Source organism: Trachypithecus francoisi, unplaced genomic scaffold (genome assembly GCF_009764315.1).
Source record: "Trachypithecus francoisi isolate TF-2019V2 unplaced genomic scaffold, Tfra_2.0 Lachesis_group17, whole genome shotgun sequence".
NCBI classification, from domain to species: domain Eukaryota; kingdom Metazoa; phylum Chordata; class Mammalia; order Primates; family Cercopithecidae; genus Trachypithecus; species Trachypithecus francoisi.
The window spans coordinates 41,575,808-41,647,450 of record NW_022681462.1 but is presented as its reverse complement, the minus strand read 5'-3'; the positions used below and the strand labels follow the sequence as shown (position 1 = coordinate 41,647,450).

General features: G+C 46.8%; 1 protein-coding gene across 1 annotated transcript; it reads left to right on the top strand.

The window, feature by feature from the left end:
• Positions 1–13,754: 13,754 nt before the first annotated feature.
• Positions 13,755–62,391, top strand: FBLN7 (fibulin 7). Its single transcript, XM_033175456.1, has 8 exons — positions 13,755–14,099; positions 34,561–34,720; positions 39,680–39,850; positions 50,004–50,129; positions 56,087–56,224; positions 57,158–57,295; positions 59,366–59,504; positions 61,304–62,391. The coding sequence occupies exons 1-8, from the start codon at positions 14,025–14,027 to the stop codon at positions 61,674–61,676; spliced, it is 1,320 nt and encodes a 439-aa protein (XP_033031347.1). The 5' UTR covers positions 13,755–14,024; the 3' UTR covers positions 61,677–62,391.
• The last annotated feature ends 9,252 nt before the right edge of the window (positions 62,392–71,643 follow it).

The following is a 71,643-nucleotide window of genomic DNA, read 5'->3' as shown; positions in this document are numbered from 1 at the left end:
TTTATCATGTGAGCATTGTCACTGGGGGAGAAAGATCAGTGTGGGATTGATGGTAAATTCCAGTGGGAGAATCACAACACAGGCCCCTGGGGTTCTGAGTATGGTTGTTCCATCTGAAGCAGAGAATTATAGGTCCATTGAAAAATGCTCCTGGTGTGCTCCAGGACCCCAGTAGCGATAAAAGGCTTCACCATGAATACCAAGTAAGTATGCGTTCAAAACTACCTACCACAAGCTGCATTCTTCAGAATCACTAGATCGTAAAGTCAGGCAGGTTCAGTAGGTGAGATGGAAATTTCCATCATGAGATAGAACTGGATGAGAGGCATAAATAAGCCTGCATTGGCAGATAGCGGGGCCCCCATGTCTCCCATCCTCAACGCAAACCTTCAAATCTAAGGCAGTATGGGAGGTTTGTAGGACAAGCTGATGGGAAAGGAAAAAGCTCAAACTTGGCTCATGGATAGGCTGGCTCAGTATGCAGGTGTAAAGAGAAGATGGACTGCAGCAACATGACAGCCACACACAGGATGTCCTTGAAAGGCAAGAGCAAGGGGAAATCTCCCTGCTGGGCAGAGCTTCAAGCAGGGCAACTCATCATATACTTGCTGTGGCCCAGGTTGAGAACACACACTCGGGGCTAAGATCTCTTCAAAAATATTTAACCCATTCTCTTTAGGAGATTACAATTATTTACATATTAGGTCATTTATATTACACTACACATCTTGAATACTTGATAAAGTTTGTTCAGTGTTTTATTTTCTGTGCTTCTATTGAGATCTTTTCCATGCATCCATTTCTGAATCCACTGAATGTTTCTGCTATGGGGTCTAGAGTGCTGTTAGCTCATCCATTGAACTTTTCATTTCAGATATTGTACGTTTTATTTCTAGAATTGCCCTCAGGGGAAAAGATCCAGTTTGATGTAAAGCTCGCCTAGTTTTCTTTTTCTTTTCAATATTCACATTCTTTCCTTTTTTTTTTTTTTTTTTTTTGGCCGAATCTCTGTTGCCTACTGGTGCCTCCACACAGTTGTAGTATATATTTTGGGTTTTGTTTTTTTGTTTTTTGTTTTTTGTTTTTCTGAGACGGAGTCTTGCTCTGTCGCCCAGGCTGGAGTGCAGTGGCCGGATCTCAGCTCACTGCAAGCTCCACCTCCCAGGTTCAGGCCATTCTCCTGCCTCAGCCTCCCCAGTAGCTGGGACCACAGGCACCCGCCACCTCGCCTGGCTAATTTTTTGTATGTTTTAGTAAAGACAGGGTTTCACCGTGTTAGTCAGAATGGTCTGAATCTCCTGACCTCGTGATCCACCCGCCTTGGCCTCCCAAAGTGCTGGGATCACAGGCGTGAGCTCCCACGCCCGGCCTGTATTATATATTTTGTAAAGAGTTTGCCATTGTTATTGTGTAATTGTTATTGGTAGGAGAGTTTAACTTGATATTACCTACTCTGCTATTAACAAAACTTAAACTTTTAATCTGTCTTCTGTTGAGCCAATATTTGAATGTGTTCATTACTATACGTTTATGATATGCATAAAAGTTTGTTGCACAATCTAAACTCAGTGGCCATAATCAAAAAATCATTTTATCCCATCCCTACATTTGTTTTACAAATTTACCTTTTCTTTCCCTTAAAATCATCTTAGATAGATCCTATACTTTTCAGTCACTTTAGTTATTAAAAACTCAGCCCATGCCAAGAATTTGGTTTTTCACCCTAATTCTCACTAGAAGTAAGAACTCCTTGAAGAAATTGCTGATCGCAAAGCTGGAGCAAGGAAAGTTACCTGTATATTCTTACAGGTAATCTCCAGCATTATTTTATGTTCCCCATATGGTGTAAAAAATTAAAATATTTATAAAAATTAGAATTAACTTATAAATAAATGAAAAAAGAAATGAATTCTATAATTCAGGAACATAATATGATCTCTACAGCTATTTAGAGTTTTTTAAACTAATATTACTGTGTATTATTGTATCATTTTCTTAATGTAGTTCCTGTAGAATTGAAGCGTAAGTTATTTATTGCTGTTTCATGGGTTTTTATGCATTTGTAAATAATGTTTCCCTTGGGTGTCATAGTGGTAATTTATTTATTACTATATTCAGGAAAGCCATTGACTTTCAGATATGTCTCTTGTAGGAAGATGAATCGTATTTTAGCACATCCTGTAACACTAAATACATCTCTCACATATTTTTAAAACTAAATATTTTGAGGATTACTCATAATAAAAATAATTCCATGTTTAAAAAAAAAAGCTGTAATGCCTTCAGCAGCAGAACTGTATTTAGAATTAATTCCCTCTACACTTAATAACCTTCTTTGAGTTTCCTACTCTTTGCTTTTTTGAGTTTCCTACTCTTTCATTGCTGCCCCTGCCTGGAACTATCAATAAACTTATCTCTGGCAACTTTTCATTATTTTCTATTTTTTTGTTAGCTCTAATACTCATCTCATAAAACAAAAAAGCCAAGTTTATGAGAATTGGTACCACCATTACAGGTGCCACTACCTGTAATGAAATAAGAGCTGAGTGAGAGACTCCCATGAGAAGACCACAAGAACTTCACCTTAGAGGGCAGCATTGAGAAATAATTGCCATGTTTCTCCCACCACAGGCCTTTGCACATGCTGTTCTCTCCTCCCGAAATGCTATTCCTTTACTTTAGCCTGTTAATTCTATTTACTACTTTTCAAAACTCAGTTTAGATATCACTTTTGGTGGAAAGTTGTTCCTGATGTCTAACTATGCCAAACTCCTCCACTGGTGACCATGAGAGAACTTCTCTTCTCTTTCACGGCAATTTTTGTATTTTGTTTCTATGACTATTGTAATAATGGTTTCAGCACCTTCTAGAAAAATGCATCTCAAAATACCTGTGGTACAGACCAAGTTTATTACTATTATTATTATTATTATTTGAGACAGAGTCTGGCCCTGTCACCCAGGCTGGAGTGCAATCATGCTATCTCAGCTCACTGCAATCTATGCCTCCTGAACTCAAGCCATCCTCCCATTTAGCCTCCTGAGTAGCTGGGACCACACCACCATGCCCAGCTAATTTTTGTTTTTGTAGAAACAGTGTTTTGCCATGTGACCCAGACTGGCTTCAAACTCCTGGGCTCAAGCCATCTTCCTGCCTTGGCCTCCCAAAGTGCTGACATTACAGGTGTAGCCACCACACCCAGCCAAGTTTCTTATATTGAATGCATCACTGACTAAGAAAGGCTTTACATCGTAAAAGTAGGACACAGCTCACATCATATGCTATTCACTCAGGAGTTTGAGGTCTCAAGGGTTTATGTCCTCTTCAACAATATGAGTCCACTTACCCTACACTTGGATGTCATGATAATGTCAAGTTACTATGAAGATATCTACAGGCTTACTCTCAATTTCTGTCCTTGTCTCACTGGGGACTGATAACAAACCATGGAGGCCTGACAAGATATATGAACCCTGTTTGATAGGGCTATCCCAGAGAAGCAGACTTGATTGAGCTATGAATCCCCCAGGTCTTGACCACTTGCAGATTCTCACCCAGCAGGCCTGAGACAGGGCTTGGTTCCACATCCAAGAGCACCTGGGGATGTTGCTAAGGTTGGCCCATGGCCCACACTGTGAATTACTTAGAAGGCTCTAGCAGAGAGTGAGCTGCGGAGGACGAGAACCACGTGTGCTCTGTCTCACTTGTGTATTGCAGGCACTCGTGGCTCAGCTTGGAGCACCACCAGTAAGAAAATGTGGAATAAATTAGTGTGATTCACTCTTTAGGGGAATAAGGAAATTAAAATGAACAGAAAACCTCAGAAAAAATCACCCTGTATTTCTTTTCCCAAATAATAATCACTTTTCACAAACAAAAGGAACACTGTCACAGGACATCTATATGCTTTTTCTAAGATGTACTGCAAGTTCCAAATCCAAGGTGGAAAACAAGAAAAGAAAAAATATAAACTTGCAACATTTATAATAAACTCTTTAAATATTCTTCGGAATTGAGTAAACCTTGCTGGTAACAGTTCTCAAACACTGCCACTGTCAAGGCATATTTTTAGTCAAAGGTAGAGGTATACCATAAACATGGAAAGTCATGGTCAAAACAGTTGAATTCTGTTTGTATCAACTCCTTAGTCTGTTAAGGGATACACTGTGGACATGGGACTGGCCAACCTAACCCAAGCTGGCCCAAGACCTTACCCCTGTTCGCATAGCTCTTTCATTAATACAACCTTTGCCTACAGCTGACTGTCTCACATTATGCCATGGGCAGAAAAGTGTGAAAATCTATATTGGACAATAAGTAAAACTAAGTATAACAATGTTGTTGAAAGTTGGCTGGGCGCAGTGGCTCACGCCTGTAATCCCAGGACTTTGGGAAGCTGAGGCAGGAAGATCACTTGAGGCCAGGAATTCCAGACCAGCCTGGCCAACATAGTGAAATCCCATCTCTATTAAAAATACAAAAAAAAAAAAAATTAGACAGATGTGGTGCCAGCTACTTGGGAGGCTGAGGCACAAGAGATTACATTTGTAATCTCTACACAGGAGACAGAGGTTATAGCAAGCCAAGATCAAGCCATTGCACTCCAGCCTGTGCAAAAGAGCAAGACTACTGTTTTTTGTTTGTTTGTTTGTTTGTTTGTTTGTAAGTACTGGGCAGGTGATTGGCTTGGTAATTGGCAGCTGGTTTGTAGTATTCCTTCAGAAAACCTATAAGGAAAAGTAAAAGGGAAGGAAACCTTCCTAAACAAGATAGGGAACAAAGAGGTTATTAAAGGGAAGATAGGCGTGTTTGACTAAAGGGAAAATGCCAACATTGGGGAAATGTGCTGATGTTGAAAGCTGGCATATTTTATCAATAGAAAAATTATGAATCTGAGGCCGGGCGTGATGGCTCACATCTGTAATCCCAGCACTTTGGGAGACCGAGGTGGGCGGATCACGAGGTCAGGAGTTTGAGACCATCCTGGCTAACATGGTGAAACCCCGTCTCTACTAAAAATACAAAAAAAAAAAAAAATTAGCTGGGCATGGTGGTGAGCACCTGTAGTCCCAGCTACTCTTGGAGGCAGAGGCAGGAGAATGGCGTGAACCCAGGAGGCAGAGCTTTCAGTGAGCCGAGATCACACCACTGCACTCCAGCCTGGGTGACAGAGCAAGACTTTGTCTCAAAAAAAAAAAAAATTATGAATCTGAAGAAAGAATTATGATGTCATATCAAGGTCTTCAAATTCTGACAAAAGGAGAGATGTAAAATAGAATAAGCACAAAGTGCCAGATAAATTATCTTCAACAATAAATAAGGATTTCACCCAGTTAAGATAAAATAGACAATAAATAAGACAAGATCTCCAATAGAGTACTGGGGGGACACACGTTGGCCCCATGCAAATTTCCCCTCCACACCACCCCAGTGGACCTGATGGGAAATGAAACAAACGAATAATGAAAGGAAAATTGGTGAAACATGTCAAGTCAACTGTTCGGGGTGTCTCTACAGTGAAAGTGAGGGTTCCCAGGTCCACAGTGATCTTGAGGTAGTAACCTGAACTCCAGGACAGCCTTCCCTTGCAGCAGTTCCATTCCCCATAAGCAGAAAAGGGAAAGCAATGCTGGGGTGCCCCAACAAAGGCTGCAGACCACCCCATGCAAATTCTCCCTGCTCCCATGCAGTCAAGCAACAGAAACCTGTCCAGAAACCAGTAGATAGACCTCAAACCTTAACTCAGAAAGGAAGGCAAGCACATCCTGGATACAACAGAAAGAGATTCAAGAATATTTGCTACATCAGAGCCAAAAGAGTTATTAGAAAGAGCTACACTACTTTTTCAAGTGCAAAATGGCAACTATGAAAACATGCTATGGGAAGCGAAGGATACTTACAAAATACACCTGGAACATGTCTGGAAGAAAATATCACCTAAAAAATAGAATGAAGTCCCTCAAGGTCAAGCACATTGACCTAGGAAAATACTTAATAAAATGAATCCCATACAGTGAGACTCCCAAAATTAAGATGAAGTCATCAATAGAATTGGATGAAAAGGGAGAGTTCAGAGTTGAACATACATAGCTTTTCTCAACATTCATTGCTTTGAAGAATTCTGCATGCACTCTGACTGCCACCCTTAACTTTTTTCTTACTAAACCCATAATCAATAGAAAAGTAAAGAAAATTAGAATAAGGTGAAAAAATTAAAGAAGTGTATGTAAAAAATAAAATGGAACTATCCTTAGGAAAAAAATATGCCTTGGAGAAAAGGAAGAGGAGGATTAGAATACCTTGGAAAGGGTGGGAGTAGGCTGGTGGCTGTTGTTAGAATTTAAAGGTTTTGTTTGCTTTTTTATTTATAAATGAGCATATTATCAGATTTTTTGCATTTTTCCTAAAATGAGTTTATTTGCTTTATAATTAACTTTTTTGAAAATGAAAGTAAACAAGCAGAAGTACTGTAAAATCTCTAGGATTATTGGGCTAGGAAAAAAGTAAACAAAAGACAGAAGAGAGATGACATCTGCTTTGGCCAAAATGTACTAGGTACTTTGCTTAACAATATATATATACACACATATTATCTTATTTTATAAGACTACTAAGTATTTACACATTTTTGTGTACATTACATGCAGAAAAGTACGTAAGTCTTTTTTTTTTCTTTTTTTTATTATACTTTAAGTTCTAGGGTACATGTGCACAACGTGCAGGTTTGTTACACATATATACTTGTGCCATGTTGGTGTGCTGCACCCATCAACTCGTCAGCACCCATCAACTCATCATTTACATCAGGTATAACTCCCAATGCCATCCCTCCTCCCAACCCTCCCCATAATAGGCCCCGGTGTGTGATGTTCCCCTGCCTGAGTCCAGGTGATCTCATTGTTCAATTCCCACCTATGAGTGAGAACATGTGGTGTGTGGTGTTCTGTTCTTGCAATAGTTTGCTGAGAATGATGGTTTCCAGCTGCATCCATGTCCCTACAAAGGACACGAACTCATCCTTTTTTATGGCTGCATAGTATTCCATGGTGTATATGTGCCACATTTTCTTAATCCAGGCTGTCACTGATGGACATTTGGGTTGATTCCATGTCTTTGCTATTGTGAATAGTGCCGCAATAAGCATACATATGCATGTGTCTTTATAGCAGCATGATTTATAATCCTTTGGGTATATACCCAGTAGTGGGATGGCTGGGTCATATGGTACATCTAGTTCTAGATCCTTGAGGAATCGCCATACTGTTTTCCACAATGGTTGAACCAGTTTACAATCCCACCAACAGTGTAAAAGTGTTCCTATTTCTCCACATCCTCTCCAGCACCTGTTGTTTCTTGACTTTTTAATGATTGCCATTGTAACTGGTGTGAGATGGTATCTCATTGTGGTTTTGATTTGCATTCCTCTGATGGCCAGTGATGATGAGCATTTTTTCATGTGCCTGTTGGCTGTATGCATGTCTTCTTTTGAAAAATGCCTATTCATATCCTTTGCCCACTTTTTGATGGGGTTGTTTGTTTTTTTCTCGTAAATTTGTTTGCATTCTTTGTAGGTTCTGGATATTAGCCCTTTCTCAGATGAGTATATTGCCAAAATTTTCTCCCATTCTGTAGGTTGCCTGTTCACTCTGATGGTAGTTTCTTTTGCTGTGAAGAAGCTCTTTAGTTTAATTAGATCCTATTTGTCAATTATGGCTTTTGTTGCCATTGCTTTTGGTGTTTTAGACATGAAGTCCTTGCCCATGCCTGTGTCCTGAATGGTATTACCTAGGTTTTCACAGTTTTAGGTCTAACATTTAAGTCTCTAATCCATCTTGAATTAATTTTCGTATAAGGAGTAAGGAAAGGATCCAGTTTCAGCTTTCTACTTATGGCTAGTCAATTTTCCCAGCACCATTTATTAAATAGGGAATCCTTTCCCAATTTCTTGTTTTTGTCAGGTTTGTCAAAGATCAGATGGCTGTAGATGTGGGGTATTATTTCTGAGGGCTCTGTTCTGTTCCATTGGTCTATATCTCTGTTTTGGTACGAGTACCATGCTGTTTTGGTTATTGTAGCCTTGTAGTACAGTCTGAAGTCAGGTAGCGTGATGCCTCCAGCTTTGTTCTTTTGACTTAGGATTGTCTTGGCAATGCGGGGTCTTTTTTGGTTCCATATGAACTTTAAAGCAGTTTTTTCCAATACTGTGAAGAAAGTCATTGGTAGCTTAATGGGGATGGCATTGAATCTGTAGATTACCTTGGGCAGTATGGCCATTATCACAATATTGATTCTTCCTATCCATGAGCATGGTATGTTCTTCCATTTGTTTGTGTCCTCTCTTATTTCACTGAGCAGTGGTTTGTAGTTCTCCTTGAAGAGGTCCTTTACATCCCTTGTAAGTTGGGTTCCTAGGTATTTTATTCTCTTTGAAGCAATTGTGAAAATCTGGGCATCTTAAAAAAAGAACAGGATAACAGCGATGATCAGGGAATGAGAAGTAACTTTGAACTGGCTGCTGGTGAGCCAGATGGAACAGAGCCATATTTCTCCTCTTTCAAAAGCAAATGGGAGAAATATCACTGAATTCTTTTTCTCAGCAAGGAACATCCCTGAGAAAGAGAATGCGCCCTGAGGGTGGATCTATGAACAGCCCTCTCAAGGTGTGCCATCTTTTATGGTCGAAGCCGAAGGGATGAAATAAGCCCCGGTCTCCTGTAGTGCTCCGAGGCTTATTAGGACGAGGAAATTCCCGCCTAATAAATTTTGGTCAGACAGGTTATCTGCTCTCAAACCCTGTCTCCGGATAAGATGTTATCAATGACAATGCGTCCCGAAACTTCATTAGCAATTTTAATTTTGCCTCGTCTGATGGTTCTGTGATCTCACCCTGCCTCCGTTTGCCTTGTGATATTTTATTACCTTGTGCAGTATGTGATCTCTGTGACCCACACCCTATTCGTGCACTCCCTCCCCTTTTGAAAATTGCTAATAAAAACTTGCTGGTTTTACGGCTCAGGGAACATCATGGATCCTGCCAACATGTGATGTCTCCCCCGGACAGCCAGTTTGAAATTTCTCTCTCTTGTGCTCTTTCCCTTTATTTCTCAACCCAGCCGAGACACTTAGGAAAGAGAAAAGAACAAATGGGATTAAAAATGGGACCCATTTCACTGGGTTGTCATGAGAACAAATGAGAGCATTTGTGACTGGTTTACAGTAGGTGCTCAAGACATGTTTGTTTCCTTCTTATGTTGTCCCTGTATGAGGTACCATCAGTATAAGCAATGTTCCTTTAACTGAGCACTTACTTTATGCTCAGCATTGTGTTAGGCACTTTATTATTTTGAAATCTCATAATCTCTTTGATAAATACTTGTATTCTCATCTACAAATCAAGAAACTGAGGCCTGTAAAGATTAAGAGAGTTACAAGTTCAAACTGGCAGCAAGAAGGGGGTAAGATTTGGCTCAGGCATGTCTGATTTCAAAGGCTGTGTGTGCCTGACTGCATCCACCACTCTGCTGCTTCCAAAGGCATGTGGAATGGCATTCGTGGATGTTCAATGTTTTGCTTCTTTTGGCAGATGTTAACTGGTGTTTGGTCTTTAATCACAGCACAATGAAATCTGCTTTTCCACAGGTTTTCATCTTGTAAAATTGGAAACGGTTTTCTGGGGGGAACGGTTTCTACTAGCAGTCCTGATATCATACATAAGTAGACAGTCTCTTCAGCGTTCAGCACAGGACTGCACAGTTCTGCTGACTAAAGCTCTAGATATAATGTGGTAATGTAGTGCCTGGCACAGGGCCATGCCCAGAGTTGGCACTTGATAGATATTTTTGTAATGGATGAATTGGATGAAGTCACTGCACCCCTGCTAGACCATTCTCCCTACACTGTTTCTACCCTATTATCCTGTCAGGCTAACATGCTGGGCTTTGTTCCTGGGACCTCTGTAGGTGCTTCGTGGGGGTTGATGATATTTAGAACCACAGAAAAATGTGGGGTAAAGGATGAAAAGGGAGAGAAGCAGCTGCAAATGAGCTGACAGTAAGACTCAGCCATAGCCGAATCAATAAGTCCATGAACCCAAAATGGTGTGCAACATGGTATGGTGCACCATGGGGGACCCAGAGGAGCCCCCAGGACAGCTCTGGAAGGATGATTTCAGCCTGAATCTTGCTTCTGCTGGGTTTTTTTTTTTTTTTTTTTGAGACAGAGTCTCACTCTGTTGCCCAGGCCATAGTGCAGTGGCACAATCTTAGCTCACTGCAACCTCCGCCTCCTATGTTCAAGTGATTCTCTTGCCTCAGCCTGCCAGGTAACCGGGATTACAGGTGCCTGCTACCACAGCCGGCTAATTTTGTACTTTTAGTAGAGACAGCATTTCACCATGTTGGCCAGGCTGGTGTCGAACTCCTGACCTCAAGTGATCCACCTGCCTCGGCCTCCCAAAGTGCTGTGATTATAGGCATGAACCACCTCACCTGGCCTCTGCTGGGGTCTTAAACACAGATTTGTACAACAAATCTTCCCATTTTGTGTTGCATGCCCATGTTTCATAGAGAACATGAATGTATCAGAGCATGGATCCCAGGGGATGGCAACTGATCTTACCAAAAGACTTTTAAAATACTTTCTGTAGACGTGTTGACCCCCACCAAACCAATCCCCCAACACTCAAGAATATTCTCTCGAAAACTAAATAGAGGGGAAATAGAAGAATTAAATAGCTGATAAGGGCCGGGCATGGTGGCTCACGCCTGTAATCCCAGCACTTTGGGAGGCCAAGGTGGGTGCATCATGAGGTCAGGAGTTCAAGACCAGCCTGACCAAGATGGTGAAACCCTGTCTCTACTAAAAATACAGAAATCGTCTGGGCGTGGTGGCAGGTGCCTATAATCCCAGCTACTCGGGAGGCTGAGGCAGGAGAATCGCTTGCCCCTGTGAGGCAGCAGAGGCTGCAGTGAGCTGAGATGGCACCACTGCACTCCAGCCTGGGCAACAGAGTGAGACTCTGTCTCAAAAAAAAAAAAAAAAAAGGAGACTGATAAGCCCATTGTATTAAGTGAGGGTTGGGGGCTTAAAGGTAGAGCACCCAGCTGAATTTCGTGGGTTATCTGCTTGCAGACAGCCTTGGTAGGTTCTGGACTTGATAGGCTCTGCCGTGATTACTGCAGATCCAGGGCAGCTGAGGACAAAGACAGAGACAGGACAGTGCTGCTGGGGCAGTCAGAACTTAGAAGGTTCATTCAGACCAGATGCCAGAACACTAGAGGGAAGGCAGCCATAGGGCAAGGTTAACAAACAGAAAGTATTACATAGGAAAAAAAAATCCTGTTGAAACTTAGAAATATTTGAAAAATAAAAACAAAAGCAAAAGCCCAAGAAAACAAAAAACATGAAAAAACAAACAGAAAACCCGCCTATTTCTGTAAATAAAATTCCTGAAATCCTGTGATCATATATTTAATATAAGTAACATAGTAGCCCTAAAATGAAAGGTGGGATAAAGTCAAAGGTAGTCTGTCCTAGAAACAACACTGCTCTAGGAGGGGGGATCTTGAGACCAGAGTTTGCATTCCTTGGGCAAGTCAGTCAACCATGCCCCAATTCAGCTTCTTCATCTGTGAAATCAAGAATCTCTTCCAGCTTTATGACTCCATAGAGAGGGCAGGAGAAGATAAAAGAAGGCTTGCTTGCATCTGCCCAATGTCTGGTTCGCAGCGCACAGCCAGAACAAGGCTGAGAGCCAGAAGAACTGGCCTTCCAGAGAAGGTCATGTAAACACAAGGTGGGACAGGACACAAAATATTAATAAATGCAGCCACACTGACCAGGAGGAAACTTTTCAAGTATAGGGCAGAAAACAGAGAGACAGAGAGGGAGCAGGGCACTGGCTTTCGGTATAGACAGCAAACACATGAGAGATCGAGGCAGAAAACCACAATCTCAACAGGCTGCCCTGGATCAGGTCACGCTGTCCCATCCTCTCCACCTGGACAGGGAGAAGCAGGGGTATGACCATGTCTCTCTTCAGGATGTTCAACCAGGAATGCAAAATAAGATTATGTGGATCCCTTACCAGCTGCAGTGGCTCACACCTATAATCCCAGCACTTTGGGAGGCTGAGGCGGGTGGGTCATTTGAGGTCAGGAGTTCAAGACAAGCCTGGCCAACATGGTGAAAACCTATCTCTACTAAAAATACAAAAATTAGCCAGGCATGGTGGTGCATGCCTGTAGCCCCAGCTACTTGGGAGGCTGAGGCAGGAGAATCACTTGAACCAGGGAGGCAAGGCTGCAGTGAGCTATCAGGCCACTGCACTCCAGCCTGGGCAACACAGCAAGACTCTGTCTCAAGGGAAAAAAAAGGTTAGATGGGTCCCGTTCCACCTCCTTTGCATGGGGAAGTTGGGGGAGCAGTACTGTAGGATTTCCTGCATAACCAGTGACCAGGAGGCCAGCCTGAACCATATCCCCTGCTTTTTGGGGCACTGGCTAGGTTCTGAATGTTAGTGTCTCCCCTAAATTTATATGTTGGAAACCTCATTCCCAAGATGATGGTATTAGGAGGCGGGACATCTGGGAGGTGACTAGATCATGAGTGCAGAGTGCTCACAAATAGGATTAGTGCCCTCAGAAAAGGGGCCCCAGAGAGCTGCCTTGCCCCTGTGAGGACACAGGAACCAGAACTCCGGCCCTCGCCAAACACTTAATCTGTTGGCACCTTGATCTTGGACCTCCCAGCCTCCAGAACTGTGAGAAATACCTTCTATTGTTTATAAGCCACTCAGTTGATGGTATTTTGCTATAGTAGTTTGAAGGGACTAAGCCAGGATTCTAACTTTCCTTTCTGGCCTCCACTGGGAACAGCTCCTGCTCTGCGGTCGCAGTCTTCCCGGCTCTCCATTCCTTGAGCTCTGAGTGGGCTCAACGAAGTGAAATGTGGAAGAGGAAAAAGGGGTCTAGGGCTTGACCAGACTTGTGTGTCCCAGGACATCTGCAGCAACTGCCTTCAGAAAACCTTCCAGAAAGAATGTCAATCATGCCTTCCGGGAGCTCAGGTCTGAAGCATCTGGTTGTACCACAGCCCTGATGGCAGGGGACTTCAGACTGCTCATGCCGGCCTGGCACTTCCTGATTCAACTTTAGCAAGGCATGCAATGTTCTAGAACCTGACCTCCGATTTAAACTGAGTTTCTCCTTCCCTTGAGCAAGGACAGTGAATCAGAAGGGCTGTAGATCCACTCACTGTATCACTGTGTCTATCTACTCACTGTGCGTGCCTGTTCTTACACCTCCGTTGCATTATTTAAAGGGACACTAGTTTATTTGGATGGAGAACTCAGTCCACCCTGTGTCAAGCTTATGAAGCCCATCTCCTGGTCCCCTTCTAGGACTGTGGGGAGGAGGGTGTCGCGTGGGCTCTGAAGTAGAACAGACCTGGGTTTGGGTTTCTGTTCGGCCACTTGTCCTTGGTGACTGAGCCTCAGTCTACTTGGTTGGGAAATGGGACAGTCAGGAGTGAACCTGCCCAGGGTGGGCTTCCAGTCACCCGCACATGTGCGGGGCACGGGTCGCCCATCCCTGCCAGGCCCTGAGGATGCCCGCGCTCGTCCTCGGCGTCGCGCCCGGCCTCCTCGGGGAGCCGCGCGGGTTGGGCGCGCTCCCAGGCGCATTCCTGGCCGGGCAGCCCCTCCTCCCTCGGCCTTAGCCAAGGGGCTGGCGCCTCCCCGCCTCGCCCGGACTGTCTCGTGCGGGCAGCTGCGGACGCTCGTGGCGCGCTGCTCCAGGGTCCGGTGCACGGCGCACCTGGACCTGAGCAAAGGCCGGGCGGCGCCGATCCCCGCGGGACGCATTGCGCTCGGGGGCCTCCTGCCTCCTTCCCTGCCCCAGCCGCCCAGGGGCCGCGCGGCGCCCCGCACCCTGCAGGGGCGGCTGCCGCATCGCTGGGACGAACTCGGCAGGGGAGGCAGACAAAGTTATTTCCCCTTCCCAAGCAGCAAGATTCCGATTGGCAAGATGGTGCCCAGCTCTCCGCGCGCGCTCTTCCTTCTGCTCCTGATCCTCGCCTGCCCCGAGCCGCGGGCTTCCCAGGTCAGTGTCCCTCCCGCCTCCCTCCCCTGTCCCGCGCGCAGGGGAGGCAGCACTAAGGCTGGGGGACCTGGGCTTGCCACTTTCCACTCGGATGCCTGAGTTGAGAGCTTAGAGCGATGCCTGGGCTGGGGTTCAGTTTCCAAAGAGAGGTGCAGGGTCCCCATCTGTCATCTCAGATGCATCGTGGGCAGGGCGCCTGGGAGGACGCGGCTAGGGTGCGAAAGCGTCGGTCCATTGGGTGAGAGGGCTCCGCGTGAGAATCGCCGGGAGGAGGAAGATTTCTCAGGGATTTGTGAGACATTGGTATTTCCTGGGTTTCCATGAGAGCTCTGGATCACCCAATTAGCTTAGAAAATGTCCCCGCCCTCCAAACTCCGACATTTACATTTCCAACCGAAATATTAGAACACTCACAGGAACTTCTTAGCAGTTTGTGGCATTTCCGAGGCAGAGGTGGCCCGGGAGGTTTCTGAAGCAGTCCCTTCCTGAGCCGGCGAGGCCTTGGATGTGGGACTACATCTTCTTAACACATATACAGGCGGCTTGCTGTTTAATTTTTCTCTTCTTGCCATTGGCATTTGTTCGAATCCCACCGGATTTATTTATTTAATACTTGACCAGATTCGCTTTTATATTAACCATTAGCAACTGATTTTTAAAATTAAGGCGACAACTTGAATTGCCGAGTCCAGAACCCTCATCCAGCAGAGTAGCCCTGGCAAGCCAGGGTGAGGGGCCTGGCATGGACTGCCAATCCCCTACCCGCACAATGCCAACAACAGTGGGTAGCGGAGAGCCTGAGCACACTTCTCGAGTGCCTGGTGCGTCTCAGGCCCCCTGCGGGGTATCTTCCAGGCACTTCATTCCCGGAGCAACCCTGTGAGGTGGGGACTGCTACCCCCATTTTGCAGATAAATGAAACTGAGGCCCAGGGAGGATGGGACGTATTCAAGGTCACACAACCAGAAATGAGCGGAATAAACCCAGTCTCTCTTGTGGGACTCCAAGATTTCTTCCTTGCCTGCAGACACGTGTCCATACTCCCTGGCCTGAGACTGACTTCCCGGGCCAGGCGGGCATGCCCGTGGCCACCTAGAAGCCCCTGGGGTGCAGGAAGGGATTCCAGGCAGCAGAATTTGGCTCAGAGGAGACGTGGTGATGTTAGTGCAGAAGGTGGTGAGGCGGCATCACAGGGAGATACTCAGTGACCGGGCAGCAGAGACCCGGTTTGGGGCCACGCTAGACCCACCCAACAGAGCAATGGGATCTCCTACCAAGTTTACAGGTTACAGAACAAAATAAAATCCCACCTCAGACCTTGAGCCCAATGCCAGAAGCACAGGTGGTTACATCCCTAAGCCAGCTCCCCAGCCTAGGCTCCAAGGAGGCAGCGTGGACAGGATGTGTGATGAGATGCTTGAGAACCAGACCCTGCCATTGTGTGACCTTTGCTGCTTAGGGAATGAGGCAAACACCTGTCTCCCGAGGTTACCCAGAAACCAGGTGAGACCGAAGCACTTGTCACATGTTTGCAGCTGCTGCAGAGGCAAAGTGAGCTCACTCGGACTCTGTACCTGGAGTTTCTGGGTCCAGTCCCTGTCCTGCTACATCCAGGCTTTCTCAGGTTTCTTATCCTCTAAACCTTACTGTCTTTAGCTGCAAAACACCTGTCTTAGGTGCTTTGTGAGGGGAAAGGGAACAAAAGAGATTGCCCACAGATGTTCATTTAAAAATTCTAGTGAGACTCTCTTTCACCCACAGTCCTATGTGGCCAGGGGTCTCCCCTTCTCCACCCTCACCCCTGTCCAGGCAAGCTTAAAGGGTGAATTACAAAGGAGGCCCCAGGGCCTGGTGCATGCTGGAACAAGCATTACCTGAGTCCTTCCATTATTTGGTCTCTGCTCAAATAAGCAATCCTCTGCAGAGACCTTCCAGACTTCTCTCTACTCTAAACAAGTCCTCTCTCTGCCCCTGGATTTTCTGTCTGGGCTCCCTGAAGGGCTCTGGCATAGTACCCATCGTCATTTGTAATGATATCTTTTGGTAGGTTTCAAGTTTATTGTCTGTATTCCCACTATAGGGCTCCAGGGGTGGGGAAACACCTGGCCTAAAAGTAGCGTGAAACCTGAGACTCCTGAACCCACCAGTAAGAGCCATTGGCTGGTGGAGACTCTGCAAGTTTGGAGAATGAACTGTGCCCACAGGATCATATCTTGCCATGGAGGAGATGGGAGGGGTCAGGTGGGAGGCACTGAGGACAGGCTTCCTCGACCGAGGCCCATTGACACAGCAACTCCAAGGAGGTCTAGAAGGAGGCTGCGGTGCTCCTCATGGGGGCAGGCCACAACCCTGTTTGGGGTTCCTGTTTGCTGGCATATGTGCTTGCTTTGTGTATTAGGAGACAGCTCAAGGGTAATATGAGCGTGTGTGTGTGTGTCAGTGGATGGGTGTGCCTCTGTGTAGTTGTGTGTACACACCTTTTTGCATTGGTACCTGTGGTTGTGTGTGCATGTGTCTGTGTGAGTGACTGTATGTGTGATGGTAAGTGTATGTGTGTGTGCCTATCTGTACTGTGTGTGTGATTGGGTATGCACATGTCTTTGTGTATTGGTGCCCGTGATTATGTCTGTGTGACTGTGTGTGTGTTACAGGGGAGGGGAGGCCGTGTGCTGCAGGGTCCAGAGCAGCGCTCCTGTGGGGATGGAGTCTCATCTCTCTCCCGCTCTCCTCTGTGGCTATCCACTGTGTCCCTCTTGTCAGCACATCTGTCCCACGTCACTTTGCAGGGTTTTGTCACTGGCTGATGAAGAGCAGGTGGTCATGGGGAAGGACGGGAGGTGGAGAAGTATGGGGTGTGCAGAGAATGGGAGCCCCTTTCTGGACACTGTGCCCACCCTGTGACCTTCCCACTGGAAGAGAAACACCTTGTTGGGGAGACCAGAACAAATATCTAACCATCATCTCACCTCACCCTCAGCCCACAGTAGCTCTGGGCAGGCAAGGGGTGCAGGCTGCCAGCCACCTCCTCATCTGTTTGGGGAGCTGCTATGGTGTTTCCGCAGGCTTCCCTCCCCGATCCTCTCCCTGTGATCAGATGTCACAGGTCTCCAAATTCCACCATGAGAGGTTCATTCTTTTAGTTGCCTCCTCCCATTTGATACATTGCTTTTTATAATTAAGTAAAAATAAATGTTGTTCATATGTAATTTCATGATTTTAACCATGGAACTATATTCTATGTATGGCAGCCACCACCACAATCATGATACAGAACAGTTCTACTGCCCCCAAAACTACATCATGCTGCTCTTTGAAGTCGCACCCTCTACCCACCCCAGCCCTGGCAGCCCTTATCTATTCTTTATCATTACAAGTTTGTCTTCTCCATCATGTCATACAACTTTTTATTTTATTTTGTTTTAGAGACAGGGTTTTGCCATCTTGTCTAGGCTAGTCTCGAACTCCTGGGCTCAAGCAATCCTCCCATCTCAGCCGTGTAAAATGCTGGGATTATAGGTGTGAGTCACCGCACCCGGCCTCCACAATGTCATATAAATGGAAAAGAGTACATGGCCTTTTGAGTTTAGTTTCTTTAATCTCATTTGCCCTGAGAATATGCGTTGGGCAGTGCTTGTGGCTGCAGCGTTTACCCCGAGATAACTTTGTCACAAAATATCTTGCTTTTCTTATTTTCACATTGCTCTGGTATATCAACTTTGGAAAAAACAGACATCATTCTATTTATAGAATTCTGTTCTTAGTAGTGGTATTTCCATTTACAAAATGTAGTAATTCTTGATCACTGAAAATGTCAAATCCTAGAAAACATAGCACTCCTACGTGTGATATTAACATTGGTTTGGAACAGTTGTTGGCCAAAGATTCAATTGATGCATCTGATTTTTCCAAAATAGATGATTCTGATGATTCAGACAATGCTGATGTTAGTCCTACTTAGAAATAACTACAAGAACAGTTTTTATATTTAATTTTCACATTGAAAACCATTCAGATTTGCTTCAGCCTCAAAGAGCATGTTTCTGTAAAATTAAATGAGCACTGGCAGTCAGGGGCACTTTTTTTTTCCTAAATGAGAAAAGGGTTAACTTCGTATAATGGATCTAAGAATCACCCAAGCCATAGGCTCCTTTCAGTTTTAGTTTTTCTTTTTGTTTTCGTTTTTCATTTTTTTGTTTTTTGTTTTAGTTTTGTTTTTCTGAGACGGAGTCTTGCTCTGTCACCCAGGCTGGAATGCAGTGGCGTGATCTTGGCTCACTACCACCTCCACCTACTGGGTTCAAGTGATTCCCCTGCCTTAGCCTCCCAAGTAGCTGAGATTACAGGTGCTCGCCACTACGCCCGGCTAATTTTTGTATTTTTTACTAGAGACAGGGTTTCACTGTGTTGGTCAGGCTGGTCTCAAACTCCTGACCTCAGGTGATCCACCTGCCTTGGCCTCCCCAAGTGCTGGGATTACAGGCATGAGCCACTGCGCCTGGCCAGGCTCCTTTTTATTGCTGAGTGGGGCTCCATGGTGTGGGTGTACTCTTGTTTGTTTATCAGTTCACCCACTGAACAACAGCCACCCGTGCTGTCATTCCAGGTTTGGGCAATTGTGAATACAGCTGGTATAAGCATTCACATATGCTTTTCATGTGAATGTATTTTCATTTCTTATGGGTAAATACCTGGGAGGGGGATTGCTGGGTCATATGGTAAATATGTGTTTAACTTTGTAAGAAACTGCCCAACTACATTCCGTATTAGTTTTACTACTTTACATTTATGAAAGACCTCACTACACTGCATCCTTGCCAGCACTTAGAGTTCTCAGATTGATTTGTTTTTCTCCAAGTCATTCTAGTAACTATGTAACAGTATCTCATTGTGGTTTTAATTTCCATTGCCCTAATGACTAATGATGTTGAACATCTCTTCATGTGCTTATTTGCCAAATAGTCTATTGGGCAAAACATCTGTTCAAGCCTTCTGCCCATTTAAAAAATGGATTGTTTGTTCTTTTTCTTTCTATTTTTTGAGACGAGGTCTTGCTATGTTGCCCAGGCCAGAAACATAGCTCAAGTGACCCTCCTGCCTCAGCCTCTGGAGTATTTGGGATTACAGGCGAACCTTGATTGTTTTAAATAAGTTTTGAGCACTGTATATGTATTCTAAATACAAGGCTTTTTTGGATATGTGAGTCATAAATATTTTCTCTCAGTTTGTAGCTTGTCTTTTTTTTTTTTTTTTTTTTTTTTTGAGGCGGAGTCTCGCTCTGTCGCCCAGGCTGGAGTGCAGTGGCCGGATCTCAGCTCACTGCAAGCTCCGCCTCCCGGGTTTACGCCATTCTCCTGCCTCAGCCTCCCGAGTAGCTGGGACTACAGGCGCCCGCCACCTCGCCCGGCTAGTTTTTGTATTTTTAGTAGAGACGGGGTTTCACTGTATTAGCCAGGAGGGTCTCGATCTCCTGACCTCATGATCCGCCCGTCTCGGCCTCCCAAAGTGCTGGGATTACAGGCTTGAGCCACCGCGCCCGGCCTGTAGCTTGTCTTAACAGTGCCTTTTGCAGAGCAAAATTTTAAATTTTAATGAAGTTTAGTTTATCAATTTTTTATTTTAATGGATTGTGTTTTGGGTGTCAAGTCTAAGCACTCTTGGCCTAACCTCAGGTCATGAAAATTTGTTTCTAAAATTTTTACAGTTTTGCATTTTTATTATAATCCATGTTGAGTTACTTTTTAAAAATAAGGCGTGAGATTCATGTTGAGGGCCACTTTTTTCTGTGGATATCCAATTGTTCCAACACCATTTGTTGTTGAAAGACTCCTGATTCGCAAACTTGCCTTAGCAACTTTGTCAAAAATCAGTTCATCTGGGGAAATTTCTGCCAATAACACACTTATCTTGATTACTGTAGCTTTACAGTAAGTCTTAAAATTGAGTAAAGTGAGTCCTCCAACTTTATTATCCCTTTTCAAAATTCCTTTGGCTATTCTAGTTTCTTTGCCTTTCCATTAAAATTTCAGAGTCAGTTGTCTATATCTATAAGAAATTCTACTGGGCCGGGCACAGTGGCTCACGCCTGTAATCCCAGTGCTTTGGGAGGGGAAGGTGGCAGACCACCTGAGGTCAGGAGTCCAAGACCAGTCTGGCAAACATGGTAAAACCCCATCTCTACTAAAAATACGTAATTAACAAGCCGTGGTGGCACATGCCCGTAGTCCCAGCTACTTGGGGGGCTGAGGCAGGAGAATTGCTTGAACCTGGGAGGCAGAGGTTGCAGTGAGCCATGAGCTGAGATTGTGCCATTGCACTCCAGCCTGGGCAACAAGAGCAAAACTGTCTCAACAACAACAACAACTACTACTACTGGAATTTTTATTGGAATTGCATTAAATCTATAGATCAATTAGAGGAGAAATGGCATCTTAAATGTATTGAGTCTTCCAATCTGTGAACACAATATATCTTTCTACTTATTTAGATATTCTTTGATTTCTTTCATCAGTACATTTTTTTAGTTTTCAACACAAACATGCTGTGTTAGACTTACACCTAATTATTTCATTTTTGAAGCTATTTTAAATAGTTTTTAAAAAATTCATTTCCACGTGGATATCCCCAGTATGGAGAAATCCAATGGGGTTTTCTGCGTTGACCTTGTATCTTGTGACCTTGTGGAACTCAATCATTATTTATAGGGAATTTTTAAAAAATACGTTTCCTAGGGTTTTTTACATGGACAATCACGTCATCTATGTTATTGGAGCAGTTTTATTTCTTCCTTTTTAATGTATGTGTCATTTATTTATGTATTTAGCCTTTTTACATGGACTAGAATTTCAAGTACAATTTTTAACAGGAGAGCGAACATTCTTGCCTTGTTCTAGAACTTAGGAAGAAAGGATTCGTTTTTTCAACACTAAGTATGATTCTGGCTGTAGGTTTTTTGTAGGTATCGCTTGTCTGGCTAAGGTTTCCTTCTTGTCCTAGTTTGATATAATACTTATTGTGAATGGACATTGAATTTTTTCACGTGCTTTTTTTTCTACTTCACTTGATATGGTCCTGTGGTTTTTCTTTAGTCTGTTAATAAGGCAGATTTTCTGTCTTCTGGAAGACATGGTGTAGAATTGGTGCCAGTTATTCTGGCACCAATGTCTGATACAATTTACCAATGAAACCATGTGGGCCTGGAGACTTCTGGAAAGTTTTAACTATGAATTCAATTTCTTAGATACAGAGCTATTTAGGTTAGCAATTTTTCTTCCCTGGGGTGAGTTTTGGTAGTTTGTATCTTTCAAGAAATTGGTCCACAGCGCCTCTCTCTCGAGGCACCTACTTCTAAATACCCTAGGGACCACTCCGCATTTCTACACAATTGATTTCCTATAATGACAGATGAGTGCTTTGTTCCATAATCCACTACAGAGCCAAATAGTTCCCTATGATTAATTTCCTTTCTTGTGTAACTTTTTAATTTTCCTAGAGTTTATTCCCTTTTGCCTCAGTCTGCCGTCTACACAAGCACAATTGTTTCCAGGATCTCTTTCCCAGTCAATGTTCTGCCAGGGCTTCTTGTCCCTGGAGCCCGGACTCCCCAGGCCTCTCTGCATTCGGCTGCCGCCTTGCTGCTGCCCTCCCTGGGCTCGTGGCCCTGCGGCTACACAGGGGCTTTGGGAGAGAGTCTCTCTGCTATCCTTAGCTGGAGTCTACATTTTTGAGATCACATGTCTTCCTCTTTCTTTGGCTTACTCCCTTATTTTTTTGAACACATCCTTAGGAAAATGATTTTTAACTCATTATTGCTGGGCTTGTCAAATCACTTGCCTACAGTAGATATCACACTTTTTCTACATGGAAACTTTGAAGCAGCCAACAGTAGCATCATGATCCCAGGTTGTAGGTGGGGGGTCCTCTGTGGCCAAGAAAGTGGTGGCTGAATCCTACAGTTGGGAGCAAGGCCAGAGGAGGAAGTGAGAGGAGGAAAGCTGACCCGCGCTCTCTCCGACTCACTGCCTGCCAGCTCTCCTCCCCGCTGACTTCCCAGAGAAAACCAAGACCTCGCACTGGAATAGGACTTAAGACTTAGTTCTTGGTCTGAGAAAAAAAAATGAACTGAAGGGTGGAAAAACGAAAATAAAAGCTTGCTCCTTCCCGGCCTAGGGTGGCTTGGGAAGTCACCCCATCAGTGTCAATTTAGCTGCCGATTCGGATCGATTGCCTGGGACTGCCTAGAGTCCAGGCTGAGATGGCTCATCGGTCACTCTAGAGCTTGGCATGAAAGGACACCATGATTGACAGGAGTATCTGCCCTCGTCCTAGCACCAGGAGTGTTCACTAACCCTGAAACAGAGATTCTAAAAAATACAAAAAAACTAGCTGGGCGAGGTGGCGGGCGCCTGTAGTCCCAGCTACTCGGGAGGCTGAGGCAGGAGAATGGCATAAACCCGGGAGGCGGAGCTTGCAGTGAGCTGAGATCCAGCCACTGCACTCCAGCCTGGGCGACAGAGCGAGACTCCGTCTCAAAAAAAAAAAAGATTTTAATACTAATACATGAAGATGAGCTGTAACAGCAGGGACTTGTGAATCATTCAGATCTATTGATCTGAAATAAATACCTCTGTCTAAAATGAGGTATTTCATAAAACAGATATTTGGTGCCTACAATGGCCCAGGCACTGGGAACAAAACAGACAGTGATCCTGCTTTGATTTTAAGAGAGCACTCTGGATCTGAAGTTGGCAGGCCAGGGTAGCAATTTGAGTTGAGCTCAGCTGGTCTGCTGTGCTAGTCAGGGCCAGACTCAGCTCATCTGGACTGGCCTTGCTCGTTTGTCTATGGTCAGCTGCCAAGCTAGCTGGGGCTGATTGGTCTAGGGCAGCTCATCTGGTGCATGCAGGCTCTGCTCCATGAGGCCTCTCATCCTCCAGGAGGCTACCTGGGGCTTTTCTCATGGTGATTGTGGTAGTAGTGATGGTGGTCGTAGAGCACCAAGACTGAGCAGAAGCTCACAGACTTCTTGAGATCCAGCCTTGGAACTGGAGCATGACTTCCACTGCATCCTGTTGGCCACAGCAAGCGACAAGTCCAGCCCAGATATGAAAGGTGGGAAAGCAGACTTCCTTTTCGATTTCAAGTACAATTTTTGAAATCGAGAGAAGAGAGCAGAGTCTTCTTGCATATGGTGTTGGCACAGAGAGGAAGATCTGGGGTGATTTTTGCAAATCCTCCATCATAGTGACCCGGAGACTTACTCCCACAGGCACCTGTGTTTAGACAAATGGGTGGAATCAGGGCATGGTGGTGATGGGGAGGTTCCCCTGGTAGCTTCTGCTTTCTCTAGCAGCCTCCACTTCTCCCTGGCACATTCAAGAATGCGATCTATGTCCTGTCAAGGGCAGCCCTGACTGCAGAGGAGAATGGAAGCCCCCTTGCTCCCTTGGGGTCATTTCTGCCCCTGGGGGCATTGGGCAGTGAGTGTAAAGGGCCTGGTCCACACCATGGCCCACTGGGAAAGCAAACATGGCCAGCCAGTTCAGTGGTTTCTTGGGCTAGCCTGGAGTCTTTCAATAAGGAACGGATGTCCTCCCAGGTCTGCTCACCCTGGGGAATCCTATTTAGCACTAGACTTGATTCCGGGTAGGTCAAGCCAGATGCCTTTGAAGCTGCTTGCCTTCCTTTTGGGTACCAGCCCTCCCTCCATATGCTGGCTCAGACCTGCCTCTCAGCCAGCTATGCCAGGAGTAGTGTCCATTGTTTGGGCACAGCTGTTGACAAAGGCCTAACTGCGCTGGCCACTCTCCCCTGATCCATAGGGGAAAAGGTTTGTGCAGCCCTGGGGCTCCAGGGAAGACTCCCGGGGTGGGTTGAACTTTATCCTTTCAAACTCCCTGCCAGGACTTCCCGTGCTCTTCAGTAACTGCCTGAAACCTAAAATAAGGACATGACACACATTTTCGTTAAAGAAAAAATAAGCACCCATAATTTGACTGGACCCAAACCCATCCATTTATACAAGTCTCAAGTACAATTTGTAACTCAAGTAAGTAAAATGTGTATCTCAAGGAAGTAACCATCTCCCCTCCTGTACGTAGGAAAACGTGTTCCTCTCTGGGCACCAGAATCTCTCAAAAGAGGCAGCCTCGATGGGAAGTGAGACCCAAGGAACTCAGCATGGGGCTGGGTTCCTAAGTACTAAGATTGAGACATGACAGTTTTTCGCATCAAAGACCAGAGGCATGGGGGATGTTGGTGGTGACTGGGAGGGAACTGGAAAGTCCCCAGCCACCCTTGGCCTTGCTTTTGCCATCTGGTTGGCCACTATCTGAGACATTTCCCCCTCTGCTGGAGATCAGCTGCCTCTGGGCCTTAGATGGAAGGGGAGGGTGCTGTGAGCCCTGGAGCATCCCTTCCCCATGCTTATCCCATCTCTGAAGGAGGGGCTGGGGTCAGAGAGCAAGACCAGCAACTGGTTGCATTGCCCAGAAAACCTTACCTGCCCTCGGGGAGCTGAGAACATCAGATGAATCCTGGGCTGATTTGAACACAGAGAGAGGACCACTGAGCTCCAAGAGAGGGGTCTCTGCAGTACTAGAAGAAAAAAAAAAAATGCGTCCAGAGAAGAATCAGACTGCAGTGTAAAAACATACAAACATGTTAGTATCACCTGAATGGGTCAGTATCACTTCAGTGCTCCTGCAATTTAGGCCTTTTCTCTGATTGCATGACCAAAAGAATCTAACTAGTAAGATAATGTGCTCATCCCACAACTACGTCCTGAGAGGCTAGCACAGGAAAGATGCTGTTCTGGGAGACAGCAGGGCCTGAGGCAGCATAGCAGGTGGTGAAGATTCCCAGGCCTGGCTCGGTCTTGGCTCAGATCCTTCCTGGTTGACTGATGTGGGGCAAGTTCCTGCCCCTTGTGAATCAGTTTCTTCCTCTGAACAGTGGAGATAATAGACATTCCCATCTCATGGGGTCATAGTTGAAGAAAATGAATCATATTCAAAGACCAGGTCCATAACAAATGCTCAATGCGTGACAGGAGAGAGGAAGATGCAGCTGGCACAGTCCCCACTGCCACTTAGCTCACCAAGCAGGAAGAGAAAAACCAGACAAATTAGAAAAGTATCAGAGGGCCAACGATTGCCTAAGCAGGGTGCTGCATTGGAGGGTGGCCACGAGGCTACTCCAGGTTAAGCAAGCAGGCAGGGGCTCTCTAAGGAGAGGACTTCTAAGTTGAAATGGAAAGACAACTCTGGAGGATTCACCTCTAGGGGACTCAACTCTAGAGGACCTGGGGGCAGATTCCCTGGGCAGAGGACCCAGCCAGTGCTAAGGCCCCGAGGTGGATATAGCTTGGGGAGGTTCGCAGTGAGAGGGCCTGGATCCTGCTGGCAGCGTGGGCAAACGGGAAGGGAAGGATCAAATGACGGTGGTGTGCCTGGGCACATTGTCAGGGTCCTGGGCCTTGGAGTCTTTATTCCTGAAGTAACTAACCTGGATGGTGGTGAAAGCTAAATAAAAAGTAGGGTGTGTTTTTCGATTTTCCTACTCTCTCTAGGGGAAAATCCCAAGGGTTTCTGAGTGGGCTGGCAATGGTGCAACAGTAATTATCCTCTCCTGTACCACGGCAGTCCTGTCCCACCTCCCCTCTCTGCATCCTCACTTGCTTTCGTAAAATCTGTATTTCCCAAAGACAGAGGTCAGAGGCCGGACTGCATCACGCCCCTGCCTACACCCCACAACTAGTCTCCTCGCCCCTGAGAATAAAGGGAAACTCCTCACCACGCAGCTGACAGAATGTATTAGTTTTTCATTGCTGCCTTCTTTGATTCCTTTTTATCTACTAAACTTTAGCTCCCTTCTATATTCATATTGTGTTAAATCCCAAAAGGAAATAGACAAAATGTGCTGCCATTTTTGCTGGTAGGAGGCTCTCAGGTTGTGAGATGTGAGGAGAAGGCTCATGTACCAGGCTTGCGTACTTAGGAGGGGATTGCAGCTTCTGGACGCCATGTGTGTGGACCCCAAGCTCCTTGCTTGGCTTGGGCACTGGGGGCCTCAGAGACTTGCTGAAGATAATACCGAGGCTGTGAAAGGCACAACCCAGTCCACAGGTGCAGGCGGCATCTGGACAAAGGTTAGCTGGGTAGCAAGCAGGTGAAATGGGGAAAGTGGGTTTGGGTGGTGAGATGAGCAAGAGATTGTCTTTGGCTCATACTTATGCCATTCCTTCACTCCTCATTCACTCACTCACTTGTTTCTTCATTCAAATGAGCATCTAGTGTACACTCAGATCCTATTCTCAGTGTCAAGGATTCCAAGTTGTCTACAATTTGTTTTCTGTCCTCAACAATCCCAAGGGGCCAGGGGAGCGGTGACTGGGAGGGTGATCAAAGGTGGGCACCAAGGCTTTCGAGGGGGTGCTGTGAAGTGAGAGGATGAACGAGGCAGGACTCACGAAGGTTCTCTGTGCACCCCTCTCTAAGGTGAGTCCAGCCATCTTGTCACAACAGAGGCTGGAGAAGGCACGCTGGGTTTTAAATCCTGGATAGGCCACCGTGGCTCAGAGACTTACGCGGCTTCTGCCCCTGTCAAGTGGGTGTTGTAATGGTGCCACGTCCTGGGCTGTCACGGGTTCCTGTGTGAAGTGTGGTCACAGTGCTGGCTCTTGGCACCTGCTGTTGTTGTCATCGCTCCTGTGGCTGTTTTAAAAACCAGACTGGAATGGGGCATAGAGTGTAAATGTAGAACTACAGGCAGCCAGCAGGGTTCAAACTCAAAGTACCCTGAGCAACCTGGGGTACAGAGCCCCAAAGGGAGACTCCAGCTGGAGGGCTGGGGTGGTTAATTTTATGTGTCAATTTAGTTAAGACATGGTTTTCAGATATTTGCTCAAACACCAGTCCAGATGTTGCTGGGAAGCGATTGTTTAGATACGACTAGCATTTAAATCAGCAGCCTTTGAGAAAAGCAGATTCGCCTCCTAATGTGGGTGGCCCTCATGCAAAAGACTGAGGTCCCCCCAGAAGGGAGTTCTGCCTCCACACTGCCTTCTGCCTTTGACCTTGAGCTGTAGCGTCACCTGCAACTGGCCCTGGGTCTCCAGCCTGCTCCTGCCCTGCGGAGGTTGGACTTGCCAGCCCCTACAACTCTGTGACGGTTCCTTAAAATTCCTTAAAATTGGACTTGCCAGCCCCCACAACTGCGTGACAATCCCTTAAAATCTCTCTTTCTCTCTCCATATATTAATATGTTATATATTACAATATTACATATGTATATGTATGTGTGTTTGTGTATATATAATATATATCTCTTTCTTATTGCTTCTGTTTCTGTAAAGAGTTCTGACTAATCCAAAGGCCTCGGGCAACTCCCCAAGTGAAATTCTCTCACTTCCCCCAGAAGCACCCACTTTCTTTCCTCGTATATGTGGGTGCTGAGCAGAGGTCTCTGGCATTAAGAGTAGTCGAGGATTTATAACCCACCTCTGGCTCAGTTGAAAAATAAAAATAAGTTCTGGAGAAAAGCACATTCACGAATTCAACATGACTCAGACGCGGAAGGCTCCAAGCCTTGGCCAGCAGGCACACATTTGGCAAGTTTCTCGGTCCTTTCAGAGACCTAAGGCATCAAAACATCTGTGTTCCCATTAGCAAAATGCTGACATGACGCATAGCTGTGGCTTGGGAGAAACCAGCATGGGAGACGGCCCCTCCAAGTCTAGGGGTCATCTGTGGCCATTGGAGGTCTCGGAGCTCTATTGTCACCAAAGAGGCTCTCAAAAGGTGTCACAGTACCAAGACTGCCACTGTGAGGAAGACCATAGAGCCAGGTTACAGGAGAACAGAAGCCCCAAGGACCAGTCCCCATGTTCCCATACACACCCCTGAAGCTTCTCCATGCCCTCTGGTGCCTTCAGAGCAGGTTCCGGGTGAACCCAAACAGCGTGGGGGTCTGGGTGGGATGGGAGGGGTCAGGCCTGCCGGCAGGGGACTGGGTAAGCCGGGGGACACACACTCATTTTTGGCTGTGTCCACCCCTGCACCAGGAGGTGGGGTCTGGGGGTATGAAATGTCTCTGGAGGCCCAGCAGTCCTGGAAGTGCTGGTTGGTTGTCAGAGGAAGGAAGTCTCGGGATCTCAGGAATCTTCCATGGACCTGCCGGAGTAAACGTTGTGAGAGAAAGGGCTGGAAGGGAGATGGACAAGAATTCCCACAGAAGGGCAGGGGTGGATGGAGCGTTCCATGGGCCTTCTTGCTCCCAAGAGCCTTAAAACCAGCTCCTCCCCTCGCCCAGCTCTCCGCACTGGCCTGCGTCTTCCAGACCCATCCATGCCACCTCTACTCCAGCTTGGAAAAACCTGGATGGGGTGACATCTGTTGTGCCTTCTCTAACTGGTTCTCTGCAAACATTGCCATTGGTCTCAAGTTAGATGAAGTACTCACCCCTTTAAAGAGTTTCGGCCGGGCGCGGTGGCTCATGCCTGTAATCCCAGCACTTTGGGAGGCTGAGGCGGGCGGATCACGAGGTCAGGAGATCAAGACCATCCTGGCGAACATGGTGAAACCCCGTCTCTACTAAAAATACAAAAAAATTAGCTGGGCGTGGTGGCGGGCACCTGTAGTCCCAGCTTCTAGGGAGGCTGAGGCAGGAGAATGGCGTGAACCTGGGAGGCGGCAGAGCTTGCAGTGAGCCGAGATCGCGCCACTGCACTCCAGCCTGGGTGACAAAAAAAAAAAAAAAAAAAAGAGTTTCATAACAGAAACGGTAAACCTTGATATTTTTCTCCTTTTCAAAGATGGAATAGTTTCACTGAATGTCTCCTCTTGGTTCCATTTCAAAGAAGTTATTAATTCAAAGAAATGGAAACTATTTCTCATTATTTATTGTCCGTGGCATAAGCTGGGCCATGACCAGTTTTGAAGGGATGAAAATTTACACCATTTGAGGGGATCGCTCTAAGAAAAAGATTTAAAACGGGGGCCCCTCAAGAGCCCTGGAAGAGGCCTGGGAAAGTGAGGGCCCAGACATGGCAGCTTCCTCAGCTTCAAGGGGACGGCCTCTGGAACATGCTCTGTCCTTCCTGGGGTGCGGGGACCTCCCCTTGCCAGCCTGTCTGGATCTGACCTTCACCCAATCCCATCTTGGTGAGCGGGAGGTCAGTTCTGGAGGGCTGTGCAGAGCCTGGGGCTGCTTTTCACAGTTGGGACCTGGAATCCTGAGTTGGGAAAGCCCCGCCCAAAATCCAGGCCTTCACTGAACAGCAGGTGGACAGCCCCTGAGCGTCCAGCCGGCTTCCTGTCCGTCCCACAGCCCCTCACAGCACCCTTGGCCTGTCCTTGGCAAAGGCCACATGTGCATGGAAGGAAATGGCCTGCTTCCATGCATGGCTCAGAGCAGGGGAGGGTGGTGGGTTTGGGAGGGGAATGGCAGACAACTGTGGCTGTGGACAAGGAGGCCCCTGCCCAGACTGAAAAGAGCGCATTGAGGAACAGAAGTAGAATTGAGATGCAGAGACAAACGGGTTGCTCTGCTCGTCAACGTGAAAATGATGCCACAGCCAGTGCTGAGGGGAAAGAGCTGACAGAACCTGCATCCTGTGGGGCTGCGTGATGATGCCTGTGCAAGGGAGCACTTGTGTCTAACTCGAAACTTGAAACCTAACGAAAAGTTAACAGCGGTTGTCTCTGGTTGTGGGACTTGTTCTTTGTTTGAATGCATTTTTCTGCATTTCGAATTGTTTTGCAGATATTATGCTTTCTTTTTATGATCAAGCAAAATGATAAAGCTTTCTCAGCTTGGAAAAATGAGGCACTGGGGTCTCAGGCCCCTCACGTGACCTCATTTGTCCCCACATGCGGGTGTCATGGATGCTTGTCTTGGTATGTAAGGATTCCAGCTTCATCATCTGGCTTTGCAAAGGAGCTCGGTGATGCCTGCGCCTGTGCCAGATCAGGTGACAGATGAGCATGGCATCCAGGACCTTTCCTGTTAGGAGCAGCTGCAGCTCAGACCCTCAAACCTCATGTCAAAGGCACGGATACTCTCTGCTTCTCGGGCTCCCTGGCCCCAACCCCGGCATGCTGGCTTGCTGAGAGCGGCAAGGAGCTTCCTTGTACCACACTCTGTTTCATTAGCCTCACTCCAGGGAGGTTGGAGGCTGGGATGGGCCAGAACCTCCTGACCTTCCCTCGGCAAGTCAGCCTGCAGCCTTTCGGTCTCCCTCCCCGCCTGGGATGGAGGTGCCGCCTTGGTTTGCTTGGTCTTGAAGATGTTTAAGGTTTTTCAGTGGCAGCTGGCAAGCTGGGCACATCTCACCTCCAGTGAGCACCGGGGAAAAAGCAGCTGGCGCCTGTTGCCCACGGAGCAGGAAGTGTCACTGGAAGCAGAGGGCAGTTGTGCCTGGAGCCAGCAGCACTGGGGTTAGAAATACTTGGCTGCCCAGCGGCCCAGTAGAAAACAAGCCCCTGTCCCTCCACACACACTCCCCTGCTTCCTTTACTTCCTGGAGCCCCAGGCCATCACCCCAGGTTCCTGGCAGTATGCTTGCCTTTCCCAGCACAGCCTTTGGCACAGATTTCTCCCGGCTTCAAAACTGAGCCCTCCATGGACTCCGGGGCAGCTGCGGCTCCGAGAGCCCTCTTTCAGCTGTCAGGGCCTGGTCAGCTTATCCCGGCTGGATGTGGGCAAGGGTATCTCCTCCACCTTCCCTTCACGCTTCCTGCCCCCACTGCCCAGGCGCCCAACCCGAACTTTGCCCAGGAGTTAGAAATCTACTGTAGGGCATTTGGGCTCAGTCCTATCCATCCCTAGTGCAAATTCGTCAATAAGATCATTCACCACACAGGAGCCTGTGAGAACAAAGGAGGCAGTCCACTGGGGTGGCTGGCGGGGCTAGGTGGGAGTCAGAGTTCCTGGCCTGGTTCTACTGCTACGAAGCCCCATGATTTGGGGCAAGGTGTTTGCCTTTCAGCCTCCATATCTTTCTCTATGAAATGGAGACAGGCCCCATTTCTCCGCAGGGTTTCTGCCAGCTAGTAGCTGAACTATTCTTTGCTACAGTGAAGAAGCTCTTTGTAGACTGTACACAAATGTAATTGATGTGGAAGCCATGAAGTCATCTATAAAAGCAGAGCCCAAGGGGGGCTTTTTTTTTTAAGGAAGGGGACGTGGGTGTGAGAAATCAGGTTTGGGTGGGAGGGCTGCACGGTGCTGGGCAGGTACGGGATTGCAGGAGGTCGCTCCTGAGTGCCCCAGGACCTCCGTGGGAGGGACCACAATGGGGGAGAGGAAGGAAAATAAACCAAACTTCTCTTCCGAGCAATTGCGTTTGGGGCTGTGCCTCCTCAGGCCCTGGGTATGGTGGAAGCCCAGGAGCCCCCGGGATTAACGAGTTCCAGGGGCAACTGGGGATTCAACTTTGTGAAAAGCATCCATTCAGCCTGGCCAGTGAGTCATCTGTTTGGTGAAATCTCCACGGTACAGAGGCCTGGCAGTCTCCCTGGGAGAGCAGCAGTGGCTCCGTTCCCATCGAGATGGTGGTGGTGGTTGTGGTTGTGGTGCTTCGCTGGTGAGGCTGGAAGCCACCTCGGCTGTGGGGGCCCCATGCCTCCCTGCCACTTTATTGCCCCACTGTCTTTTAGACAGTTTTTCTTTTTTTTTTTTAATTATAAAACCGATACTCAGTAGAAAAAAAAATTAAGTATAAAAAATAAAATTAAGTCTGGGCGTGATGGCTCACGCCTGTAATCCCAGCACTTTGGGAAGCTGAGGTAGGCAGATCACCTGAGGTCAGGAGTTTGAGACCAGCCTGGACAACATGGCGAAACCCCGCCTCCCTGCCACTTTACTGCCCCACTGTCTTTTAGACAGTTTTTCTTTATTTTTTTAATTATAAAACCGATACTCAGTAGAAAAAAAATTAAGTATAAAAAATAAAATTAAGTCTGGGCGTGATGGCTCACGCCTGTAATCCCAGCACTTTGGGAAGCTGAGGTAGGCAGATCACCTGAGGTCAGGAGTTTGAGACCAGCCTGGACAACATGGCGAAACCCCGCCTCCCTGCCACTTTACTGCCCCACTGTCTTTTAGACAGTTTTTCTTTTTTTTTTAATTATAAAACCGATACTCAGTAGAAAAAAAAATTAAGTATAAAAAATAAAATTAAGTCTGGGCGTGATGGCTCACGCCTGTAATCCCAGCACTTTGGGAAGCTGAGGTAGGCAGATCACCTGAGGTCAGGAGTTTGAGACCAGCCTGGACAACATGGCGAAACCCCATCTCCACTAAAAATACAAAAATTAGCGGGGCTTGGCTGCGGCCACCTGTAATCTCAGCTACTAGGGAAGCTGAGGCATGAGAATCGCTTGAACCCCAGAGGTGGAGGTTGCAGTGAGTTGAGATTGTGCCACTGCACTCCAGCCTGGTGACAGAGCGAGACTCCATCTCAAAAACAAACAAACAAACAAAACAAATTAAATTAAAACATAATCCATAAGCCTATCCCTAAAGATAACCATCATCATTGTCTTGATGTGTCTCCTGTCTCCTGTGTAGGCAGCAGAGTGCAGGCAGCAGATTCCAGGCTGTGCTGTTGTAACACACAGCCCCCAGTGAATGTGAATGGCCTTAGTAGAGACCTCCTTGCTCCACAAGGCCGAAGTCCCATCTCTCCCCACTTGATTCACCCCTGCTTTACTACTTTTCATGTCCTGGCTCTTTTTCTTAATTAGGCAATTAATTTTTTTTTTTTTTTTGAGGCAGGGTCTCACTCTGTCACCAAAGCTGAGTGCAGTGGTGCAATCATGATTCACTGCAGCCTCAACCTCCCAGGCTCAAGTGATCTTCCCGCCTACAGGCATGCACCACTATGCCCAATTAATTTTTTATTTTTTGTAGAAACAGGCTCTCAGTCTGTTGCCCAGGGTGGTCTTGAACTCCTGGATGTAAGTGATCCCAAAGTGCCAGGATTACAGGTGTGAGCCACTGCACCCAGCCTGTCCTGGTTCTTAAAGGCAATTGAGATTGGAAATATTTAGTTTGGTTTTGTTGTTGTTGTTGTTTTCCAGATAGGGTCTCACTGTTATCCAGGCTGGAGTGCAGTGATGTGATTACAGCTCACTGCAACCTCCCTCCCAGGCTCAGGCAATCCTCCTACCTCAGCCTTCCAAGTAGCTGGCACTGCAGGCCTATATCATCGGGCTTGGCTAGTTTTTTTTTGTTCTTAATTATTTTATTTTATTTTATGTATTATTTTGAGACAGAGTCTTGCTCTGTTGCCCAGGCTGGAGTGTAATGGTGCAATCTCGGCTCACTGCAACCTCTGCCTCCCAGGTTCAAGCGATTCTCCTGCCTCAGCCTCCCAAGTACCTGGGATTACAGACACCTGCCACCATGCCCGGCTAATTTTTAAAATATTTTTACTTAAGTCTGGGTTTCACCATGTTGGCCAGGCTGGTTTCGAACTTCTGACCTCACATGATCCGCTCGGCTCAGCCTCCCAAAGTGCTAGGATTACAGGCGTGAACCACCACATGTGGCTGAATTTTTAAATTTTTTGTAAAGATGAGGTCTCACTGTATTGCACAGGCAGGTCTTGAACTTCTGGCCTCAAGCAATCCACCCACCTTGACCACCAAAGTGCTGGGATTACAGGCATGAGCCACTGCACCCAGCCAGGAAACCTTGAGAATTTTAGCATTAAGTAGAATGCTGGCACCTCGGGAGAGTGGCCATCTGCCATCCAGAAGAAGACCTCACTAGAAACTAACACTGCCGATGCATTGATCTTGGACTTTTAGCCTCCAGAACTAAACAAGCAAACAAAACATATGATACTGGGTGCTGCTTTAAGTTAGGTAGCCTTTATCATGGTAAGCATGATCCTCCATTTTCTGCCTTTCTATGACTTAAAAAAATCATCAGAACTCAACATTGACTTTTATTGAACGTCTCTTTAACTTTAGCCAGTTGTTTTTCTTATTTTCCCTGTTATATGTTTTTAAAGAATAGGAACCCCTGGGCATTCCTGTTTTGCCTGTTTTACACGTATTATTGGCCCTTTGCTTTTAGAAATGTCTAAGAGTGACAGAAAGAAAATGTTTGCCAAGGCCCAGGGGTTTCAGAGCATTGACTTAGAGTGAAGAATTAGAGAGAGTCTCTCAGAGTGGCAGCATAGTGATTATAAGGCTCTTTGGGTTCAAATAACTGTTCATCCACCCGGTCGTTTAGAGTCATCTGTCCTGCCTGCATTTTGTTTTTGTCAAGGGGTGAACTGGGGCTACCATACATGTGCTTGGGGCTGTCCAGTGGCAGGTCACGTTCACGTTGCGTTTAGTGAGCCTCAAACGCGGTTTGGACCCTATGGCTTTGGTGATTTCAGAAGCTCAGACGAGCATGTGAGACTGAGTCAGTCTCAAGGGGTGGTGGTGGCGATGTCTTCTCTCCGCAGAACTGTCTCAGCAAACAGCAGCTCCTCTCGGCCATCCGCCAGCTGCAGCAGCTGCTGAAAGGCCAGGAGACACGCTTCGCCGAGGGCATCCGCCACATGAAGAGCCGGCTGGCCGCGCTGCAGAACTCTGTGAGCAGGGTGGCCCCAGATGCCCCTCCAGGTGGGTGTCCACGTCAGCACTGCTGGGGTGGCAGGACAGCACTCAAGCACTTGGCCGGTGATGCTCCCAGCCGGAGGCCCCTGCGCCACGCCTCACCCTTCCCACCTCACTTTCTATCTTCCATCTTCCATCTGTGCCCCCCCGCGCTTTGTTTTTATCTGAGACGGAGTCTCGCTCTGTCGCCCAGGCTGGAGTGCAGCGGCGTGATCTCCGCTCACTGCAAGCTCCGCCTCCCGGGTTCACGCCATTCTCCTGCCTCAGCCTCCCGAGTAGCTGGGACTACAGGCGCCCGCCACCTCGCCCGGCTAGTTTTTTGTATTTTTAGTAGAGATGAGGTTTCACCGTGTTAGCCAGGATGGTCTTGATCTCCTGACCTCGTGATCCGCCTGCCTCAGCCTCCCAAAGTGCTGGGATTACAGGCGTGAGCCACCGGGGCCGGCCAATCTGTGGCCCATTTTTAACCCTGGTTGGTGGCAGTGGGGGTGGGGTGAATACATTAGAAAGGCAGCTGCCCTCTTTCTTCTCCCTCAGCCTGCATGTCACCCCTTTTCCTCTTAAGCCTTTTCATTCTGGCCTTAACAACTATCATGTCGTCATACTGACCAAACTGTTGCCAGGCGCCACTTTTAGATCAACGCACTGCTTTTCCCTTCCCCATCCACAAGTTGGATCCAGTTTTGGTTTTGTTTTCATTTTTGATTTTACTTTAATATACTTTTATAGAGCAGTTTTTAAGTTCATAGCAGAGTTGAGTGGAAAGCACCGAGTTTCTCCACACCCTCTGTGCGTGCACACACACACGTATCCCCGGCCCGCACCAGTGCGATACACTGGTTCCAGTCCATGAACAAGGTTGGCTCCAGTGCTTCAGGCGTGAAAGTGCACCCTCCAGGGAGTCCCCATTAGTACCAGGGCGGTTGGGAGGGAAGGGCCGCTGAGGACAAGCTCCACTTGTCTGGGGAGGCTACAGCGGGCACCCCAGATTCCCTCCCATGAGGGCAGGACTCTGACAGACACAGGGGCACTTTTTCCTGCTTGTACCTTAACAGCTTTCACACCGCCAAGGCCCAGAGATGGGCGGCTGGTTTTCTTCTGGTCTCTTAGGGTGCTGGGGGGCAGGGGGCAGTCATGTTCATTTGAAGTTAGGAGCTTGTGGAATATCTGACATCATTTACTTACTGCAGACACATTTATCAAGGGCTCTCTTTGTTGAGTGAGTTGAAGTTTCCTGGGGAAGGCGTTGGATTTCCTACCTTCTCGGAGATGATGGTGGCAAATCCAGCTCTCAACAGTACAGAGTCCGTTCCTGTTTTCCTTGGCGCCACAGCTGCAGAAATAACCACCAGCCAAGCCTCACACTTTCCAAGGCACTGTGAGGCCCAAGCCCTCACTGGGGCTCCACACACCCCAACTCCATGGGGCAGGCAGGGTGTCTTTCCTTCCTGCTCCAGATGGGGAAACTGAGGCCAAGCAAGACAAGTAAGCTAGTGGTCAGAGGTCCCTGATCTAGTGATTTTTTTTTTTCTTGCTCAAGGCTTGACTCCACAAAGCCTTCCTTGTTTTCATGGGGTCAGAGCTGCCTGTGGTCCCTGGGAGTTTCAGTGGAGCCCACAGGGAATGTCATACAATTCCCCTGCCCATGTGAGAGGCCCCTGCCCACTAGACAAATGGAAAGGCAGCTATTATTATATTATTCATCCTCCTTCCCAAGATTCAGGGTCTTTCATCTCTGAAATGTATAACATTTTTTAAAGTGGCAAATTCTCTTTTTAAAAAGTTGTCATCATGTATTGTATCTCTAAGTGTGTGGGGGACACTGTGATGGGTACTTTATGCGTGCAGAGGCTGATCCTGCAGAGCACAGGCAGCTGTCAGGATCCCTTTTCAGGGTGGGGTGGGGGTTGGGCCTGCACCTGGAGGAAAGCCAGACAGCTGCCCAGATCAAATGGCACATAGTGGGAAAATTACTTTATTGCTTTTTAAAAGAGAGACAAGGTCTCACTCCATCACCCAGGCTGGAGAGCAGTGGAGTGATCCTAGTTCACTGCAGCCTCCCAGGCTCAAGTGATCCTCTCACCTCAGCCTCCTAAGTAGCTAGGACTACAGGTGCACACCACTGCACCTGATTTTAAAAATTTTTGTCAAGATGGGGTCTCATTATGTTGCTCAAGCTGGTCTTGAACTCCCAGGCTCAAGTGATCCTCCAGCCTCAGCTTCCCAAAGTGCTGGGATAACAGGCAGGTGCTCTGTGCCAGGCCTCTTTTGCCTTTTTTTTTTTTTTTTCTCTTTGTAAGGGAATTTGCTGCGAGTCAGGAAGAATAATTTCTAGTTCTGGAGAATTCTTGTTCTTCCGTTCTGGCTTCCATATGAAGTATCTCCCTCCTATTTTCCTAGTTTTTCTTTCCTGGGTGCATCATCACAACCCATCAGCTTCAGGGCTCTTCCAGAGCAGCCTCAGCGGATTCATGTTCCCACATTGCTGAGACTGCTTACCTGTGGATCTCACTCCTTAAATGCTAACTTAACCTCGGAAGGTGCAGGGAGCTTCACTATGGCTCTGCACACTCAGTAGGATGTGCTTCTCATGAACAGAATAAACCAAAGGACACGTTCTCCTCCTGTCACAGGAGAAGGGCCTTCGGCTCCTGTTTGGGATGTGACTACAAATTGATTTTTAATTAATTTGTATCCATTCATCCACTCCATTCACGTTTATTGAGCATCTAATACTGTTCAATCTATTCAGGTATGATGTATGTGTGAGTTGTAGGTAGTTTTCCTTTGTTGAGGTTTTTAAAGATTTTTCATCCCCAAAGAGACCCTACTATTTTCCCCCAATGCATTTTAAAATCCTTTAACACAATGAAGTACTAGCTTTAAAAAAAAAAAAAAACAAAACTATAAAGTAATTTATTTCAGAGGCTGAGGCAGCACCCTGGGAGCAGCAGAGTCCTGGGACATGAGCTCTCACTCTCTTCCTTCTCACAAGATTATTACCACTGGGGACCAACTTGGAGCTTTACTCAAGGAAAGCAATGCAGCAATGGGCAGATATTCCCCAATCACCAAAGGCCACCGAGCACCCTCAGAGGGTCCGGCACCTCCCTCCTCCCCAGCTCAGGCTGCCATGGCTGCTCCTTGAAGGATCCCAGGTTGTGTCCGGCGCAGGTGGGATTTCAGGCAGAGCTACAGCATCCTGCCAGCTGCCCTCCCAGACAGGGAGGCCCATCATGCTCCTTAGTGGCCTCAGGTCCAGGACACCCCTGATCAGTGCATCCTCATGGCGGATGCTCAGTGACTCTCTCACTTGCTTTGACCTGCACAGCTGAAGCAACAGTTCTGTTTTTGTCTGTTTAAAATACGAACATGGCAAATGACACTTGGAATTTACCTTAAATGCATTTTAGAAGTGGCTCTGAATTTCCATCTGAACTGAATCCAAATCCAAGCCATCCTAACATTGGGCATTCGCTCTTCACCCATGCATGATGCTCTGTTGCAAAAAGAAGAGGAACAGGCTAGCTTCACTCCATCTCTCTCCAACCACGTCAGTCCTTTGGGAAATCTTCACAAAGCAGCCAGGATTCAAACCATGTCCTTCATGCCCAGCTGCTACCCTGGCCTTAGCTTCCCTCCCCTTCCTCTTGTTTGGGCACTTCATGGTCAAACTGCAGCAGGAGTGCTGCTGGGAGTCAGGCTGCTTCCTGCCTGGGCTCAAACCTCCAGTGACCCGATCTCACACAGAGAACAAGTTGCATGGCCTTTTTGTTTTCTTTCCAATGCCCCGTGTAACTCTGAGCTGTCTTGTTCCTGTTGCCTGACTCATGTCTACTTTCCACCTCATCCACTCTACTCCAGCCCTGTTGGCTCCTTGACATTCCTCAGACCTGCCAGGCACACCCCCACCTCAGGATGTTTGACCAGCTGTCGTCCCTCCACCCTCCCCAGACATCTGCCTGGCTATGCCTTCACCTTCAACTCGTTCTGGTGAGGCCTGCCCTGACCACTGTATTCAAAATGATGCCCTCTCTCTGGCATCTCCAACACCATTCCCTGCTTTCATTTTCTACATGGCCCCACACTCCGCCATTGCTTATTATCTCCCCTGCTAGAAGGTGGGCTTTCTGAGGGTTGGGTTTTGTCTATTTTGTTCATGGATATAGCCCAAGTGCCTAATATAGTGCCTGGCATATAGTAAAGATGCAATAAATAAGGCTCCATTCATTCATTTGTTCAAGAATGACTTATCGAGCATTCACTATGTGCCAGGCAGTGGGCTGGTGCTGGGGATACACAGGAACATAGGCCAGATGCGTTCTGATGGAGAGGACTGACAACACATCTAGAAAGAAATAAGTCAATAAGAAAATGTGGATGGTTGCAAATACTGCGAAGAGAGCAGAGTGAGCGCCTGGGGAAGAGTGTCTGGGGAGGTCTGGGTTAGGCACCGTGGCCAGGGAACACGCGGGGAGGAGGTGGCATATGAGTGGAGACCTGGAGTGTGAGAAGGAGCCAGTTGTGGAAGCTCTAAGGAAAGAACATTCCAGGCAGAAAGAAGAGCAAAATCCCAGGCCTGGAGCTGGAGCTGAGCCCAGCCTATTCAGGAGACCTAAAGAAACCCAGTGGGCTTGGAGCTGCAGAAAATCAGTGAGTAGGCGGCAGTGATGAGGCAGATCCTTGCAGTGCGGGCTTCCCATGCTTCTAGGCCTTGCACACAGCACTTAGTGTCTCTGAGCCCCAGTCTCGTCACCTTTTGCTAAGCAGGCATCGTACCACCCATCCTCAAGAGAGCTTTGAGGACTTGATGAGACGCAGCATGCAGAATGACCAGCACAGTGCACAGCCTGCAGCAGGCATGCAACAGAGGGCACTTCAAAATGGGAAGTCCTGTAACTCAGTAATGTCTAAGGGCTGTGGTCTAGGACAAGGAGTGTGTAATCCTTCCATCTCTCCTTACAGTTTCCTGCCCGGCTCTGAACGCACCCACAGATGGCAGAAAGTTTGGAAGCAAGTACTTAGTGGATCACGAAGTCCATTTTGCCTGCAACCCTGGGTTCCAGCTGGTCGGGCCCAGCAGCGTGGTGTGTCTTCCCAATGGCACCTGGACAGGGGAGCAGCCCCGCTGTAGAGGTATCGTCTCTCCTTCCCATCCCACTGTGCTGGATCCATCACAGCATAGCAAGGTTTGCTTCATAGAAAGGGCCATTGCTTGGAATATTTTCTGCTTGGTTCTTTAATCATTCCTCAACCATAGAACAGCAGTCAATGTGCCCGATCACTCACCTCCATGCTGGGTTGGCGCTGGTATCTATCTATATGAGCTCACTATAATAATAATTTAGTCTTGTTTGGCATATGGCAAAACTGAGGCACACAGAGGTTAAAGAACTTGCCCAAGGTTACATAGCTGGGGGTGGGGGGCACTATTAAGATGCTTCACACTTGGACACTCTGACCCCAGAGTCTGCGCTCCTTCACACCACTCTCTGCTTTGGACACCAGTGACTGGTTCTTATCAATGTGAGGCCAAGAAGCCGCCATGGGTTGGGGAAGGGACCAGAGGAAGGCACTGCAGGACAATGCTCCTATGGCTGCTCCATTCTGAGCCTGCAGTCTGTGAGGCTGCTGGTATCCTCTGGGGCTGAGGAAACTCCTCAGCTGTCCTTTCTATCTGCATTGGGACTTGGTATCAACAGGCTCCAGGAGAGTCCACTGTGAGGGGGAGGCATGAAAAGGCTTCTCTCTGTGCTAGGTTTAAAAACAGCACTTTTTTGATATAGAGGAAAATCAGCTTTGGCACAAAAAATCTGTTGGCTTTTCAAAAACCCATGGTCAAAAAAATCTTGGCTACCAATCACCAGTCATTTTCAGAGCAAGGTTCGTGGGACATCTGCTGAGGCAGAATGTCCATGGTTCTAGCCAAAGAGTTGAAGGAGCAACACGGACATTATATAAACAAGAAGATTGCGAAGAGCAGAGTAGAGAGAGGACTTTGTTTTTGCTTTTGTTTGAGACGGAGTCTCGCTCTGTTGCCCAGGGTGGAGTGCAGTGGCATAATCTCAGCTCACTGCAACCTCCGCCTCCCAGGTTCCAGTGATTCTCCTGCCTCAGCCTTCTGAGTAGCTGGGACTACAGGTGCTAACCTGTAGTTAGTTCAGCTAACTTTTGTATTTTCAGTAGAAAAGGGATTTCACCATGTTGGCCAGACTGGTCTCGAACTCCTGGCCTCAAGTGATCCGCCTGCCTTGGCCTCCCAAAGTGCTGGGATTACAGGTGTGATCCACTGCACTTGGCCAAGAGAGGACTTTGGATGCTTAAATTACTTGAAAATATAGAAGGACTCCAGAAAGTATGCCATCCCTAAAGATGAGGATGGATTGCCATGAGAAGCTCAGGGCAACCAGAACCACATTTACAATTTAGGCTTCTCTTTCCTGACCCCTGGAAAGAGTGATGATGGTTCAAAGGTTGATGACCAGCTCTTAGACCCACCTAGGAACCAGCCAGGAAATACAAGTCATGTAACTTGCAAACAAAACAGCGGAAATGCCAATATCTGGTATTTACTTACTTGACTCTGAAAGATCTCAAGCCAAGTTAAGCACCTCCTGGGTGATAAGCCATGGCAGGGGAGGTGGGTACACACAGATATTTCATTTTTATTGCTTTGGGTGTCAGTATTTTTAACTTACAGATTGAGTTACAGATCTTGGTTGGTTTCGTTTTCGGTCTCCTCAGCACTTTCAGGACCCATCTGCATTGCCACGTGCAGTCTGCTCCAGTGCCTCTGATAGCTGCCTCGTCCTCTCTGGGGTGCACCCCCACATCTGATCTGTCCACCCCCTGCCATGGACACCTGATTGCAGTCAACTCCTGGCCACCACAAACAATGCCGACAAGGCCTTCTTATGCCCCGATACTGTCTCTGGGTTGTGTATCTGTGGCTGGAGGGGCCTACTGGCTTCAGGCTGGCTTTGAACTGAGCACTGCCTGCCCCCGGCAGAAGGGCTGCACCTGCCCACGCGCCCCCAAGCGGTGCTGCAAGTGAAAGCACATCTTACTTATGTGTGTGCTGTTTTTTCTTGCTTGCTCAGGTGTTATCCAAATATTCTGTCCTCAATGGCGACATACCACAATGCACATCATGTGATTAAAACCAAAAGATGAGTTCGTCAGAGAAGATAGCAGAAAGAAGGCCTTTTTTGGCAGATAGATACAAAACACTGGAGGCCCAGGAACATAGTCCTAAGAAGTGACTCAAGCAAAAGAACACGTAGTTACTTGACAAAGGTGGAGACCCAAAGCCCTCCCCACAGTCCATCTCCATCCTAGCGACTGGCCTTCCTTCCTAGAGGATCCTGGGAGTGTCCGCCAGCTTCCTTCTTGACCTTGGGTGTTTAGTTCTGCCTCTGCACCTCCATTGCTGCAGCAGGACCCCCTCAATGGAAAAGAGGGTTCTACTGCGTCATGACTTGTGCTGTGATCTCAAACATTCAAGTGCTCCTGAGTCACCCAGGAAGGTCATAAAAGACATATTCTGAGGTCTCAAAAGACCTACCAAGTCAGGACCTTTATAGATGAGACCCAAGACATCTGCATTTCTCATATATTCCCTAAGTAATACTGCTGTTAACAGCACCACTTGATTTGTTCTTGCAAATGCCAGAAGCAGAAAATATATTGAAAATTTTGAAGTGCTGATGCATTTTGGGCCTAAATCAGTCAGAATGACTGCCAGCCACAGGCAAAACAGTAGACTGTGCGTGTGTCATCTCTGTCCAGGGAAGACACCTGTTATGCTCACTGCTACTTGCCCTGATGTTTTGGGAAGGCCAACCTAACTCTTACAAAGATCAGAGCCCCCAGCCTTGCTGGGCAGACTTCCCTTTCTTGAGATGTAGAGGGCAGACTTTGCCTGGAGGACCACGGTGCAGGGCAGATGGTCCCACTTGCCAGGCGGCCAGCAAGCCTACTGACCTTTCCCATGGTCCTGAGTCTTGCCCTTGGATGTACCAGCTCATTCCAGATGCACCTTGTGCTTGTCTCTTATCTCCCCATAGCCTCCTGCATAGCCGTTTTCCCTTCTTCCCTGACCTCCACACCAAAGAGCTGCATGGTGCAGCCCACCTTGGGGATGTCTACTCGGGCAGCATGTTCTATCGAAAACTTGGGAAGGACTGACCCAGGGAACAAGGTGATGGCCAGTCCAGGATGAGATCTTAGATGGAGATTTTTCTTCTCCTGAAGCATAGATGGGGCCTGGGCACTGACCCCATGGTGGTGATTGGACAAAAATACTCGTGTGTTCCAATCAAGCTGCTCCAGCAGCTACTGGCCACGGCCCCTCCTAAGTGAGTAGATGGTGCCTGCGCCAACACTTCTGTTCTCAGTAGGAATTGATGTGATTCATGGATGTTGTCTCCAGGAAGAGCCTCGAAGCGGTGCCAGCCAAACCTGCCAGGAGGGAGAAATAGTGCTCCTGACTGCTGTTTAATGACCAGTTGTGACAGTATTAAGGGTGTGGACGGGACACAGGCTGGAACTCAACAGTCTAGTGACCGAACCTAGAAACTTACCAGCAACCACTGAGCACACCCACTGCATGTTCCAAACCACCAGTCGTGTGGTTGCCATGTGTTATGACCACAGTGGGGGCATAATCTTCTTAATTACAGAGAATTCATTTCAAGGCCCAAAATATCAGTGCCAGTGACAAATTTGGCAGTGCTGTCATAATTGTCCCTCACTCCAACCCTAGTCAGCTACTTGGAAAGACAGTGATGAACCCAACTTGGCAGGGAAAGAAATTACACACAATCATGCCATTAAAAAACAGCAGGCAGGCCAGGAGCGGTGGCTCACACCTGTAATCCCAGCACTCCGTGAGGCCAAGGCGGCAGATCACCTGAGGTCAGGAGTTCAAGACCAGCCTGGCCAACATGGCAAAACCCCATCTCTACTAAAAAATACAAAAATTAGCTAGGCATGGTGGTGGGCACCTGTAATCCCAGCTACTCGGGAGGCTGAGGCAGGAGAATTGCTTGAACCCGGGAGGCAGAAGTTGCAGTGAGCCGAAATCACACCACTGCACTCCAGCCTGGGCGACACAGCAAGACTCCATCTCGGGAGAAAAAAAAAAAACCAGCAGGCAGAGGTGGACTCCAGAACTCCAAAGTGGAAAACAGCCACTTGGCTTTCTCCATTTCTCCATTATTTTCATTGTTTCCTCCTTCTTTCTCTGAAGGCCATGTTTTTAAGATGTAAAGCTTTCTGAATTGGGAACCATAGCTGAAGATCTTGTGCCTTTGACAATGTGGGTAACCAAAGAAACAAATTTAAGAGATATAAATACCGTTGTCACTTGTCATCATGCTGATGAAAAGGAATCTTTGTCAGTCGTCCCCATCCTTTATTTTTAACATTCATTATTTTATTCTGCCAATTTTTACTGAGAACCAGCCATGCACGAAGCACTGTGCCAGATGCCAGGGACTCAATGCCGAATCCCACAGACACCACCCTGGCCTCTGGGGTGCACAGGCTAAGAGGAAGCAAAGCAAAGCAGGCAGCCACACACCAAGGGAAGCGAGCTGACGTTTGTGGTGAGGGCCACATATGACCTAACAAGGGACAGAGTAAGGGAGGCTGAAGCCGGAGAATCGCTTGAACCTGGGAGGCGGAGATTGCGGTGAGCTGAGATTGCGCCATTGCATTCCAGCCTGGGTGACAAGAGCAAAACTCCATCTCAAAAAAACAAAAAAAGAAAAAATAAAAAAAAAGTAAAGAAAAGAAAAGGTGACTGGATCAGCTGAGGTCAGGAGTTTGAGACCAGCCTGGCCAACCTGGCAAAACCATCTGTACTAAAAATACAAAAATTAGCCGGGTGTGGTGGCAGGTGCCTGTAATCCCAGCTACTCTGGAGGCTGAGCCGGGAGAATCACTTGAGCCCGGGGGGGCAGAGAATGCAGTGAGTCGAGATCATGCCACTGCACTCCAGCCTGGGTGAGAGAGTGAGACCCTGTCTCAAAAGTAAAAAAAAAAAAAAGGAAAAGAAAAGAAAAGGGAGGAGCATGAGCAAAGAGCCCCAAGGAAGGGAAGAATTTGGCACATCTGAGGAAATGAAAAACAAAATTATAGAACCTTGTTGCTGGAGATTATATGAGCTGAGAGTGAGCCAGGCGAGGTGGAGAGACATGCAGGCCAGCACTGTAGTCATGGGTGGTGCAGGTGATGGGATTTTAGTTCTAAGCCAAATAAACAGGGTTAAGACAAGTGTCACTGCTGCATAGAGAATGCATTGGAGATGACAAGAATGGAAGCTGGGAAAACACATAGCTGGCTACTGTAGAAGTCCAGGGCAGAGATTGTGGCAGCAGAGATTCTAGGTATTTTTAGAGACAGAACTGATGGAATTTGCTGCCATCCCATGTGGGCTGTGAGCCAGGAGGAGAAATCAGGGTTCCCAGACTCAGGCTTGGATGATGGCATGCAGGGTGTCATTTACAGAGATAATGAAGACTGAGTGATGGATGTGGTTTGTTTTTAAGCAACTCGTGTGTGGGTCATTGATCAGAATTCCATTTGGGACATATTAAGTTAAAATGGCTGTGCGACAGACACCCTAGTGGATATCCATTCATTCCACCCTAGATGGGTAGACATCGTCTGGAGCTCAAGGCAGCAGAAGGGTTGGAGATACCCAGTTGGGAGTTATTAGCATAAGATAGTACTGAAATCCCATGGGCAGTGGTAGGAGGACCTGCAAGGAGAGGGTGGAGACAGAAATGTGACTCAGGCAGAGATCTACAGGGCACCGAGAAGCCAAATGGAGAAGGAGGAGGGCGAAAGGAGACACGAAGGGCCTGGAGAGGCAGACTTCGGGGAGGCTGTGGAAAGCAGAGCCAGTGGCACTGGATGGAGTGTTTGGAAGGGCATTTTGCAGTGAGAAGGGAGCAGAGCTTCAGTCCATCTCATCTTCTGTATCATGAGGCCTTTCCCCTGAGACCTTTAAAAAAAGGAGTTGAGTAGAAAGAGCTGCCTTTTAAATATATAGTAGCCACTCAATAAATAGTTACCGAGTAACTGATTGGCTGGATGATTTACTAAATGATTAAATGAATGAAAAAAGATGAATTTCCTTCTAGTCTTTTATCTAAGCACATACATCCAAGTCGCACATATTTAGTATCATCTGTGTATAGATATTAACATGAGTAATTCTCCATTACCTCTTCATATTAACATGAGCAATTCTCCATTACCTCTTCTTTCTTTTTTTTTTTTTTTTTGAGGCGGAGTCTCGCTCTGTCGCCCAGGCTGGAGTGCTGTGGCCGGATCTTGGCTCACTGCAAGCTCCGCCTCCTGGGTTCACGCCATTCTCCTGCCTCAGCCTCCCAAGTAGCTGGGACTACAGGCGCCTGCCACCTTGTCTGGCTAGTTTTTTGTATTTTTTAGTAGAGACGGGGTTTCACTGTGTTACCCAGGATGGTCTCGATCTCCTGACCTCGTGATCCGCCCGTCTCGGCCTCCCAGAGTGCTGGGATTACAGACTTGAGCCATCTCGCCCGGCCTACCTCTTCTTTCTAAACCTAACTCTTTATGATTAGGAAACGCTTCCTCGTAAGGGCTATTCTAGGCTTTATTGAATGACCTCTCTATTGTTTCCAGGTTTCATAATTACAAATAATGCCAAGTTAAGCATCTTAAAATATTTTTTCACTATGGAAAGCTTCAAACACACCGAACTATAGAGAATAGTAGAATGAACTTATGTACCTAAAATCCAGTGATTGACACAGCAAACTCCTTAATATCATCAATATCTAATTAGAGTAAAAATTCCCCCAATTGTCTCACACTTTTTTAACACTTTCTTTGAATCAGGGTCCAAATCAGTTTTATAACTTAGAATTGGTTGACAACGTCTCTTCTGCCTCAGCGAGTGTCACTGACATCCTCATTCTGATGTGTCTAGTTAGAGCAATTTCCTGAGTTTTCCCACTTTTAAAAAGTGTGCAGCTTTTTTACTGGTTGTTAGTTTCATTGGATATCAAAACCTATCTCACATTTTTCTATTCTTGAGTACCTTAAATATGTCACTCTGTGTCGTCTGTTTTAAACTGATGGTGTTGTGCTATTATATTGGTCTTTTTGCCTGAACGCCCCCAAAATATTTAATTTTTTCTTTAAAATTCAGTCATTTGATTAGGATCTGTCTCAGTGCCAGTCTTTCTGGGTCAGTTTTCTCAGGTATAGAATTCACTTTTTCTTTTTCTTTCTTTTTTTTTTGAGGCAGAGTCTCACTGTGTTGCCCAGGCTGGAGTGCAGTGGCGCCATCTTGGCTCATGCAACCTCTGCCTCCTGGGTTCAAGCGATTCTCCTGCCTCAGCCTCCCAACTAGCTGGGACTACAGGTGCCCACCACCATGCCTGGCTAATTTTTTGTATTTTTAGTAGAGATGAGGTTTTGCCATGTTGGCCAGGCTGGTCTTGAACTCCTGAGCTCAAGTGAGGTTGAGGTTGGGAGCTCAACCTCCCAAAATGCTGGGATTACAGGAGCGACCACGCCTGGCCCTAAGTTCATCTTTTCAATAGGAAGTTTCAGTTGCTGGGACAGCCTGTCCCCATAGGAACCTCCAAAATTTTCCAGGGCAAAGTCTTAATATTAAGGAGACTTTAAGGGGAGGAGAGTCCAAACTGGGCGCAACAAGGAAAATAGGTGCAAATGAAAGAGATGGTCGTCCAGACAAAAGTGTGAAGGAGGCAAAGCCGAGAAAGTGTGAGGCCCTGTGTTTGCTCACATTGGAAAAACAACAGAAGTGAGAATTTCAGAGTCATGAAGTTAGCAAAACTATATGGGAAAACTTATTTCACTTAATTATGAGTAATGGAAAGGATTCTTGACAAATCCCATCAAAGCTATTACAAGAAAAAAGAGTAAAATTTCTATAGGCAATAAAGGAACGCCGGAAAGACATGCCCACAAAACAGATAAAAACTATAACCTAGAGTATCACAGGCAAAAGAAATGTTTAAAGGATAAAAGCAAGGAAAGAACAGTTTAGATAAAAATGACAAAATACTAAAAAATGAGGTGACTGGAAAAATGGAAAACTGGAAATGAGTTGACAGAACCCAGGAAGGAATTAGAAATAAAAGAAAAAAGTCAGGAAGGAATTAGAAATAAAAGCAAAAAGTTCGGTCACACATATACGATCCTTAGCTAGGCTTCATGAAAACAGTCAGTGCTCACGAAACAGCAGATGAAAGCAGGATTATCATCTGGGCTTTGGCTTGCCAGCCCGTGCCATGCACTTGACTGAATGCCACAGCCTGGGACACACATGGGTGTGATGACAACTGTACTTCAATCAGGACACAGAGGGGGTGCCAGGCTGGACATCAGGCCATTGGATGCCTCTGACTGCATATCATGATAAGAGATAAAGACAGTCTGAATGCAGCCTGTCTAGAAACGAATATGCTGGGTGGATCCAGAGAGGCAGACAGAGTGCACGGTCCTGGGACACCTGTGCGTTTCTCTGCTGCGCCAATGATCCCCAACCCCCATCCACACGGTTCAGGTACAGGTCAGGCTCAGTGCCTTCTTCTGGCGGGCAGCAAAGGAAAGACCACTGCACTGGCCCTACTGGGGCCAAGCTACAAGATACTGGTGTTCACATTTTCTGGCTCTCTGTCCACAACTTCACGGCCTCGTGATCTGCCCACTTCCAGACTATGTTGGTGGGCAACGATGGAGGTGGACAATGGAAAGAAACAGCAACCCCTAGCTCTAAGCAACCCCAAGCATTTGTGTACAGTCATTTCAGACACATTCCTGGAAACCAGTCATCTGCAAACAGGCTGTATGAGGGACAGTGCAACCAGGCTGAGGTTACTGAGAAACTGAAATGGCTCCTTCTGTAGGGATGAGTGACATTTGGACAGTCTGTCTTTTTGCAACAAATAGAAACTGTGTAAGAGTCTAATGACATCCCAAACTCCAGGAGGCTTAAGGGAAGCCTAAGTCCCTCCCATTCCACCCAAAACAAGTCTGTCGTTCTCATTAGGAGCAAAGCACCTGTTTCTTCCTCTTGATAGACACGCAGGAAAGGCTGCGTTTATGCCAACAAGGAAGTGTTTTCTGTTTTCTTTCTGAAGATGATACGGTCAAGTCAGTGAACTGACAAGCCTCTCTCTGATGGAAATGGCCTATTTCTGTGCACTAAAACTGGGCTTAGGGAATTCATAACAAGCACATGTGGCCTATGGGGTTTTGTTTGTTTGGCTGGTAGGTTTGTCTTTTGTTTTTGAGACGGAGTCTCATTCTGTCACCCAGGCTGGAGTGCAGTGGCGCGATCTCGGTTCACTGCAACTTCCACCTCCCGGGTTCAAGCGATTCTCCTGCCTCAGCCTCCCAAGTAGCTGGGATTACAGGCACCCACCACCATGCCCAGCTAACATGTGGCCTCTAGGTTTTAAAAGAATCATTTTTTTCTAATTAAAAAATGTATATGTGATTATTATGGGAAAAGGAAAGAATACAAAAAATTATAAAAAAGCAAAGAAAAATCGCCTGTAAGCCTACCACTCAGAGAAGAAAAGTCTTTTGAGCTTTTTAAAATAACAGTCTCTCTCTCCAAAGACCTTTTCCACAGAAATGTTGTGTAGATGAGCAAGGAACATCTCCCTTTACCAATGTTAAAGAAATGTCAAAAAACTCTTACCTGGTCAAGCACAGTAGGGCTTCTGGGTGGGAATTTGGAGAATTCGTTTTCCCCAACCCTGGACATTCCAGTGGGCCAGCCCTCCCCTTTATAACTGCATTGAATTTTGTTCCTGTTTAAAAGTGTTTCTCCCAGGTGCTGGCTGATGGAGCAAAGGGTTCGTGGGTTGCAGGGCCTGACTCAAAGGCAGTGTGGGCAGATGCCACCTCTGTCTGGCTACAGCTGTCTACACTGCACCTTTGCAAATTAGAAAATGGTGCCTGTGGGCGGAGTATGGCCAGGTCATAGGCCAGCTCCTGCACGCAGAGCCCCAGGTGGGCAGTGTGTGCCTGGGTGCGGGGCCTGCTGAATGGAGATGCAACAGGGCTGCATATCAGCCCCATCGGCCCCCTGGCAGCTCTTGCAGGTGCAGAGGGTGGAAAGAGTGGGTGGGGTCAAGTAGAAAGTGGGAGTTATCCTACAATGTAAAGGAAGTTACCCCTTCATCGGTTTTTTTATTGTATTTGTTTTAGACCTAGAACTCACATCCTTATATTTGAAAATTACTTATCTTCCTAGATATCAGTGAATGCTCCAGCCAGCCTTGTCAAAATGGTGGTACGTGTGTAGAAGGAGTCAACCAGTACAGATGCATTTGTCCTCCAGGAAGAACCGGGAACCGCTGTCAGCATCAGGCCCAGACTGGTACGTAGCCACCGTGGGGTTCGGTGAGGACATCCTGCTGTGGGGAGAGGAGGAGCCTAGGCATAGGTCACCAAATGCGGACATGTAGGGAGCTCGGTCCCCCTCTCAAAGATGTAGCTTTTCCTCTCTGTTTCACATCCCTCTCGTTTTCTAAGGTGGTCACTTGACAGAGCTTAGCTCTTTGATGCAACCAGAGTTCTGATCCTTCTTATAGTAGAAAACACGAGTGCAAGAACGGACTCCCAACCTAAAAATCCCCTAGATTGGGCATGTGGCCCAAGAAGTTTCATGGTTTCCACCTTTGCTTGGTCAGCGTTTCTTCTGCCAGCAGAACCACCTTTTCTTTCCAGTGTTCCCATCACATCCTGCAAAATTAGCAGCTATTGATGCAGGTCCAAGTATTTTGAGAGCTGGATAACTATACATTTGACTGGTTTTGAGATTATTATTCACATCTTGAGTCTCAACATATCTCGACCCAGAAGGTCTAAGAAGTCATGTGATGCCATGTTTTGCATATGGCAAGAAAATCCAATGATAAGGAATCTGCGAAGGATGGACAGGGGTTCCCGCACCATGCTGCAACCAAGATTTCATTCAGCCCCAAAGATGTCCTATTCCTTCGCCAGAAAATCTGGTGCGTGATGTCTGTTTGTCTTTATTTCTGTATGAAATATCTGTAGGGGGAAAGGACATTGGAGCCAGTGCAGTGTCCAGTGGACAAGAGCTTTATCAATACTTGTGATCCTGGCACTGGACCCAGCCCAAGGTCAGGTTTAAATAGTGTGCCAAGAGATTTGCTGCTTCATGTGCCTTGATTCAGTTCAGCTGAGTCAGCTGGCCGGGCGCTTTCTCAGAATGAGGCTGTCCTCCCGAGCTCAGTGGCCCCTTATAGCTCCTGTCCCTGGGACCGCTTTCTATGGAAACTGAGGTCAGAGACAGGGCCTTCTTGGATACCTCACGGCCCCTCCCCTTGTTTACAAACAAGAGGGAAAAAGAAATAGGTTCCCTTTCACCCTAAATATGCCAGTCCTGGTCACTGAATGTTCGAAACCCCACTCCTTAGGGTTTCCTCCCACTGTGGGATTTTTTTTTTTTTTTTTTTTTTTTTTTTTGAGATGGAGTCTTACTCTGTTGCCCAGGCTGGAGTGCAGTAGCACCATCTCGGCTCACTGCAACGTCTGCCTCCTGGGTTCAAGTGATTCTCCTGCCTCAGCCTTCCGAGTAGCTGGGATTACAGGTGTCTGCCACCACTCCTGGCTAATTTTTGTATTTTCAGTAGAGATGGAGTTTCACCATGTTGGCCAGGCTGGTCTCGAATTCCTGACTTCAAGTGATCTGCCTGCCTTGCCCTTCCAAAGTGCTGGGATTACATGTGTGAGCCACCATGCCCGCCCAAGCATCTTTAGACAATTGTTGCTGAGGTCCAGGGGGGCCTGTTATAAAGTGTCCCCATGACCAGAATCTTCCCCAGGAATGGGAAGGAGGGGAAGCAAGCAGGCACATCCAAAGCCAGCTCCTATCCTCATAGTCTCCATGAACAGCCATCACACACCTAGGCTCTTGCTCACCTTGTCCCCCAGCCTGACACCTTCCTTCCCATCAGCTGGCCCATGCCTTTCGGCATCCCTCCAGTTCCTTTTTAAAAAATCCATTCACCCTGTTTTTTACTATGATAAAATATATGTAACATAAAATTTACCAGTTTAATCATTTTTAGCTGTACAGCTCAGTGGCATTAATCACATTCACATTGTCGTGCAACCATCACCACCATCTACCTCCGGAATTCTTTTTGTCTTGCAAAACTGAGCTTCTGTACCCATGATGGGACAACTCCCCATTGCCCTCCCCACAGCCCCTGGTAATCACCATTCATTCTTCTTTCTGTCTCTGTGAGTCTGACTGCTCTAGGGACCTCATCTAAGTAGAATCATGCAGGATTTGTCCACTTGTGTTTGATTCTCACCAATCCTTGAAAAACTTTCAGAAAAATAACATTTTTTCCTGATTAGAAATATAATTTGGCCAAGCATGATGACTCATTTCTGTAATCCCAGCACTTTGGGAGGCTGAGGTGGGTGGATCATTTGAGGTTAGGAGTTTGAGACCAGCCTGGCCAACGTGGTGAAACCCCATCTCTACTAAAAAAAAAAAAAAAAAAAAATAGCAGGGTGTGGTGACACACGCCTGTAATCCCAGCTACTCAGAGGCTGAGGCAGGAGAATCCCTTGAACCCGGGAGACAGAGGCAGTGAGCCAAGATTGTGCCGCTGCACTCCAGGTTGGGTGACACAGCCAGACGGAAGGAAGGAAGGAAGGAAGGAAGGAAGGAAGGAAGGAAGGAGAGAGGGAGGGAGGGAGGGAGGGAGGGAAAGAAGGAAGGAAGGAAGGAAGGAAGGAAGGAAGGAAGGAGGGAAGGAAGGAGAAATTTATGTTCTTGGTAAAAATCAAAAATGTGAACATTTTAGAAAAGTAGAAGAAATACAAAAAGAAAAGAAAAGAAAACAAACAAACAAGAAAAACCAAGAACAAAACATGGTGGTCCATGAACAGACCAATAATGAGTTCTGAAATTGAATTGGTCATAAATAGTCTACCAACCAAAAAAAGCCCAGGACCTGATGGATTCACAGCCAAATTCTACCAGATGTACAAAGAAGAGCTGGTACCGTTCCTACAGAAAGTATTCCAAAAAATTGAGGAGGAGGGACTTCTCCCCAACTCATCCTATGAGGCCAGAGTCATCTCTATACCAAAACCTGGCAGAGACACAACAAAAAAAGAAAACTGCAGGCCAATATCCTTGATGAACATTGATACAAAACTCCTCAACAAAATACTTGCAAACCAAATCCAGCAGCACATCAAAAAGCTAATCTACCATGATCAAGTAGGCTTCCTCCCCAGGATACAAGGTTGATTGAACATATAAATATCAATAAATGTGATTCATCACATAAACAGAACTAAAAGCAAAACCACATGATTATCTCTATTGATGCAAAAAGGCTTTTGATGAAATTCAACATCCCTTCATGTTAAAAAACTCTCAACAAACTACATATTGAAGGAACAGACCTCAAAATAATAAGAGCCATCTATGACAAACTCACAGCCAACATCATACTGAATGGGCAAAAGCTGGAAGCATTCCCCTTGAAAACTGGCACAAGACAGGGATGCCCTCTCTCACCACTTCTATTCAGCATAGTATTGGAAGAGTATTGGAAGTCCTGGCCAGAGCAATCAGGCAAGAGAAATAAAGGGCATCCAAATAGGAAGAGAGGAAGTCAAACTATCTCTGTTTGCAGATGACATGATTCTGTATCTAGAAAATCCCATAGTCCCGGCCCAAAAGTTCCTTCAGCTGATAAAAACTTCAGCAAAGTTGCAGGATACAAAATCAATGTAGAAAAATCACTAGCATTCCTGTATACCACCAACAACCAAACTGAGAGTCAAATCAGAAAGACAATCCTATTCACAATTGCCACACACACAAAACTAAAATACCTAGGAATATAGCTAACTAGGGAGGTGAAAGATCTCTACAATGAGAATTACAAAACATGGCTCAAAAATATCAGAGAAGACACAGACAAATGAAAAAACATTCCATGCTTATGGATACAAATAATCAATATCATTAAAATGGCTACACTGCCCAAAACAATTTATAGATTCAAAGCTATTCCTATCAAACTACCAAAGACATTCTTCACAGAACTAGAAAAAATTGTTTTAACATGCATATGGAACCCAAAAAGATCCCAAATACCCAAGGCAATCCTAAGCAAAAAGAACAAAGCTAAAGGAATTACATTACCCAACTTCAAACTATACCGCAAGGCTACAGTGACCAAAACAGCATGGTACTGGTACAAAAACAGGCACATAGACCAATGGAACAGAATAGAGAGCACAGAAATAAGGCCACACATCTATGACCATCTGATCTTTGACAAAGCTGACAAAAACAAGAATGGGGAAAAGACTCCTATTCAATAAATGGTGCTGGGATAACTAGCTAGCCATATACAGAAGGCTAAAGCTGAACCACTTCTTACACCATAGACAAAAATCAACTCAAAATGGATTAAAGAGTTAAATGTAAAACCCAAAACTACCAAAACCCTGGAAGACAACGTAGGCAATACCCTCCTGACAGAGGAATAGGAAAAGATTTCATGACAAAGATACCAAAAGCAACTGCAACAAAAACAAAAATTGACAAATGGAATCTAATTAAACTTAAGAGCTTCTGCACAGCAAAAGAAACTATCAAAGGAGTAAACAGACAACCCACAGAATGGAAGACAATATTTGCAAACTCTGCATCTGACAAAGGTCTAATATCCAGCATCTATAAGGAACTTAAATTTACAAGAGAAAACAAACCACCCCATTTAAAAAGTGGGCAACGTACATGAACAGACACCTCTCAAAAGAAAACCTACATCCAGCCAACAAGCATATGAAAAAAAGCTCCATATCGCTGATAATTAAAGAAATGCAAATCAAAACTATCTGGTGTGAGATACCATCTCTCACCAGTCAGAATGGCTATTATTAAAAAGTCAAAAAGTAACAGATCCTGGAGAGGTTGTGGAGAAAAGGAAACCCTTATACACTGTTGGTGGGCGTGTAAATTAGTTCAACCATTGTGGAAAGCAGTATGGTGACTCCTCAAAGAGCTAAAAGCAAAACTACCACTTGACCCAGCAATCCTGTTACTGGGTATATACCCAGAACAACATTAAACATTCTACCATAAAGACACATGCATTCGAATATTCATTGCAGCAAATAGCAAAGACATGGAACCAACCTAAATGCTCCTCAATAACAGACTGGATAAAGAAAATGTGGTACATGGAGCCAGGCGTGGTGGCTCAAGCCTGTAATTCCAGCACTTTGGGAGACCAAGGAGGGCGGATCACAAGGTCAAGAGATCGAGACGATCCTGGCTAACACGGTGAAACCCCGTCTCTACTAAAAAACATATTAAAAAATTAGCTGGGCATGGTGTCGGGCGCCTGTAATCCCAGCTACTCCAGCGGCTGAGGCAGGAGAATGGTGTGAACCCTAGAGGCGAAGCTTGCAGTGAACCGAGATCCCACCACTGCACTCCAGCCTGGGCAACAGAGCGAGACTCCGTCTCAAAAAAAAAAAAAGAAAGAAAGAAAATGTGGTACATATACACCATGGAATATTATGCAGCCACAAAAAAGAACGAGATCATGTCTTTTGTGGAAACATGGATGGAGCTGGAGGCTACCATCCTTAGCAAACTAACGTAGGAACAGAAAACCAAACACTGCATGTTCTCACTTAATAAGTGGGAGCTAAATGATAAGAACTTATGAACACAAAGAAGGAAACAACAGACATGGGGTCTACTTGAGGGGTAGGGGAGGAGGGAGAGGAGCAGAAAAGGTAACTATTGGGTCCTGCGCTTAACACCTGGGTGATGTATACAACAATCCCCTGTGACACGTATTTATCTATGTAACCTTCACACATTGAAGGTCTTCAAACCTAAAATTAAAAATAATAAAATAAACAAAAAATACACACACACAAAAAGAAACAAAAAATAGTGGCCCACGGTTTTAAACTCTAGTGATCACTGTTAGAATTTTGGGGTGTTCAAGTATTTTTAAGTGAAAACGTGGACTTGCCCTAGCTGTCCTTCTCGAGGTGCAGCTTGGTGGCCTGCATTTTCATGCACCATTCTATTCGAGTGTGCTTCCTGTTCTGCGTCCCCTTTGGGTGGGCCCTGGACGGGTCGTCTGGGTTTGTGGTTAATTACTTGTCTTTCCTTTCCCTACTCCAGAGTAAGCTCTTTGAGAAGGGGCCGTACCTCCGTCTTGGTTCTGCTCCCGGCCCCTACCCAAGGTTGGGCCCACGGCAGGTGCGCCAGGGCCCGGCACTGAGCGTGTCTTCTCCCCGCAGCCGCCCCCGAAGGCAGCGTGGCCGGCGACTCTGCCTTCAGCCGCGCGCCGCGCTGTGCGCAGGTGGAGCGGGCTCAGCACTGCAGCTGCGAGGCCGGATTCCACCTGAGCGGCGCTGCGGGCGACAGCGTCTGCGAGGGTAGGCGCGGGCTCCGCCAGGACACTGGGGACAGCAGCGGGAGGACATGGGGCGGGGAAGGGGCTCTCACCCACCGCCCTCCTGCCGACACGGGTGGCTTCCTGGGCGCGGTCTCAGAAGGCCTGGCCACTTTGCATTATAGGTAAGTACTGACCTAACGATTGTTAGAAGGCTGGTAATTCATAGAAATCAGGGCTCGCCCCACCTCAGAACCTGGTCCAGCCTATGCCCAAGCCACACGCGCTTGTTTCAGGAGGCGCTTGAGACCCTCTCCCCTCCGTCCTGGCTGGAATCACCTCTACGGGTGGCAAGGAGGAGCTTAAGTCGTTGTGTTGGTAGAGAGGGCCTGGAGCTGGGTAGGGGTGTGAGACTCATTCCTTGGTCCTCTCTGGGCTTAGCTTTCCTGACGGCTCAGTTTTGCTGTGCTCTCCTGATTACCAGAGTTCTCTCCCCAAACAACGCAAAGCAGGAGTTCAAATCTGAGATCTGGTCAGTTGGTTAGCACCAAACAATAGCCTCATTTTACAGCAGCAGAAAGGAGGCCCTCTTATTCCATTCCCAAAGATAAAGAGAGTTAACATGGGGCTGTTAACCCATCCCTGCTTTCTGGGAATAGGCTTGATTTGCCAGCCTCTACAGGGTCTCCCCAGGTGTCTTCAGCCTAAGACAGAGATGCCCTTCTAGGGCCTAGCACATCAACTCCCTCTCACTCCTCCTTTTAGCCCTCTGGGACCTCGGCTTAGGGGAAAGGGAAGTACACCTGCTCCTCTTGCGAGTGCTCTGCTGGGGGTAGGGCATGGCGGCTGCCGGAGGCCCAGCCACTTAACTGCAGCTGCCATTGCTTCCAGGAATTGAGGCATGACTGTTCTGGGTCACAGCAGGCAACACCTGCTGCATGGCTCATGGAGTCACAGTGAGCACTTCTGTCCACAGATGTGAACGAGTGTGAGCTCTACGGGCAGGAGGGGCGCCCCCGGCTCTGCATGCACACCTGCGTGAACACCCCGGGTTCTTACCGTTGCACCTGCCCCAGCGGATACCTAACCCTGGCCGACGGGAAGAGCTGTGAGGGTGAGTGAGGCTACAGAGTGCCGCCTGCGCCCAGCCACCTGCTGCTGTGGTCAACCCTCAGGACCTCACAATCGGGAGTGAGGTGGTTAGGAGAGTCAGTTTCAGATACATTCGATTTTTTAAAAGCCACCAACCAAAAGGCTTCTCAAAGGTCAGGCCACATCATCATCTACATAAATAGGAAAATGAATTCCTTAACCATCCTGGCAAGTAGTCTTTTCCAACTTTATTCCAGTAACTGGGTTTTTTTTTTTTTTTTTTTTTCAAGGTCTGGTCACTTCCACCCACTCAACAATGCCTTCAGCTAGGGCTGGACCTAAAGGCAGAGTGGCCAGGTGGTCACCCATGTCATGTAATCTGGAGGAACCCATGAGGCTCCATGACCCTGTGTGGCCACCTGTAAGTCCACCTCTGAAAGGGGCAGCACCTTACAGGCACTTATGTCTACAGCACCAGCCTTGTTTGATGGTAGCTGAGGACAAGGGAGGTGGAGCACCCAGGGAGGGACAAGAGTCAGAGGCATCACTACCCCTGGCTTGAGGGGTACAGGAAGTGAGGGAGCTTACCAGAGCCTGATAGATAGTGGCCATCAAGGACACAGCCACCATCAGAACCAAATCCAGGCAGGTCAGGACTCCTCAGGCTGGGTCACTATCATTTGTCAACCCCAGCTGAAAACCAGTCAGCCTCTCAGGTGCAGAGAGTGGGTTGCGGGGCAGGGGTGCAGATGGAAAATAACTGGCTCAGGTTTCACCCCAGTGCTGAATCCTGTCCATCAGCAGTGGCTTCCTGGAGGACCGGGTTGAGGTTTCTGAGGCTGATTCCTGGCAGAGTGGGAAAGAACATCTTAAGTTGACAAGGAATGTCTGGGGCAGGGGTGGGAGGCACCTAAGAGGGCAAGAAGGATGTGTGCAGAGTGGGTTGGTTGTAGAACAGAGAGGCTGAGAACCCTGGCAGCAGTTACCATCGTCACTACAGGACAAGTCCCAGAGACACTGGGTGCCTAACAGGAAGCCCCCTGTGTTTCCCCACCTCCACTTAGGGAAAATACAGATACCAGTTGATGTAAACATGCTGAATCTCCACATGAGCTGAGTCAGAGCACACATCTCAGGCCTGAAGCCCAAGCCGCATCATCCTGACCCTTGACCCTCAAACCACCGTGCTGCAGGGGGCCTTTTGGGGGGAGGACTGGCTCTGCTCCTGCAGGCATACCTCACACTAGGAGGGTGAACAGGCCCACCTCCTAAGCTGGACTCCCCCCATGGAAACAGGACACAGAGGGGAGCCCCACTGGCTCCAGGCAACAGCTCTGACCCACCAAGGGAGAATGGGAGAAGAGAGGGCAGAGGGCTCCTCCACGGGCTGACGTGGGAATGTGAGGGGAGGGGTGCCTCTCCAGTGACATCCCACTGGGGCCCTGCTGCAGGGCTCTGAGGAGTGGGTGACCTGGGGCTGGAGCAGGAGAAGGCATCCAGATAGCCACCCACACTACCTCCCTCCCTCCCACAGTGCTCACGAAGGGCCACCTAGGGTTGCTCGGGGTTGGGAAGGATGGCCTCCAGCTGGAGAGACTCTCTGGATGTCTGCAAAGGGAGCAGAGAACTCATACAAATCATGATATTGAGGTGTCTACATTCGGCATGGGGTGAGGCTGGGGAGGGAGACTTTCTGGAAGATTATAATGTAAAAAAAAATTTTTTTAAATATATATGTATATATATAGATGACAAATAGCAGCCATGGAGGGTAATGGGGCATTTGGGCTGAGAAGCAGACAGGTCTGAGAGAAGTGTTGTGACCAGTAACACTCCCCTGGTGCTTTCCACCACCCCTGCCACCTGTCATGCCCCAGGGAAGGCGGACAGGATCCCAGGGAGGGGTGCTCCCTGGGATTTCCTCAGGGCCTTGATTCCACACAGTCAAGGAAGGCAGGCTTTCTGCTTTAAGAATGAGTGCCAGGAGCAGGGAGCACCACGTTACAGGGCCTGCAGGGCATCTCATGTGGTTCTGTCTGCAATGGAGGGAAGGTCAGGGAGACTCTCACCCATTGTATGTCCCATATCTCAGATGTGGATGAATGTGTGGGCCTGCAGCCGGTGTGCCCCCAGGGGACCACGTGCATCAACACCGGTGGAAGCTTCCAGTGTGTCAGCCCTGAGTGCCCTGAGGACAGTGGCAATGTGACCTACGTGAAGACGTCTCCATTGTGAGTATCTCTAGGGCATGCACACCCTCACCCAGGCCTCCAGGTGTGGCTGGGCTGGATGCCTCCTAGAGGTTCTTGGGAGAAGGTACAGTTATGCCATAGAAAGATGAGAGGCCGGAGGCTGGGAGGCTGGCTTCTCTGAATTTCCATTTCCCCTCAGTGGTTGCATTTAATGCATTGCTGCTCTGGAGAAATAAGAACCCCATTCCCTATGGGACTAATGTACTAAGTGCTCTACTACTACATAGAGGATGATGGGGTTGCTGCCACCCCAGAATGGCAAAGCCAGGGGAGGCCACTGGAGGGAAGAAGCTGTTGGTGACATTACCCTGATAAACCCATAGCAGCCCAGGAGACAGGTATAGATCACATGGATTTGGGAGGTGACAGCATTCACATAGCCAGGAACTGTAGACTCCCTTGAGTTACACTGCATACCCCATGCAGCCTGCATTATATCACTCTGCTTTTCCAATAGTACTGGACGATTCTACATCTAGTAACTGCAACTCTTAAACAGCAAGTAGAGCTTTTTTTTTTTTTTTTTTAAGTTGGGAGATGGACCTTTAAGGGGAATAACTACAACTATCACAAAGCACATACATTTTCCTCTCAAAAAGAGATCACAAGAGCCCTAGCATTGTCTTTAAAATGAAGTAACAGCCATGGAAGGTAACTTAATTATTTGAATTGCTGTTGAGTTAAAGCAGATTAGAAGCAGCAAGAAAGTTAGTGGCACTGAAGCATGGCAGTTTTTAGAGAGAGTGAAGACATCAGAACCTTCCTCATGGAGTCACTTGGTGAAGGGATGGGGAACCTATCTATTACGGCCTCTGGGGCATTCGACCAACAGCTGGATGTGATATTTGACCTGCATAATCATGATGCTACAGAATCACCAAATATACTCGATTGCATTTGTCTTTTATGTTTAACAAGATAGAGAAACATCAAAAGCATTTCCACAAGAGCCTGTTTCCAAATGATTAAGGAAAACAGGGCTTCCTGCTTTAAGAATACATGTGATGGCCAGGCGCGGTGGCTTATGCCTGTAATTCCAGCACTTTGGGAGGCCGAGGCAGGTAGATCACTTGAGGTCAGGAGTTCAAGACCAGCCTGGCCAGCATGGTGAAACCCTGTCTCTACTAAAAATACAAAAATTAACTGGGCGTGATGGTGGGCATCTGTAATCCCAGCTACCCAGGAGGCTGAGAATCACTTGAACCTGGGAGGCGGAGGTTGCAGAGAGCCGAGATCGTGCCACCGCCCTCCAGCCTGGGCGACAGAGTGAGACTCTGTCTAAAATAAATAAATAAATAAAATACATGCTGCTGTGTTTAGGAAGTTCACCATATACCGTGTGGGAAGCACCGCATTACACGATGTTGCTGACTAACTGCTGAGGTCCTACCATTACTGAGGGAGGTTGCAGCCCATGGAGAAACGGTACCTGGTTTGAATATCAGCATTGCCATCGTTATTTAATATTCCCAGGCTTTATTTTTCTGTAAAATTGATAGTAATAGCATAAATAAATATATATGCACACATATACACACGTACACAGGTGGGCAGGGAGCACCAATGAGCAGGAACAGAAGCAGCAGCCCTTCCTTTGCCATGCCTGACACCAGCTACATTCACTCCCCTGCAGCTCCATAGCTCCTGGGTGAAGGACGCGTCGCTGGGAAAGGTCATCTAGGTGGCCTCTGCAAGAGGGCAGGTGGGGAGCCGGGTCAAAGCAGCCCCTCATGAGACTCCCCAAGGCTGACTGCCCCCATTTTGCCTCTCTGCTCCAGCCAGTGTGAGCGGAACCCCTGCCCTATGGACAGCAGGCCCTGCCGCCATCTGCCCAAGACCATCTCCTTCCATTACCTCTCTCTGCCTTCCAACCTGAAGACGCCCATCACACTCTTCCGCATGGCCACAGCCTCTGCCCCCGGCCGAGCTGGGCCCAACAGCCTGCGCTTTGGGATCGTGGGTGGCAACAGCCGCGGCCACTTTGTGATGCAGCGCTCAGACCGGCAGACTGGGGAGCTCATCCTCGTGCAGACCCTGGCGGGGCCTCAGACGCTGGAGGTGGACGTCGACATGTCGGAATACCTGGACCGCTCCTTCCAGGCCAACCACGTGTCCAAGGTCACCATTTTTGTATCCCCCTATGACTTCTGAGGGTACACAGGAGCACCGGGGTGTGGAGATCTGACCTCATTTCTCTTCCCCGAAGGCTCAGCTTCGGGCACTGACTGCGTGGATCCTCCCGCCTGTTCCCGCCCTCTAGCCGGTGCACCCAGGCTTCTAGGGCGGCGTTGCACGGTGTCCCATGGAATAGCACAGAAGAGCAGCCACAAAACTCAACCTGCTGCCATCACATTTTTTTTTTTTTTTTTTCTGCTTTGAGGCCCTTCCCTTAGATTATGCACTAACTTTCTTAAACCTTTTTCATTCAGGGGATGGGTGGCTTTCCAAAACGCTGTGCAAATGGCCTTGTGAGTTTGAACTGCTGGGGAGAGAAAAGCTGGCAGTGTGTGTCGGATGACTATCAGCACTTCTGCATGTTTATAGCCAGGCTTGCTAGGAATGAGGCCGTTCTAGTCGCGCGGGGGGCCTAGTCATGCCTCTGCACATGTAGCATAGGAAGTGGAGTCTCCTCCCATGACCCAGCATGTTGTTCTTACCTGCCTTTTCCTCTGTGACATGCCTGCCTGCCTTCTCATCAGAGAGCCACAGGAGGACCTTAAACCCCACGCAGATCCTTCTAGACCAAGGATCCATTGTTAAAAGCATGGATTCTGCCTGAGTTACTTCCCTTTTGAGAAATCATATCTCAAATACATAACCTGGTAATATAACTGGAAAAATAAAAGCAATTGCTCCTTCCTGCCCACCTGACTTCTCCCTGAGCATGATACAGCCCACTTCCTTCTAGGAGGGGATGGCTGGCTCTCTTCCTGTCTGGGTTGGATACACTGGAATAAATGAATCAGAGAACACAGAGGTGATGTTTGGGACTGTTCCACAATATAAATTTGTTTTGACCACATGGGAGATTGGTAAGGACAATACCTGGTCGTGGAGAGTTTAGGAAAATGCTTGAGTTGTCATGGATTCCATGGCCTTTTGTTTCTGATGAATTCACTACAGGGTGACGCCCTCCAGGTGACCAAAGAGAGAAAACACTGGCCACAGCTGAGTGGGGTGGGGTGGAGAGGGGTGTGAGGTAGGGTGGGGAAGATCATTCAAGCTAAAACTTAAGAGGTAGAGAAGCTGTAAGAAAGTTTCATTATCTAATTACATGTCAAGCTGCTGGTGAGATTTCGTCACACATATTTTATTTAAATCTTCTTTGTATTTGCCCTGGTATGAGATGGAGCCAGAAGTGTGTCACTAGTTCAATGATCAAGCCCTACATCAAGATGGTTTCTAAGATGGTTTATTCTTGTACTATTTTTTGAAAAAAGATTGAGACACAGTCAAGAGTTGCTTTTGAAATTTTTCTTCTCCCATGCGCTCAGCTGCTATCTCTAACAACAGAAAAAGGACCTCCAAACTACAGTCACAAGACTTCATTGAAACGTTATCCACAGGCTTGCGTTTCTAAATGTAGCTATGCTGGGCCAGAAGCTTGCACACCACCCAGTCCCATGTGTACAACACCAGGTGGAAGAGTCCAAGGGTCTGGCCAGGTTCCTGAATAGGAGATGTCACAGCTGTGGGCTAGGGACAGGGATGGTTCAGGGGGACAAGCCTCTCACATCCCAGAAGGTGAGGAGTGTTTGGGGAGTCTCTGGAGCAGGTAGCCTCTAAACTGGTATATGATATGACTTTGATGTCGGTTTAAAGCAACAGTTTCCATCACCAAGATCTGTCATCATCAAACCTGCTTCCCGCTGATGAAATCATGCACCCAGCCCCGGTCCCCACAGCACCAAAGTATAATTGGCTGACTGCTTAGGATGTGGATGATGGCTGCGGACGATGATGGCTGGGCACTTCTTGTGGATGATGTGGATAATGGGTCTCTTGTGGGTGATGGCTGGGCACTTCTCCCTGTAGAGTGTCTTGTTCTCTATATGCTCTCTCCCCACTCTCCTCTATGGAATCAACTTTTCTTTTGTCCTTTCAGAGCTCCACTCCATGCTAAGAGTAGCTAGTAGTTAACCAGTATTCACTTGCACCCCTTTCCAGGTAATATAGTTTCATATTATTTGAGGGAGGGGCTTCAAGTCTTTTTATCATGCAAAGTTGCAAACATATGCAAAAGTAGAGAGAATAGTATAATGAACTCCACGCCTGAATCAGTGGCTTCGACAATGAACACATGGCCAACTTGTTTCCTTTACTATCACCCCACCTCATGATGATGTTGAAGTAGATCCAATCCTATCATTTCCTCTGAAAATATTTTAGAATGTATCTCTAAAAGATAACTTTTTTAAAAAGGATAACCAAAATACCATTCACATCTAAAACATTAATTCCTTAATACCTTTAAATATTCAGCCATTGTTGATTTTTCTCTGAGTGGCTTATATTTTTTTGTTTACTTGCAGTAGGTCTATGCACTGTAATTTTTTGATATGCCTTTTAAGTCTTTTAAAAATCTGTAGCAGTGGAATTTACACCTCAGCATATATTGGAATAATCTGAAGGTTTGTTGGAAGACAAATTATTGGGTCATTTATATTGTAGAATTTCTCATAGTATGAGTCTTTCTGAGTGCATCTCTATTTCTTACAAATCTAGAGAGTTAGTTAGATGCTAGTTAGGTTTATTTTGGCAAGACTACTTCATTGGTGGTGACAGATCCTTCCAGTAGGAGGTTAGCACCCACTGATTACACAGATCCATTACTTCTGTAGTGGTTGCAATTAATATTCTAGTGCTATTGATTTTTTCTTTGTTTATTAGCTGACTTACTTTATAAAGAGAAACTTACTCTCATCAGTTATTTGGTTACCCTGCGATTTGGTTGTATGAGAAAAGTAGGATTGATTCTTGGCTTTCCTCCCTTTATTTTTCAGTTTTCAAAATGAGGTGGTTCACAGGCATCTTTCCAATATGCCCTGTGAGAGTTGTTTTCTGCTTTGAGTACATTATGAACTCATGGTTGAAACATACCTGATGTTATCATGTGTGTTATCATCTGTATTAATAGTAATTACAGTTACTATCTTTGTTTTTGCTCCAATTGTTCTATCTTTGGTTCTTGGGAGCTGCTTCAAGGTGGCTGATTCCTTTTGACATGACCCTAGTAGTCTTTAATAGTTTCCTAATTATCTTGTATGACAAGATTTTCATCTTGTATATTTTCTGCCTCAGCCCTGAAATCAGCTGTTTTCCCTCAACAATCCCTGGTTCCTTCTAGTGGGGAATGGTAATTAGATATCAAGATCTGGGTGCTCAGAGTGCTCATTGGTAGTGGTTACATCATCGTTCCTTGGTTTTAGTGGCTAGAGCTAGGAAATATGTATTATTAGTATTTTTTTAAGATAAAACACTACATGAGTTCATGCTGATACTTCCAATTTAATTCAGTACTACTGTGGGTTTTTTGTTGTTTTAAGGGGAGAATTGGCATAGGGATGGGGTCTCTCTGTGTCACTCAGGGTGGAGTGCAGTGGTACAATCATAGCTCACTGCAACCTCAAATTCCTGGACTCAAGCAATCCTTCCACCTCAGCCTCTGAGTAGCTGGGACTACAGGTCCATGCCATTACACCCAGCACATTTTTATTTTTCATAGTGTTTTTATTTTATTTTATTTTATTTTATTTTATTTTGGAGACAGAGTCTAGCTCTGTTGCCCAGGCTGGAGTGCAGTGGCGCAATCTTGGCTCACTGCAACCTCTACCTCCCGGGTTCAAGCGATTCTCACGCCTCAGTCTCCTGAGTAGCTGGGATTACAGGCATGCACCACCACACCCAGCTAATTTTTGTATTTTTAGTAGAGACAGGGTTTTGCCATGTTGGCTAGGCTGGTCTCAAACCCCTGTCCTCAAGTGGTCTGCCCTCCTCAGTCTCCCAAAGTGCTGGGGTTACAAGCGTAGCCACCACGCCTGGCCTTGTTTTCATTTGTAATGCAACTTCATTGATCCTCTATCTGCTCTCCTTCTCTCATTCTGAAAACCTACTTCTAAACATCACCAAAATAACTACACATTTTAAAAAATTATTATAAGAACAATGCCAACCTTAACACACAAATGTGATAACTAAAAACAGTTAAAATTGTTTTTTTCTTCGATTCTTGTGTCCTCAACATTTATGCTATTAGGGACAGACAGCTTGCTGTTGTAAAGTTACTTGGAATGGTTCCCCTCTCTGTGGCATGCTCCAAACTAGAATCAGGATTTACTGATTATACCTCCTTCATTTTCCTGAAATTTTTAGAGATTGCTTTTTAATTTTAACTTTGTTCTATAGGTATATAAACTATTAACATCGTTCCAAAGTCAAATCTACAAAACAAAATATATTCAGAGTTTATCTTCTGACTGGTTCCCTTCCTCCTTCTGCTGTAACCAAATTATCCCCTTTTATCCTTCCATTTAAGCAATATAAACAAATGATAAATGATAGCATGCTATTTCACACTTTCCTGGACCCTTCTATTTTGCTTAAAATATTGGCTATCACTCCATAGAACCATATGTTTTCCATGATAAAATGCTCCATTATGACAGCATACCATTGTTTATTCAACCAGTTGCTCCCGACTGACATTTGGGTTGTTTCTCGCCCTTTGCTATTAAAAATATTGCAGCAATATGCATATGTCTTTTGGTATTTTTGCCTTTGTATCTTTAGGGCCAATTTTTCCTCTGTAAGAATTACATTACTTTCCGCCCCCAACAGCAGTGTATGAGCATTCTTGTTCCTGAATCAAAGAAGGCCCCAGTGACACCTCCAGTTCTCCCATCTGCCCCACCCACCAAACCCTCCTTTGGAAGGACAGAGAGGCCTGAGTGGAGGGGTGTTCTACAGTTAGCCCACCTGCCTGACTTGGGTGTCTGGGTATTAGTCAGCTGCCACCAGGAAGAGACAAGAGGAAAACTGAATAGATCACGGGCACTTGAGCAGTAGAAAGTTAGCTAGGATTCTGGATGGGTTTTAAAAATCACTTTTAAAAAATTATTATTCCTACAACACTACCAAACCAAAAGGAAAATAAGCCAACAATGAAATACCACTGCAGAGTCACAGTAAGCTTGATGTGTTTATTGGGAGTCTGAGCATGTGCCCAAGGAGAGACATGAGGAAGTCAGACTCAAATGGGTCATTCACTTTCCACCAACCACTGCCTCAGCTTTACCAAGCTCTTACTGCAGGGATGGAAAGATAAACTTTTATGACTCTTAGCTTGTACATATGAAAATCTCTAAGTGTTTATGAGCTGCATGAATATTCCTGAATTTCTACGGTGTTCCAGGCACTGTTCTACTTGCTGAAGTTACAATGGATAAGGTTGCCGAAGACACTGACTTCATGGAGCTTACATTTTAGCAAGGGGACAGATAATACATGTGTAAATGAAAAAATGTAATGGTAATGTCAAGGAGGGATGAGAGCTACAAAAACAAAAGCAGTGAAAAGGGTTTTTCAGTATATAGTAAATGTATATGTAATATATATAATTAGAGTCATCCCTTGGTATCTGCAGAGGATGGGCTCCAGGACCCCCCATGGATACCAAAATCCATGGATGCTCAAGTCCCTGATAGAAAAATGGCATAGGGCTGGGTGCAGTGGGTCACACCTGTAATCCCAGCTCTTTGGGAGGCCAAGGCAGGTGAATCACCTGAGGTCAGGAGTTTGAGACCAACCTGGCCAACATGGTGAAACTCCATCTCTACTAAAAATACAAAAATTAGCTGGGTGTGGTGGCACACACCTGTAATCCCAGCTACTTGGGAGGCTGAGGCAGGAGAATCACTTGAACCCAGGAGGTGGAGGTTGCAGTGAGCCGAGATAGCGCTGCTGCACTCCAGCCTAGGTGACACAGCAAGACTGTGTACTCAAAAAAAAAACAGAAATGGCATAATATTTGAAGAGAGCCTATGCATATTCTTTTGCATAATTTAATCTATAGATTACTTATAATATCTGATACAATGTAAATGCTGTGTAAATAGTTGCTATATGTTTTAAAATGTATATTATTTTTATTCCTTTTTTCTGAATATTTTTGATATGCAGTTGGTTGATTGTGCAGAACCTGCAGGTATGGAGGGCTGAATGTATATCATCCACATCACTTGGGTGTTGCAAACACTGTAATCATATGCAGTGAAAGTTGGATCCCATATAGGAGTTTGGCCTTAGGACTCAGAATCACTCCTGAGTGTTTGAATGAAGTAGTGATGTAAAGCCTTAGATGGCCGTATTGGGCTCATGGGCACAAAGGAAAGACAACTTGTCTACAAACAGAACAATGATGTTGATGTGGGAAGGAAGGAAACAATAGACCATGGGTTTTGGAAGGACAGGACTTGATTTTGTGTTCTGCTTATTATTGCTGCATAAAATATCCCAACACTTAGTGGCTTAAAACTATTATTTTATTATGAATTATGGATTCGGTGGGCCAGGAGTTCAGAGAGAGCACAGGGGAATCATTTCTATTTGCTCCACAATGTCTTTGCTTCCCTCAGCTGGGAAGGCTCCATGCCTGGGGGCTGGGGTTACCTAAGGGTCACTCACATGTCTGCCTGGGCTAGGGTGACCTAAAGACTAGGACTGATAACTGAACATCTACCCTTGGGCTCTCCATGTGGCTTAGCACCTAGAACAGTGTGTAGCACACAGCAGACATTCAGGGATATTTATGCAGCTCATAAACATGTAGAGAATTTCATATGTACAAGCTAAGAGTCACAAAAGTTCATCTTTCCCTCCCTGCAGGGAGAGCCTGGTAAAGCTGAGGCAGTGGTTGGTGGAAAGTGATCCATTTGAGTCTGACTTCCTCATGTCTCTCCTTGGGCACGTGTTTAGACTCCCAATAAACCCACCTCCGAACCAGGTGGCCTCAGAGTAGTTGGACTTCTAACACAGTGGCTCGTGTTCCTAGCATGAGTGTTCCAGGGAACAAAGTGGAAGCTGCATGGCCTTTTAGGACCCAATCACATATTATTACCTCCACCATACTGTTGGTCAAAGCAGTTACAAGAAGCCACTAAGTCCTGGGAGGTGGACATAGGCCAATGAGTACTTACTGAATTGAATTGAGCTGAGAGGTTTCAAAGGATTTTAGGGCCATATTTTCAACATGCCACTCCTGGTTTCCTGTTTGGGTTTCCAGTGCCTCATGCAACCTGGCTTCCAGTCTGTGGGTTTCATCAGATAGCCCTGTGTCCTTTCAGTCTTCCTTTGCATGCATTCTTTTGGGTGTTCTTTTCAAACCAATGATTTCTGCCTGAAATAAAACTTACCCTCTAGTTGAGAAGTAAGATCTCCACATCTGTCACAAGGGGGTACTTTGAACAGTGGTAGAAACAGAGTGAAAAATCCGATGCGTGTGGTGCTGCAGGCTCACCAAGCTCAGAGGCTGGGGGGAAGGGGTCACTGGAAGAGTCAAGACCAATTCATGGAGAAGTTGGCACTTGATTCATGGAGAAGTTGGTTCTTATTAGAGGAAGTCTAATGGTAAACTTAGGCCACCCTTTGTCACAAAGAGGATTGCCAACAAAACACAGCATTGGCCAGACCACAGAAATATTAGCTGACTTGCAAACAAGAGACCATGATGATGAAAATTAGATTGGGGCTGATGGGATTTTCTGAATCTGACCACATTTAATGAAAAATTAGATCTTAGCAATCTAGTTTCTTAGCTCAGGGAGCTCTTTAGATGCATTCTTTAGGGGGAAAGTGTGCTCTGTCATATACTTTGCTTACTTATGCCAGGATTCGCCTCAGCCACGGGGTGGCACTTACACAATAGCTTGCCTTCCTTTCTCATGGTTGGCTGAGTGGCCGGACATGCTTCTGCAGATAAAGATCTCTGCCTCTTAGACTTATTTGCCCACCTGACCCAGGCCAACCTCCATCATAGGAAGAGTTCGCTCCTCGTCCCTTGCTGGGGCCCTGAGTGGCAAGGTAATTTGCTGCTCCCGTTCCTTCATTCCTGTCTTCAGCTCCCAGGGAGTGCCAGACCTGGGCTTGAAAGCTGTGGGAGATAAGAACAGTGCCCTCTAGGGAGTCTTTCTCATACCAGTGCTGGACTTCCTGGTATGTGAGATAACGTGGTTATGATTTAAGTAGGTTTCAGATGGAGTTCTTGTTTGCAGCCAGAAGCATCCCTACAGACCTGACCTGCTGGGATCCCAGCTCTGCAAAAGCAGGCATCTTGTCTGCAGGCTCCCTAAGGCAGCTCCAGTGCCAGCCTGTCCTGTGGGCAAGGTGATGGACAAGGCACAAAACAGTTGGCATTTGTGGTAGACATTAGCAAATTTGGCCTAATATTTCCTCCTCTCCCACCTCCGGGCCCATGATAGGCTGGCACTCTGTGCCCTCATGGGAGCACATGGCACTGGAACCAGTGCTGGCTCAGAAATGGTGCCAGTCTCTTCCAGGCCAAGGAACTCACAGATGCTGGGACCCTCAGAGTTCTCTCTCCTCTCATATGGCCAATGGCTCCACTCAATGTAGAGGTTGCCCTGTCAGCTCAGGTGCCTGAGTGATCACAGTGAATTGCTGACCTATGAGCCTCAAAAGCATGAGCAAAAAATGGTCCTTTGTTTTCTTAAGTCATAGCGATTTTAAGGTTGTCCTTTGCTCCAGCATAACTATCCTGACTGACTCATGGCAGAAAGGGAGAAAATAAAATGACAAGATCTCTCACTTATTGATGGCAAGATTATACTGTGGACTGAGGAATAGAACACATTCGACTCCTTGCACCTGCCTTACCCCCTCCCCCAAAATTAATTTCTTCTTCCTTTTCTTTTTTGAGACGGAGTCTTGCTCTGTCGCCCAGGCTGGAGTGCAGTGGCGCCATCTCGGCTCACTGCAAGCTCCACCCCTGCGGGTTCACGCCATTCTCCTGCCTCAGCCTCCCGAGTAGCTGGGACCACAGGCGCCCGCCACCACGCCCGGCTAATTTTCTTGTATTTTTAGTAGAGACGGGGTTTCACTGTGTTAGCCAGGATGGTCTCGACCTCCTGACCTCGTGATCCACCCGCCTCGGCCTCCCAAAGTGCTGGGATTACAGGCTTGAGCCACCGCGCCCGGCCTTCTTCCTTTTTTTTTAGGGGGGGACAGGGTTTCGCTCTGTCACCCAAGCTGGAGTGCAGTGGCATATTCTCATGCCACTTCAGTTTCCACCTCAGGCTTGTGCGATCCTCTCACCTCAGCCTCCCAAAGTGCTGAGATTACAGGCGTGAGCCACAGCACCCAGCCTGATTTCTTAAATTGCAAAACTCAGGCTAGAATGGCCTGTATCAGAGGTTAGAATATCCTTTCCAGCATCATGGAAGAGTCTGAGCAGGGCCAACCTTAGCTCTGTCCTAGCCTCTTGCCTGAGGAGCCTAACAGGCTTTGTGTTGTAGGCTGAACTGTGCCTCTCAAAAAGATATGTTTATGTCTGTATTAGTCCATTTTCATGTTGCTGATAAAGACATACCCAAGACTGGGTAATAATAAAGAAAAAGAGGTCCAATAGACTCACAGTTCTGCATGGCTGGGGAGGCCTCACAATCATAGCGGAAGGCAAAGGTGAAGCAAAGTCATGTCTTACATGGCAGCAGACGAGGAAATTTGTGCAGGGGAACTCCTTTTTATAATACCATCAGATATCATAAGACTTACTTACTGTCACGAGAACAACACGGGGAAGACCTGCCCCCGTGATTCAATTACCTCCCACCAGGTCCCTCCCATGACATGTGGGAATTGTGGGAGCTACAATTCAAGATAAGATTTGGGTGGGGATACAGCCAAACCAACTCAATGTCCTAACACCTAACAGTATTTATGAATATGACGTTATTTAAAAATAATGTCTTTGCAGATGTAATTAGTTAAGATGGGGTCATCGTGCAATGACTGGCATCCATAAGTGAAAACACACACACACACAGAGAGAGAGAGAGAGAGAGAGACATGCAGAGAGAGAGAGAAAAGACGGAAGCAGAGTTTG

Coding starts and splice junctions, on each gene's coding strand:
- FBLN7 (XM_033175456.1), top strand. CDS start 14,025: ATGGTGCCCAGCTCTCCGCGCGCGCTCTTCCTTCTGCTCCTGATCCTC. Junction 39,851..50,003: donor GGAGCAGCCCCGCTGTAGAG/GTATCGTCTCTC, acceptor TTATCTTCCTAG/ATATCAGTGAATGCTCCAGC. Junction 50,130..56,086: donor TCAGCATCAGGCCCAGACTG/GTACGTAGCCAC, acceptor TTCTCCCCGCAG/CCGCCCCCGAAGGCAGCGTG.